At 40.4% G+C, this 72,089-nt stretch overlaps 1 long non-coding RNA gene across 1 annotated transcript; it reads left to right on the top strand.

The window, feature by feature from the left end:
- The first annotated feature begins 16,926 nt into the window (after positions 1–16,926).
- Positions 16,927–59,179, top strand: LOC128642588 (uncharacterized). The gene is made up of 4 exons (XR_008399690.1): positions 16,927–17,046; positions 17,279–17,354; positions 31,709–31,767; positions 56,397–59,179. It is a non-coding gene; the product is annotated as an uncharacterized LOC128642588 (long non-coding RNA).
- Positions 59,180–72,089: the final 12,910 nt, after the last annotated feature.

Genomic DNA, 72,089 nt, shown 5'->3' with positions numbered 1-72,089 from the left:
ATTTTGGAGTGTCACTCATACAAGTGCAAATGACTTTGTGACATGACACGGCTAATCCCAGATTACTTGCCCCTCCCAAAGAATCTGCAGTTATGCCATTACTTTGTCACAACAATCCAGCAGCACGTGGCTAAGAAGAGCTAGCGTCAGTACCACGGACAGGGGTATAGGAGGGCAGGAATACAGCTTATCTCTGTCTGTAGTCTGTTGTGCAAAAACGTTGTATTCAACTCTAGTGGTTTTGTCTTTCTTTTTTTTATGGAAGTCCATTACAAGCAAATCTGTTTAAATTGACAGTAGACACATTGAGATGTTTTATATGCAATGCATATTTATGCATAATCTTCCTGTTATTCAGTGTTCCTACCTCCTGGAGTACAGCTAGCTGGTTTGCTGTCAAATATCCAGCCTGCGCCTTATAGCACATTTGGTGCTCTTCCTAAATGTGAGTACTCTGTTTTTGGTTGAGCTTGTTTGGTATCCTGTACTTACTGATACACACATGTGGCGCCTCTTTTGTTGTTTGTATACCCTGTAGAAATTCAACTCTGATAATGAGAGTGAATAGTGCAGCCTGTATCTGATTGGAGCATTGTTGAAACAACCTCTGTACCAAGAAGATTGTTGTGTGCCAGCTTCTGAGCTCAGACTTCCTACAACTATTTCCACGTTTAGGGTCCCTATAGGACTACCTATAATCCACACACCCCTTTTTATTGTATTTGTTAGTCCTTAATCGTCTTTCTTTTTAAAGACACGATGAGTCCACGGATCATCTTCATTACTTATGGGATATTCACCTCCTAGTCAGCAGGAGGAGGCAAAGAGCACCACAGCAGATCTGTTAAATAGCTCCTCCCTTCCCTCCCACTCCAGTCATTCTCTTTGCCCTACGTTAGTGCTAGGAAGAGGTAAAGTTAGGTGTTAGAAAATATTCTGCAATCAAGCGTTTATTATTTTAACCCCTTAATGACAGAGGACTTACCAGGTACGTCATGGAAAAACATTCCCTTAATGACAATTGACGTACCTGGTACGTCCTCTGTTGTTAGAAGCGCTGGAAGCGATCATGATCGCTTCCAGCTGCTTACAAGGGATTGTAGTACCTTGTAAGCAGTACCTGGTACGTCCTCTGTTGTTAGAAGCGCTGGAAGCGATCATGATCGCTTCCAGCTGCTTACAAGGGATTGTAGTGATGCCTGAATATTGAGGCATCACTGCAATCCCTTATTTTACCCACCGATGCAGAGAGGGCCACTTAGTTGCCCTCTCTGCATTGGACTATGGCGATCCTTAATTCGTTGGTGGGTGGGAGCATCTTGTTTGAGGAGCGGTAAGGATATGCTCCATATTTGTCTGTCTCACTCACGATCAATATTGTCCATATCGGCGGTTGCGGCCAGGGGGGGCGGGGGGCGGGTGCGCGCACGCAAAATATACCGGATCAAAATGAAAAAAAATAAATCGATGCAGATGCATGGGGATCTTCTTGTTTAGTAAGTGATCTGGGAGGGGAGGGATGTAGATGTTTTAAGGGGGGCCAGCTACACTACAGAAAACAAATTTTTTATCTAAAAAAGTTTAAAAAAAAACTATTTTTGGGGGCAAATTGGGTACTGGCAGACAGCTGCCAGTACCCAAGATGGCGGCAAATAGGTAGAGGGGGAGGGTTAGAGAGATGTATGGGGGGGATCAGGGAGGTTGTGGGGTAAGGGGGGATGCAGACTGCAGACAGTATGAAAAAAAATTAAAAAAAATAATAAATGATTTTTATTTCAGTACTGGCAGACTTTCTGCCAGTACTTAAGATGGCGGTGACAATTGTGAGGTGGGGGAGGGAAGAGTGCTGTTTGAGGGAGGTCAGGGGGGGATCAGGGGGTGGGATGTGTCAGGTGGGAGGCTGATCTCTACACTAAAGATAAAAATTAACCCTACAAGCTACCTAATTAACCCCTTAACTGCTGGGCATATTACAAGTGTGGTGCGCAGCAGCATTTAACGGCCTTATTACCAAAAAGCAACGCCAAAGCCATATATGTCTGCTATTTCTGAACAAAGGGGATCCCAGAGAAGCATTTACAACCATTTATGCCATAATTGCACAAGATGTTTGTAAATAAATTCAGCGAGAATCCTAAAGTTTGTGAAAAAAATTGTGAAAAAGTCAACAATTTTTTTTATTTGATCGCATTTGGCGGTGAAATGGTGGCATGAAATATACTAAAATGGGCCTAGATCAATACTTTGGAATGTCTTCTAAATAAAAATATATACATGTCAAGGGATATTCAGGGATTCCTGAAAGATATCAATGTTCCAATGTAACTAGCGCTAATTTTGAAAAAAAGGGGTTTGGAAATAGCAAAGTGCTACTTGTATTTTTTGCCCTATAACTTGCAAAAAAAAAAAGAACATGTAAACATTGGGTATTTCTAAACTCAGGACAAAATTTAGAAACTATTTAGAATGGGTGTTTTTTGGTGGTTGTAGATATGTAACAGATTTTGGGGGTCAAAGTTAGAAAAAGTGTTTTTTTTTCCATTTTTTCCTCATATTTTGTATTTTTTTTATAGTAAATTATAAGATATGATGAAAATCATGGTATCTTTAGAAAGTCCATTTAATGGCGAGAAAAACAGTATATAATATGTGTGGGTACAGTAAATGAGTAAGTGGAAAATTACAGCTAAACACAAACACTGCAGAAATTTAAAAATAGCCATTGTCATTAAGGGTAAGAAAATTGAAAAATGGTCCGGTCATTAAGGGGTTAAAGTAGTGCAAGATTGTGCTGCTTTGTTCTAGGGTGTAGCCGTAGTCCATATCAGTCTCTACAGAAGAGCTTTTGGTGGCTTTAAAGCAATGGGAACTTGTGGGACATAATTCTCACTGCGCCTCCCATACATTTATGCTTCCCTAATCCTGATGGCCTAAGCAAACTTAAAGGGACAGTCTAGTCCAAAACAAACTTTCATTATTCAGATAGAGAATGTAATTTTAAACAATTTTCCAATTTACTTCTTTCACCAATTTTGCTTTGTTCTCTTGGTATTAGTTGAAAGCTAAATCTAGGAGGTTCATATGCTAATTTCTAAGCCCTTGAAGGGCACCTCTTAGCTCAGGGCATTTTGACAGTTTTTGACCACTAGAGGGTGTTAGTTCATGTGTTTCATGAACTAAAATAAGGGGCAGTTTGCAGAGGTTTAGATACAAGGTAATCACAGAGGTAAAACATATATTATTATAAATGTGTTGGTTATGCAAAACTAGGGAATGGGTAATAAAGGGATTATCTATCTTTCTCTTGTTAAGTGTATCCAGTCCACGGATCATCCATTACTTATGGGATATTAACTCCTCCCCAACAGGAAGTGCAAGAGGATTCACCCAGCAGAGCTGCTATATAGCTCCTCCCCTAACTGCCATTACCAGTCATTCTCTTGCACCCAACGACTAGATAGGATGTGTGAGAGGACTATGGTGATTATATTTAGTTTTATACCTTCAATCAAAAGTTTGTTATTTTATAATAGCACCGGAGTGTGTTATTCCTTCTCTGGTAGAATTTGAAGAAGAATCTACCTGAGTTTTTACTATGATTTTAGCCGGCGTAGTTAAGATCATATTGCTGTTTCTCGGCCATCTGAGGAGAGGTAAACTTCAGATCAGGGGACAGCGGGCAGATTAATCTGCAAAGAGGTATGTAGCATCTTATTATTTTCTGACAATGGAATTGATGAGAAAATTCTGCCATACCGATATAATATAAACTCAGCCTTAAATGCAGTAGCAGCAACTGGTATCAGGCTGTCATGTATGTATATTTTACACTTCAGTATTCTGGGGAATGGCACTTCACTGGAATTATACTGTGTGCATAAGACTTTAGCCTAATTTGCAGGGACTGGCAACAGGCTCTCTAATAACACTTAATTTATGTTAAACGTTTTTTGCTGGCATGTAAAATCGTTTCATTTTCTGAGGTACTGGGTGAATAAAATGTTTTGGGCATTATTTTTTCCACTTGGCAGTTGTTTTATTTAATTTATGACAGTTTACTGATCTCTCTCACTGTTGTGTGTGAGGGGGAGGTCAAAAAATTCAGTCAGAAGCTCATTGTATTTCCTGCATGATCCGGTTCATCTCTACAGAACTCAGGGGTCTTCAAAACTTGTTTTGAGGGAGGTAATCATTCACAGCAGAGCTGTGAGATTGTAGTTGACTGTGATAAAAAACGTTTATTTCTGTAACTTTTTTTTCTGCTATCAGGGTTAGTTATCCTTCGCTAATGGGAACAAGCCTTTGCTAAACTTGTGTTTTTTACAAAGATTTGATGCTATAACCTTTCAGTTTATTAACTTTCAACTGTCATAACTCTTTCTGTGCTTCTTATAGGCACAGTACGTTTTCATATTATAGTAAATTACTTGAAAAGTATTTCCAAGTTGCTAGTTTATTTGCTAGTGTGTTAAACATGTCTGATTCAGAGGAAGACATCTGTGCTATATGTGCTAATGCCAAAGTGGAGCCCAATAGAAATTTATGTACTAACTGTATTGATGCTACTTTAAATAAAAGTCAATCTGTACAAATTGAACACATTTCACCAAACAACGAGGGGAGAGTTATGCCGACTAACTCGCCTCACGTGTCAGTACCTGCATCTCCCGCTCGGGGGGTGCGTGATATTGTGGCGCCGAGTACATCTGGGCGGCCATTACAAATCACATTACAGGATATGGCTACTGTTATGACTGAAGTTTTGGCTAAATTACCAGAACTAAGAGGTAAGCGTGATCACTCTGGGGTGAGAACAGAGTGCGCTGATAATGTTAGGGCCATGTCAGATACTGCGTCACAACTTGCAGAACATGAGGACGGAGAGCTTCATTCTGCGGCTGACGGTTCTGATCCAAACAGATTGGATTCAGATATTTCAAATTTTAAATTTAAGCTGGAAAACCTCCGTGTATTACTAGGGGAGGTGTTAGCGGCTCTGAATGATTGTAACACAGTTGCAATACCAGAAAAAATGTGTAGGTTGGATAAATATTTTGCGGTACCGTCGAGTACTGACGTTTTTCCTATACCTAAGAGACTTACTGAAATTGTTACTAAGGAGTGGGATAGACCCGGTGTGCCGTTCTCACCCCCTCCGATATTTAGAAAGATGTTTCCAATAGACACCACCACACGGGACTTATGGCAAACGATCCCTAAGGTGGAGGGAGCAGTTTCTACTTTAGCTAAGCGTACCACTATCCCGGTGGAGGATAGCTGTGCCTTTTCAGATCCAATGGATAAAAAGTTAGAGGGTTACCTTAAGAAAATGTTTGTTCAACAAGGTTTTATATTGCAACCCCTTGCATGCATTGCGCCTGTCACGGCTGCAGCAGCATTTTGGTTTGAGTCTCTGGAAGGGACACTTGAATCAGCTCCATTAGATGAGATTACACACAGGCTTAAAGCTCTTAAGTTAGCTAACTCATTTATTTCAGATGCCGTAGTACATTTAACTAAGCTTACGGCTAAGAATTCCGGATTCGCCATTCAGGCGCGCAGAGCACTGTGGCTAAAATCCTGGTCAGCTGACGTTACTTCTAAGTCTAAATTTCTTAATATACCTTTCAAAGGGCAGACCTTATTCGGGCCCGGATTGAAAGAAATTATCGCTGACATTACAGGAGGTAAAGGCCATGCCCTGCCTCAAGACAGAGCCAAACCTAAGGCTAGACAATCTAATTTTCGTTCCTTTCGGAATTTCAAAGCAGGAGCAGCATCAACTTCCTCTGCTCCAAAACAAGAAGGATCTGTTGCTCGCTACAGACAAGGCTGGAGACCTAACCAGTCCTGGAACAAGGGCAAGCAGGCCAGGAAACCTGCTGGTGCCCCTAAAACAGCATGAATTGAGGGCCCCCGATCCGGGAACGGATCTAGTGGGGGGCAGACTTTCTCTCTTCGCCCAGGCTTGGGCAAGAGATGTCCAGGATCCCTGGGCGCTAGAGATAATATCTCAGGGATACCTTCTGGACTTCAAATACTCTCCCCCAAGAGAGAGATTTCATCTGTCAAGGTTGTCAACAAACCAAATAAAGAAAGAGGCGTTTCTACGCTGCGTACAAGAGCTTTTATTAATGGGAGTAATCCATCCAGTCCCACGGTCGGAACAGGGACAAGGGTTTTACTCAAATCTGTTTGTGGTTCCCAAAAAAGAGGGAACTTTCAGGCCAATCCTGGATTTAAAGATCCTAAACAAATTCCTAAGAGTTCCATCGTTCAAAATGGAGACTATTCGGACAATTTTACCCATGATCCAAAAGGGTCAGTACATGACCACAGTGGATTTAAAGGATGCTTACCTTCACATACCGATTCACAAAGATCATTACCGGTATCTAAGGTTTGCCTTTCTAGACAGGCATTACCAGTTTGTAGCTCTTCCATTCGGATTGGCTACGGCTCCGAGAATCTTCACAAAGGTTCTGGGTGCTCTTCTGGCGGTACTAAGACCGCGAGGAATTGCGGTAGCTCCGTACATAGACGACATTCTGATACAAGCTTCAAGCTTTCAAACTGCCAAGTCTCATACAGAGTTAGTACTGGCATTTCTAAGGTCGCATGGATGGAAGGTGAACGAAAAGAAGAGTTCTCTCTTTCCACTCACAAGAGTTCCCTTCTTGGGGACTCTTATAAATTCTGTAGAAATGAAGATTTACCTGACAAAAGACAGGTTAACAAAGCTTCAAAATGCATGCTGTGTCCTTCATTCCATTCAACACCCGTCAGTAGCTCAATGCATGGAGGTGATCGGCTTAATGGTAGCAGCAATGGACATAGTACCCTTTGCACGCCTACATCTCAGACCGCTGCAATTGTGCATGCTAAGTCAGTGGAATGGGGATTACTCAGACTTGTCCCCTACTCTGAATCTGGATCAAGAGACCAGAAATTCTCTTCTATGGTGGCTTTCTCGGCCACATCTGTCCAGGGGGATGCCATTCAGCAGGCCGGACTGGACAATTGTAACAACAGACGCCAGCCTACTAGGTTGGGGCGCTGTCTGGAATTCTCTGAAGGCTCAGGGACAATGGAATCAGGAGGAGAGTCTCCTACCAATAAACATTCTGGAATTGAGAGCAGTTCTCAATGCCCTTCTGGCTTGGCCCCAGTTAACAACTCGGGGGTTCATCAGGTTTCAGTCGGACAACATCACGACTGTAGCTTACATCAACCATCAAGGAGGGACAAGAAGCTCCCTAGCAATGATGGAAGTATCAAAGATAATTCGCTGGGCAGAGTCTCACTCTTGCCACCTGTCAGCAATCCACATCCCGGGAGTGCAGAACTGGGAGGCGGATTTCTTAAGTCGTCAGACTTTTCATCCGGGGGAGTGGGAACTTCATCCGGAGGTCTTTGCCCAAATACTTCGACGTTGGGGCAAACCAGAGATAGATCTCATGGCGTCTCGACAGAACGCCAAGCTTCCTCGTTACGGGTCCAGATCCAGGGATCCGGGAGCGGTTCTGATAGATGCTTTGACAGCACCTTGGACCTTCGGGATGGCTTATGTGTTTCCACCCTTCCCGATGCTTCCTCGATTGATTGCCAGAATCAAACAGGAGAGAGCATCAGTGATTCTAATAGCGCCTGCATGGCCACGCAGGACTTGGTATGCAGATCTAGTGGACATGTCATCCTGTCCACCTTGGTCGCTACCTCTGAAACAGGACCTTCTGATCCAGGGTCCCTTCAAACATCAAAATCTAATTTCTCTGAAGCTGACTGCTTGGAAATTGAACGCTTGATTTTATCAAAACGTGGTTTTTCTGAGTCAGTTATTGATACCTTAATACAGGCTAGGAAGCCTGTTACCAGAAAGATTTACCATAAGATATGGCGCAAATACTTATATTGGTGCGAATCCAAGAGTTACTCATGGAGTAAGGTTAGGATTCCGAGGATATTGTCTTTTCTACAAGAAGGTTTAGAAAAGGGTTTATCCGCTAGTTCCTTAAAGGGACAGATTTCAGCTCTGTCCATTCTTTTACACAAACGTCTGTCAGAAGTTCCGGACGTTCAAGCTTTTTGTCAGGCTTTAGCTAGGATCAAGCCTGTGTAAAACTGTTGCTCCACCATGGAGTTTGAACTTAGTTCTTAATGTTTTACAGGGGGTTCCGTTTGAACCCCTTCATTCCATTGATATCAAGTTGTTATCTTGGAAAGTTCTGTTTTTAATGGCGATTTCCTCGGCTCGAAGAGTCTCTGAGTTATCTGCCTTACATTGTGATTCTCCTTATCTGATTTTTCATTCAGACAAGGTAGTTCTGCGTACTAAACCTGGGTTCCTACCTAAGGTGGTCACTAACAGGAATATCAATCAAGAGATTGTGGTTCCATCTTTGTGTCCTAATCCTTCTTCGAAAAAGGAACGTCTGCTACACAATCTAGATGTAGTCCGTGCCCTGAAATTTTATCTACAGGCAACTAAGGATTTTCGACAAACGTCTTCCCTGTTTGTCGTTTATTCTGGTCAGAGGAGAGGTCAAAAAGCTTCGGCTACCTCTCTCTCCTTTTGGCTTCGTAGCATAATACGGTTAGCCTATGAGACTGCTGGACAGCAGCCTCCTGAAAGAATTACAGCACATTCTACTAGAGCTGTGGCTTCCACTTGGGCCTTTAAGAATGAGGCTTCTGTTGAACAGATTTGCAAGGCTGCAACTTGGTCTTCTCTTCATATTTTTTCCAAATTTTACAAATTTGACACTTTTGCTTCTTCGGAGGCTGTTTTTGGGAGAAAGGTTCTTCAGGCAGTGGTTCCTTCCGTATAAAGAGCCTACCTGTCCCTCCCGTCATCCGTGTACTTTAGCTTTGGTATTGGTATCCCATAAGTAATGGATGATCCGTGGACTGGATACACATAACAAGAGAAAACATAATTTATGCTTACCTGATAAATTTATTTATCTTGTAGTGTATCCAGTCCACGGCCCGCCCTGTCACTTTAAGGCAGGTATTTTTTCCTTTAAACTACAGTCACCACTGCACCCTATGGTTTTCCTTTCTCTGCATGTTTTCGGTCGAATGACTGGTAATGACAGTTAGGGGAGGAGCTATATAGCAGCTCTGCTGGGTGAATCCTCTTGCACTTCCTGTTGGGGAGGAGTTAATATCCCATAAGTAATGGATGATCCGTGGACTGGATACACTACAAGAGAAATAAATTTATCAGGTAAGCATAAATTATGTTTTTAAAACAATAAATATTCTGGTGAAGACTGTCCCTTTAACTCGGGCTTTATCATCTTCCAAAGGGCTATGGGAGGAAGAGGACCTCTTAAACCTGCTGGTCTGTCCTGCTGTCGGACAGAATGAAGGTAAGTGCTGACTTTTTTATTCTGGGGAAAAAAGCAAGACTCAGAGGAAAGTGGGCACTTTAATTAGATACTTATAACATATAAGGCTCTGAAACATGGGACCCTTTATGTTGGGACAGTATGCTCTTTGTGTATGGAGGGTTTATTGGACAGCATATGTACAGGCACTGGGGCTGGGAGCTAAGCTTATTTTTCATTACGGTGGTTGATTTCCCTAACTGTTTATTTTATCTGTAAAGCCGGTCGGGTTGTGTGTGTTTAGTGACGCCCACGATGGGCGGGGCTATTGTTTTGCGTGCTTCCTTTAAGCTGCGCAGTATTCAGTCTTTTGGTCTGGTGTCTCATGGACGTCTGAAGTGTTGCACTAGAACCGCATGGTTTTTGAACAATTTGAGCAAGCGGTTTTAGCGCTACAGATCCCATATTATCCGGATCGCATAAATTATAGCAGTGAGCCCGGTTGGCAGGTAGGCGCCTCAGCAGAGCTGCTGAGGTGTAAGGGGGTCTGAATTTTACCTTATTTAACTGAGGATCATTCTTTTGCTTAATGCAGTAAAATAGTTAACGTTTTAAATTTAAAGACACAGTAACGGTTTACATAATACATTTTTTTTTGAGTTAAGTAATTTGATTAACTTATAATTTTTATTTTGGGGATACATTTTTCCTCTTGCAAGTAAAAGAGTTTCCTTTTAAAGTTTAAAGGGACAGTAACGTTTTATTGTAATACATTTTTTTTGTGTAAAAGTAAAGTTTTATTACATTGGCATTTTATTGTGCTTCAGTATGGACATAGAAGCCGTGCAAAATGTTACTTGCTCCATGTGTTTGGATGCCAATGTGGAACCACCAATCCCTTTCTGTCCCTCATGTATTTGAGAGAGGCTTAAGTTATAGGGAAAAGATTTTTCATGAACAAAATTTTTCAAAAGCGGATGCTTCTCAGGAGTCTAATGACGAGATTCAGAGTATGCCGCAGCTTTCTCCCCAAGCGTCCCAAACTTTATCGCCCGCACAAGCAGTGCTCTGTACTTCTGCTCTAGCGCCTGCTGGAGTTACTTTAAAAGACATAGCTGCGCTTATGTCTTCCACAATTTCTGATGCGTTGTCTGCTTTGCCAATGCTACAAGGCAAACGTAAGAGGAAAGACAAACATGCTGTCAGTGAGGTTTCTAATGCAATGGTGGCAATCTCAGAGGTACCCTTCCAGGGAACTGAGATGGAGGGTATTGAGGTTCAATCGGAAGGCGAAATTTCAGATTCAGAAAGTTCATTGCCTTTGACCGATTCAGAGGTGGTATCTTTCAGGTTTAAACTTGAACACCTCCGCCTGTTACTCAGGGAGGTTTTGGTTACTTTAGATGACTGTGATTCCACAGTAGTGGTCGCTCCTGCGAAGTCGAGTAAATTGGACAGATATTTCGAAGTCCCTTCTTACTCAGACATTTTTCCAGTACCAAAGCGAGCTTCGGAGATTGTTTCTAAGGAATGGGAGAGACCAGGTATTCCCTTCTCTCCCTCTCCTATTTTCAAAAAGTTGTTTCCTATAGCTGACTCTGTCAGGGAGGCTTGGCAAACGGTCCCTAAGGTGGAAGGGGCTATTTCCACCTTAGCCAAGCAAACTACTATTCCCATTGAAGATAGTTGTGCTTTTAAAGATCCCATGGACAAGAAGTTGGAGGGTCTACTTAAAAAGATTTATGTTCACCAAGGTCTGCTATTGCAGCCAGCTGCGTGCATTGCTACTGTCACTAGTGCGGCAGTGTATTGGTTTGATGCTCTGTCTGAGTCTCTCAGGACTGAGACTTCCTTAGAGGAGATCCAAGATAGGATTAAAGCTCTGAAGTTAGCTAATGCTTTTATTACGGACGCTTCTCTGCAAATTACTAAATTGGCAGCTAAAAGTTTGGGGTTCTCTATCTTAGCCCGTAGAGCTTTATGGTTAAAACCTATGTATGCAGACATGTCATCCAAGTCTAAGCTTCTAGCGATTCCTTACAAGGGGAAGACCTTGTTTGGACCTGGCCTGATGGAAATTATCTCTGATATCACGGGAGGTAAGGGTCATCTCCTCCCTCAGGATAAGAGAAACAAACAAAAAGGACAAAGTAATTTTCGTTCCTTTTGAAATTTCAAGGGAAATTATTTCTCTTCCTCCTCTAAACCGGAACAATCTAAACCTACTTGGAGACCCAACCAGTCTTGGAACAAGGGTAAACAATCCAAGAAGCCTGCCGTTGATTCCAAAACAGCATGAAGGGCATGCCCCCGATCCGGGACTGGATCTGGTAGGGGGCAGACTTTCCTTTTTTGTTCAGGCTTGGGTTTGGGACGTTCAGGATCCCTGGGCAGTAGAAATAGTGTCTCAGGGATACAAGCTGGAGTTCAAAAATGTTCCTCCCAGAGGAAGGTTTCTTCTTTCAAGATTATCTGCAGACCAGATAAAAAAGAGGAGCTTTTACATTGTGTAAGAGACCTCTCCTCCCTAGGAGTGATTGTTCCCGTTCTTGTACAGGAACAAGGGCAGGATTTTTATTCAAATCTGTTTGTGGTTCCCAAAAAGGGGGGAACCTTCAGACCTATCTTAGACCTCAAGAGTCTAAACAAATTTCTCAGAGTTCCGTCTTTCAAGATGGAAACTATTCATACCATTCTTCCATTGATCCAGGAGGGTCAATTTATGATGACAGTGTATTTAAAGGATGCTTATCTACATGTTCCTATCCACATGTTCCTATCCACATGTTCCTATCCACAGGTTCCTGAGGTTTGCTTTTCTAGACAAACACTTCCAGTTCGTGGCTCTTCCTTTCCGTCTGGCCACGGCCCCAGAATATTCACAAAGGTTCTGGGGTCTCTCCTGGCGGTGCTAAGGCCACGGGGCATTGCGGTGGCGCCTTATCTGGACGATATTCTAATTCATACGCCATCCTTTTAAAAAGCAAGATCTCATAACAATGTGGTGCTTTCCTTTCTGAGAGCTCACGGGTGGAAGGTAAATCTGGAAAAGATTTCCTTAATCCCGAATACAAGGGTGACCTTCTTGGGAACCCTAATTAATTCTATATCTATGTGGATTTTTCTGACAGAAGTCAGGATATCAAAGATTCTCGATACCTGTCTAGTCCTTCAGTCCATTCCTCGGCCGTCAGTGACCCAATGCATGGAAGTAATCGGACTGATGGTAGCGGCAATGGACATCATCCAGTTTGCTCAGTTCCACCTCAGACCTCTGCAGTTAAGCATGCTCAGGCAGTGGAATGGAGATTATGCAGACTTGTCTCCTCGAATAACCCTGGAACAAGAGACGAGGAACTCAGTTCAATGATGGTTGTCTCTGGATCATCTATCCCAGGGAACCTGCTTTCGCAGACCATCCTGGGTGATTGTGACAACAGATGCCAGCCTTCTAGGGTGGGGAGCTGTCTGGGGTTCCCTAAAGGCTCAGGGAGTGTGGAATCAGGCAGAGGCTGTTCTTCCTATAAACATCCTGGAACTAAGAGCGATATTCAATGCTCTTCTGGCCTGGCCTCAGTTAGTCTCAGTCGAGTTTATCAGATTCCAATCGGACAACATAACTTCAGTGGTTTACATCAATCATCAGGGAGGAATGAGAAGTTCCTTATTGATGACCAAGGTTACCAAGATAATTCAGTGGGCGGAGGCCCATTCTTGCTATCTGTTGGTGATCCACATCCCAGGGGTGGACAACTGGGAGGCAGACTTTCTGAGCAGGTAGACTTTTCATCCGGGAGAGTGGGAACTCCATCCGGAAGTGTTTTCCAGCCTGATTCTCAAATGGGGTCGGCCGGAGTTAGATCTCATGGCATCTCGACAGAATGCCAAGCTCCCGAGATACGGGTCGAGGTCCAGGGACCCCCAAGCAGAACTGATAGATGCTCTGGCGGTTCCTTGGTCCTTCAGCCTTGCATACCTATTTCCTCCATTTGCGCTTCTTCCTCGGGTCATTGCTCGAATCAAACAGGAGAGGGCGTCGGTGATTCTTATTGCTCCGGCTTGGCCTCGCAGGATTTAGTATGCAGATCTGGTAGAAATTTCATATCTGCCACCTTGGAGACTTCTATTGAGAATGGACCTTGTAATTCAGAGGCCCTTCCTTCACCCAAATCTAGTTTCTCTGAAGCTAAATGCTTGGAGATTGAACGCTTAATTTTATCCAAACGGGGGTTTTCTGAATCAGTTATAGAGACCATGATTCAGGCTTGTAAGCCTGTGACTAGGAAAATTTACCATAAAATTTGGCGTAAATACCTTAATTGTTGTGAATCCAAGAGCTACTCATGGAGTAGAGTTAGGATTCCTAGAATTTTGTCCTTTCTCCAAGAGGGTTTGGAAAAAGGTTTATCGACGAGTTCCCTAAAGGGTCAAATCTCTGCCTTATCTATTTTGTTACACAAACGTCTGGCGGATGTCCCAGATGTACAATCTTTTTGTCAGGCCTTGGTCAGGATCAGGCCTGTGTTCAAACCAGTTACTCCTCCATGGAGTCTTAATTTAGTTCTCAAAGTTCTTCAAGGGACTCCGTTTGAGCATTTGCATTCCTTAGATATTAAGTTATTATCTTGGAAAGTTTTATTTCTTGTTGCTATTTCTTCAGCTCGTAGAGTGTCTGAGCTCTCAGCATTGCAATACACTTCTCCTTACCTTATTTTCCATGCAGATAAGGTAGTTTTACATACTAAACTAGGTTTTCTTCCTAAGGTTGTTTCAGATAGGAACATTAATCAGGAGATTGTTGTTCCTTCTTTGTGTCCTAATCCTTCTTCTCAGAAAGAACGTCTTCTGCATAATTTGGACGTGGTCCGGGCTTTAAAATTTTACTTACAAGCGACTAAGGACTTTTGTCAGTCCTCTTCTTTGTAATTTTCTCTGGAAAACGTAGGGGTCAGAAAGCTACGGCTACCTCTCTTTCTTTTTGGCTGAAGAGTATCATTCGTTTTGCATATGAGACTGCCGGACAGCAGCCTCCTGAGAGAGTGACGGCTCATTCCACTAGGGCTGTTGCTTCCTCATGGGCATTCAAAAATGAAGCTTCTATGGAACAGATTTGCAAGACTGCAACTTGGTCCTCTCTGCACACTTTTTCAAAATTCTATAAATTTGATACTTTTGCCTCGGCCGAGGCTGCTTTTGGGAGAAAGGTTCTTCAAGCAGTGGTGCCTTCCGTTTAGGTTCCCTGTCTTGTCCCTGCCTTATCATCTGTATACTCTAGCTTGGGTATTGTATCCCATAAGTAATGAAGATGATCAGTGGACTCATTGTGTCTTTAAAAAGAAAAGAAAATTTATGCTTACCTGATAAATTTGTTTCTTTTTAGACACGATGAGTCCACGGCCCGCCCTGTTCTTTTAGACAGGTTGTTAATTTTTATAAACTTCAGACACCTCTGCACCTCGGCTTTTTCTTTCTCTTTCTAACTTCGGTCGAATGACTGGAGTGGGAGGGAAGGCAGGAGCTATTTAACAGCTCTGTTGTGGTGCTCTTTGCCTCCTCCAGGAGGTGAATATCCGAATATCCCATAAGTAATGAACATGATCCGTGGACTCAAAAGAAACAAATTTATCAGGTAAGCATAAATTTTCTTTTTTGTGCTCCCCCTAGTGTTAGTGTGGATGTATGTCCACACTATTTGTTGTAAAGTATGAGTTTAAGGCTCAGCAGAAACATGAACTAGGTGCACCTCACTATAACTCCGCACAGAATGATGGACTGAGGGGATTTATATAGAAGCTCCCATACCTGGAGCCATTTAGGTGAGAGTTCCTGTAATAGTTTGTGGCCCTTTTAAATGAGCACTGCACGTGGCCACACTCGCCTAAGGAGAGCAGCAGCCGCTGCAGAAGATAGACCTTGATGTTCCATGTGAAGGATTGCCAAGGGCTGCTGCTCTCCTTAGGCCAGTGCAACCACGCACTGTGCTGATTTAAAGGGCCGCTGTAGAAGACGGACCTCGGAGCTCCTCCACACGGAACACCAAGGCAGGAGCCTGCCGTGGTATCATTTAGAGGTAAATCCTAACACATCCTTATGTTTGTTTCTACCTAAAAGTTTGGGGGCAGTTGGTAGAGGAGGAATTTAAGATGATGTGTAAAAAGAGTTGATACGTTGGTCAAGAGCAAGCAGAGGTCAAACTTAAAGGGACACTGAACCCAATTTTTTTCTTTTGTGATTCAGATAGAGCATGACATTTTAAGCAACTTTCTAATTTACTCCTATTATCAATATTTCTTCATTCTCTTGCTATCTATATTTGAAAAAGAAGGTATCTAAGCTAAGGAGCTACCAAATTTTTGGTTCAGACCCTGGACAGCACTTGTTTATTGGTGGGTGAATTTATCCACCAATCAGCAAGAACTACCCAGGTTGTTCACCAAAAATTGGCCGGCATCTAAACGTACATTTTTGCTCTTCAAATAAAGATACCAAGAGAATGAAGAAAATTTGATAATAGGTTTAAATTAGAAAGTTGCTAATTTAAAGATCAGGCCTGGAGAAGATGGATTAGTGCCAATGGTGATAAAAGAGATATAAAAAAAAACAGCAGACAGGCCATGTTTAAAAAAGAAACCAAACAAAAACACAAAACAAAAAACAGGAAACCAGAAATCAAATACAAGACAGAACAGATGATTCTGTATGAGCCATTATCTGGAGCTAGGTCATCTGAGGTCACTGCACTACAATATTGGTATTGGTTATAGTGTTAAGAGGGTATTTAGAGGCCAGGTGTACATATTGGTTCTTGCACCATTAAGGACAAGATCACATAGATTAATACAAGTTATTGTGCTGTCTTTGTCAGAAGTAAAGTCATGTGCCATTTCCTGTGCATTTGTTAAAGGGACAGTATACACCAATTTTCATATAACTGCATTTAATAGACACTGCTATAAAGAAGAATATGCACAGATACTGATATAAAAATCCAGTATAAAACTGTTTAAAAACTTACTTAGAAGCTCTCAGTTTAGCTCTGTTGAAAAGGTAGTTGGAATTGGGAAATAAGACACTCCCCCCTCCCCCTTCTTTTGCATATGAAAAGATGCTTTACACAAACAGGAGCAAGCTGGAGTAGGTATCTGACGGTATTCTCCTAAAACTTTGGGGCTTGGTTACTAGTCTGCAAATCAGAGCAATGTTATTTTAAAAAACTACATTTAAAAAAAAAAATGAAGGGCTATATAAATAGATCATCTACAAAACTTTTATGCAAAGAAAAAATGAATGTATAATGTCCCTTTAAGTTTAATGCAACAGAACAGGAAAACTTGGAAAGACAGAAGCAATTACTTTTTTTTTTTTTACTACTATCAAATTATTTAAAAAAAAAAATTACCTAATTATTTCATAGTGTGAATTCTGTTTACTTTCTCTGTCTCAATTCTTTAATCCCTCTTTATTTCATTATCTCTTTATATTTTCTTATTTCTTTCAGACATTGGAAGAGGATTGTATTAAAAGCAGAAGAGGGGTGTCCAGTTGCATGAACAAACGTAAGTCCTCGCTTATCTGTCCAACAAGAAGCTATGAACACCCTTATCCCTGTGTTTTCACCTGAATTGAATTGTATGCTATGGCTATTTAACCAAAAACAAAGGCACACTGAATTGTAATATTTACTAAAAACATTTGGGAATCACAAGAATAAACAGTAAGTACAATTGATATCATAACCTTAATCTATCAAACGCGTTTCATACCACAATGGCACTTGTTCACTGACAAGTTAGCCGTGCCATGATTGTGCATACTATACTGTATATTTGATTATTGTTAGATGCAAATCATTGCACAATTAATCCAAAATTGTACTAATGCTCAGTTCAATAAACATAACATATAACTTACAATCCTTACAACATTATTTTTCCATTTTTGTCAAGCCACAGCTATCCATGCAGATGGAACCCAGGCCACATCACACCCTCCTGTAACAAAGACACTTAATTGCAGAGCCAGGTAAAAATGTATAAGGGGTTTCAGAACATTTGGGGCTTAGCTAATAAACTAAAGTCTTACACAAGATGCAATAATTTCACTAAACTGGTATCTCAGTTCTAGCATGTTTACCTTAAGAGTTATGTATTTGAATCTAATCCTGTTATGTTATATGCTGTTCTTTTCTCAAATATTTGATTCATAATAGTGTGTGATTCACTTGCACACAGCATTGTTTGACTAATTATTAAATATATTAGAATTATGTATGCAATTATATTTAAGGTTTATAAATAGATCCAACATAAACCATAATAGAAAAAATCCTTATATAACTTATATAAATAGTTTATCTTTTTTCATCATTTATTATTTGTAGTAAATCTACTTTCTTGTTTCTGTTCTTGTTGAGTCCATCTGCCCTATGGGAGTTTGTATGTTCTTATAGCACTACACATGGACAGTATGTGATGGTGACATTACACTTATATATATATATTACTTTTATATATATATATATATATATATATATATATATATATATATATATATATATATATATATATATATATATTAAAGCAAGCAGGGATACTTGCCTAAATGTACTAATTTCCTATGCAAATATTTACATTGATTTATATATTACTTATATATTATTCATATATCTTTATAATGACACAGTGAGTCCATGGATCATCATCATTTACTGTTAGGAATATCATTCCTGGCCAGTAGGAGGTGGCAAGTATCACTTCCCTTCCCACAAACCCCAGTCATTCTCTTTACCTGTTGTGAAAGGAGGAGGTGAAGGTTTTGGTGTCTTATAAGAGTTTTCTGCAAACAAGATTTTATTATTTTAAAGCAGCGTAGGTTTGCTCTGATCTTTCCTGGGGTTTAGCCTTAGCCCACGTCAGTCTCTTCAGTAGGGCAGTGGTGACTTTTAAGCAATTGGGAACTTGTGGGGTACAATACGCACTGCATTTTCTCATAGAGTTTTGCTGCCCTATCAGAAAGCCTGAGTAAGCTTACTTGGTTCTTTCTTTTTCCACAGGTCCATTTGAGGGATGGCACCCTCTCAAACCAGGTGAGCTGTCCTTCTGCCGGACAGATGAATATTCAGGTAAGTGCCAAGAATATTTTTCTTTATTATGACGGAATCTTTGGCACTTAAGCAGTTATTACTGCAGGGGGACATAGTATCATTGACCCTAGGAGGGTTAATTACATATGCAGACAGCAGGCACTGTGGACGATGGGGAGTGTTTTATTACTTTGAATTTTGGTTCAGTTAGTGTCCTTAGTTCTGGCTGGGTTCCGGTTAAGGACTATGTGTGGAGTGTGCCGTTATTATTTTAGGTTGAAATATTTTTTATTATTAAGGTTTCACATCAGATATATCATGACAAAACGGTAGACATATAAACATGACTTAGGGAAAGCCAAATACATGAGTCAAAATGATACATTTCAAACCGTCTCTAGTCCCATTTTATTTCCTTTTTTTTATATATATATAGTTTTCCTCCCCCTACGCCCTCCCCTCACCCTCCTCCCCCCTCCCTCTTTAACTCCCAAACTCATAAACTTCTTCTAACTATAAACCTTGAACCGTTCCCGTCGAGCAGTATCCATCAAAATATGCATTTGTTATTTACGTGTTATGGCACTAAAGAGTAACTTATGTCCTATAACGTTTCAAGAATTTGTCCTACTTATTGATATTTATTCAGGGTCCAATGGATCCAAATGTTATTGAAGTTTTCTACAGTACCCTGCATCCAAGCTGCTGACTCCGACAATTTATAAATATCCTCAATCTTTTCAAGCACCTCGCTCCAATTCGGGGCTCCCACCTTCCACTTCCTAGCTATGCATAATCTAGTAGCTGTGCATACTATGTTAATCCATCTATTCGAGGCTGAGTTTAGGGAATCTAAGTGAGTATGTAGTAGAGCTTTTGATACTGTTAGTGTAAAGGAGTCACCCAGTGTTCTCTTAATCAGCTGTTGTAGTTTATCCCAGGTTGGTTGTATTTTTGGGCATTCCCACCACATATGTAGATAAGAACCTACCTCTGCGCATCCCCTGTAACATGATCTATTGCATTCAGGAATGTAATGTGAAGTCTTTAATGGAGTGAGGTACCATCTATAAGCTGTTTTGATTGAATTTTCTATCAGATCTGCTCCTATCAGGCCTCTACTAAGCTCAAAGTAAATTTGTCTCCATTCATCAGTATTATGGGTTATGTCTAAATCATGTTCCCAACTCTCATGGAGCTTTGGTTTTGTTGTGTTTTTCACTGTTTGAATGGCTAAGTATAGGTGTGTAATCATTTTTTTGTGCCTGTCTGGAGCTATTATGAGTTGCTCCAAAACAGTGTTCTTTGTGGTAGAGGAGCCCTGTCTGTATTTGTTTATGGCATGTGAGATTTGGAGGTACAAGAACCAATGTAAGGTGTCCGGGTTAATCTTATCTTTCAATTGATTAAATGTCAACATTTTCCCCCTGTCTATAAAATCTGCGACCCTGTATAGTCCTTTGTTCTCCCATTTGTTTAATTGTTTTTGGAATTCAGTCGGAAGTAATGTCCCTATTGGTTTAACAATAGTCTGTGGTGAAATTAGTTGCAATGTCTTAGTTAGTGAAGACCACAACGCCTTTGAATCTTCAGTGATTCTTAGTTGTGCTAGCTGGCTGGCCTTTGTGTCCTTGGGGCTCCACAGCAGCTCCCCTGGATCCATTAGTCCTCTAATGTCTGTCTCTATCATAGGCCACGTCATTCCCTGACAGTTTTTGCTTAACAGTGCACATTGCGCTAGTCTTGCTGCTTGGTAATAATCCCGAAGATTTGGGACTCCCAATCCTCCTAGTTGTTTGTGTTGTTTTAAGATGTGTGCTGCTATTCTGGCTTTTTTGTGTCCTCTAAGAAATAAAATAAGTTCGGCCTGTAGAGCATCTAGGTCTTTCAGTGGGATTTTGATTGGTAGGGCTCTAAATAGGTATAGCAACCTTGGCAAAATGTTCATCTTTATAGCCGATAGTCTGCCTAGCCATGAAAAGTTGTTTTTTTTTCCATTTGGATAGATCTTTCTTTATGTTCTTAAATATTGGATTATAGTTGACCTTATATAATGACTCAATTGTGTCTGTGATATATATTCCCAGGTATTTGATGTGCTTATTAGCCCACTTAAAGTCCCAGTTAGCTTCAATTAGTTTTTGTGTCTGCTTTGGTATGTGTAGGGGAAGTGCTTCACATTTTTCTGAGTTAATTTTAAAACCTGAAACCTTGGAAAACTCGTTTAGCAGGTGATAAAGGATAGGCAAAGAGCGCATAGGCTTTGTAAGAGAAAGCAGGATATCATCCGCAAACAATGTTAATTTGTATTCTCCTCTATTCAATTTGATCCCATGTATTTCTTTAGAATTTCGAATGCAGGCGGCCAGAGGTTCTACACATAAGGCGAACAACAGTGGCGAAAGTGGACACCCCTGGCGGGTACCATTTAGAATCTGTATAGCTCTTGACTGGTAGCCTGCAGCCCTAATTGTTGCAGTTGGTCGTGAATATATATTTTTAATCGCATCTATGAACCGATTGCCAAATCCCATATGCTCCAGAACCGCCAGCATATATCCCCAATCCACCCTGTCAAACGCCTTCTCCGCATCCAAAGATAGGAGCAGAGAAGGCGTTCTTGTAGCATTCAAATATTCCACTAGGGCTAGTGTGCGTCTTATATTATCAGGCGCTTCTCTATCTTTAATGAAGCCCACCTGATCAGGATGGATTAATGTGGGTAAGTACTGCTTAAGCCTGTTTGCCAAAATTTTTGTGAGAATTTTTATGTCCTGATTTATTAGCGAAATCGGTCTGTAATTTTGTGTCAGATTAGGGTTTTTCCCTGGCTTGGGGATAACAACTATTTTGGCTTGAAGTAGCTCTGGCGGGATTGGGGAACCTTTCAATATATCATTACAAAATTTATGTAGATGAGTGGCCAAATCAGTGTTGTATAGCTTATAATAGTCCCCTGAAAACCCATCAGGGCCTGGAGCCTTGCCTCGTTTAAGGTCTTTAATAGCTGTTGCTATTTCCTGCAAAGTTATGTCTGCCTCCAGGGAGTTTGCCTCATCTAAATTTAATTTAGGCAAGGTTGCCTTTTTTAATATTTGTTCTCTAAGTTTTACAGTCAGTGGGGAATGACAGACCTTCTTACCGTCATATAATGTTTCGTAATATTTGGCAAACTCCTCCACAATATCCTTAGGGTTAGATGTTAGTGTGCCGTCTGATTTCTGTAAGTGAGCTATAGTGAAGGACTTTGTTTTTTCTCGTAGTTTGTTGGCTAAGAACCTATCTGGCTTATTTGCATATAGGAAATAAAATGACCTTAATTTGTTTATAGCTCTCAGTGAGTTTTCAGTCAATATCCTAGCAAGTTCTTTTCTTTTGGTGGTCAGGGTAGTTAAAACTAGGGGGGACAAGGTCGCCTGATGTGATTTCTCTAGCGATTCTATTTCCGTTTGTAGGGAATCTACCGTAGACCTGATCCGTTTCATATACATAGCTTTCTCTTTAATAATCAGCCCCCTCATATATGGTTTATGGGCTGCCCAAACAATAACCGGGCTTATGGAAGGATCAACGTTTAGTCTCCAGTATTCTTTTAGGTTATTCAAGACTTTGGTTTGGATATCTGGGTGTTTTAATAGTGAGGGGTCATAAGTCCAAGATTTCTGTCTATTAAAATCTGTAAATCCGTGCAACTGAACCTGTACTATGGAGTGATCAGACCACACCGACGTATGGATAGATGAGGATATTAAATTAGGTATCAAAGTTTGACTAATGTATATATAATCCAGTTTAGTATATATTTTATGAGCGGGTGAATAGTAAGTGTGGTCATTTGTTTGGCCGTATAGAGTCGTCCAGGAGTCCATTATGTTGTGTGTCTCTAATTCTTCCCTAATTAACTTAGTGATAGAATTTAGTCTTTTTTGTTTGTTAGTGAGACTAGTAGTGTCAGCATCCCTACGTATCTGTAAATTAACATTAAAGTCTCCTGCCACTATCAAAAGCGTTTGAGACCATTGTGTCAGTAAGTGTGATAGCTTTTTAAAGAACTCATGTTGCCCCTCATTCGGCGCGTAAATGTTGCAAAGTGTTAATGGTGTACCTCGTATATTGCCTCTCAATATAATATATCTTCCCTCCTTGTCTTTGATCACCTCTTCCTCTACAAATTGCACAGAATCATGTATAAGTATCGATACCCCTCTTTTTTTTTATCAGATGTGGCGTGGTAGTGTTGTTTAAAATGCTTGTCCCAGTAAGTAGGATATTGGTTATGTGAGAAGTGTGTCTCTTGTAGAAATATTATTTTAGATTTCATGTTTCTATACTGAGTGAGTGCTGTTTTTCTCTTCACATTGGTGTTCAGACCCCTTACGTTATGTGAGATTATCTGTATTCTAGAACCCATATCAACATTTACCTTCCTCCCCCTCATACCTGCTCAGAAGTGCCTTCTGTATTAGACCCCGAGTAACTCCTGTCTTCCTCAGGCCAACTCCAGCATGGAGAAACTTTCTGTGACACTGCTCGACGGTACTTAGCATGGGAACATAAAAACAAAAATTAAACTTAAACATATTAATTTTTGACAGAAAATTGAGATACTACTGTAAAGTACTCTCTGTAGGTTTTACTAATATCTCGTTGTCTAGCTAAACGTGCATATAAGAATCCTATTACAACATTAGGAGCTCAACATTTCTATAAACATCTCAATCAGTTCAAAGTGTCCTTGTCTCTTGCCGTTACTGATATCTTTCTGGGGCATGAATCTAATTGTTCAGATATCGCTTTATTGCTTCTCTGCTGTCATCAAGCCCAACCTCCAGTATTCCCACCAGTTCTCGGCAAGGACCCTTTAGTACTTAAGTCTACCAACAGTAGGAGAACTTTTACCTTTATCTTTCTCCTATTACACCCACAGCTATCAACATTGTGAGTCTTAATGGGGCTGCTGGGCATGTTTGTTTTACCTCTAATAATTATGACCTATTCTCTCCCTTTGGGGAAGGCAAAGCAACCCTGTCAATTTAGAAAGTTATTTTCAGCCATCCAAGTCCTGTTGGGTGTTCAAGGTCTCTGCTTCCTCCTAGAGACTCTCGTCCAGCGACCATTTTGAATAGTCCCTTTTGGTAATAGTGGTCTGGCTTTGATGCTGTCTTGGGGGTTGTCTGGGAGTTCTGGACATTCTAGCTTTAGTAATTGACACAGTCCTGGTATGTCCTGGTGTTCTTTAATAGTGTAAGTGGTGCCGTCATGGAGTACGTGCAGGGCAAAGGGGAATCCCCACCTATATGTGATTTGACTTTTTCTCAAGAGTTGTGTCAACGGACGCAAGGTGTATCTTCGTTGTAGGGTTTTGACACTAAGGTTTTGATAGAATTGTACAATTGAGCCTTTAAACTTGAAAGTAGGATTTTTCCTCGCCGCCGACATAATCTCTTCTTTCTCTTGGAAGCGGAAAAGTTTCGCAATTATATCCCTCGGGGGTTCTGTCTCTTTGGGTTTAGCTCTTAGAGCTCTGTGAGCTCTTTCTAGTTGAAATTTCTCCTCTGAAGACACCCCTGTGATGGCCTGAAATAATTGCCGTAGATAGTCCCCTAAAGCAGATGGCGTAACTGATTCTGGAATGCCCTTCAGTCGTACATTACACCTCCGACTCCTGTTTTCCAGGTCTTCCAATTTATCATTCATGTCCGCCAGCTCTTGCTGATTGTCTTTTAGTTGTTGCTTGATGTTGGTAATCTCTTCCTCCCTTGTTTCTTCTTTCTCCTCCAGCGTCTCAAGTCTATTGCCCATTTCTGAAATGTCCTGTTTAATTTCTGTAAGGCTATTTGTCACTGTATTCTGTAGAGCGTCCATCTTCTCCCACATTTTGTCAAATATAGAAGCAATATCCTGTTTGGATACAAGATTCTTAATATCAGATTTGGTTATAGGTATATTGCTGCTTTCTGTAGGATTGGCTTCTATGTCCTCATCCATCTCCTCCTCACCCATGTCAACTTCTTTTTCCAATATCTTATCTCCTTTATGAGGTTTAAAGAAGAGACTTGCTGCCGCTGACTTAGGTGTGCAGCTTGGTTTGCCTTGTCTCCTAATTGACATGATATGATTTTAGTAGTAGATGGGTTACTCGAGTGTTTTTGTGCTTCTTGTGATAAAAAGTTTGCAGTGTGCCTGATGCAGATCTGTTTTGGCGCCTAAAATGCTTTGCTGTAAGTGCAGTCTTGCTAAATAAAATTGTAAGCCAGTCCAGTAGTCATAATTTAGTATTGTACACACTGTGGGATCTTTTTTTTGTTTCTCCTCTCTCCTCTCTTTTAACTCTTCAGCTCCATAAGTAGTGTGACTGACTTTAATTAGCTACTGTGTGCAAAAGTCTTTTAGGTACAGAATTCAGTTTCTTTTCAAGCCTCTCCTGAGTTTTTTTCTCTGCCTAGCGACGATTCCCCTTTCTGATTGCTTTTTTTTTTTATTTTCCAGACCCAGCACTGATCAGCTTGTACCATTAAAGGTATTTGTGGCTATTTCATGTTTATTGCTGATTTTCTATTGTCTTTTATAGTGTAAACATTTCCCCCAGTCTTAAATAATATGTGCGTGTGCCGGAGCTTGTCCGGTCTCCCACGTGGTTACTCACTCATGGCGGCTCAGCTCCTTTATCCTCCTCCTCCTTCTGCTTTCCTCACTACCTGCCGTGTAGCGTGTGAGTTCTTTTCTGTACACCGGAGTGCTTTCACGCTGACCTCCGGTGTCATTAGCACTATCTCCTCTTGGTTTTTTCGCCCGGTAGCGTTAAACTCCTGTTAGGGCTGCAACTCAGGTCTCCATTGCGCCGGGTCCGTTCTGCCTTATATTGCCGGGACTAGCGCCTGTTTAGAGGGCAGGCAGTAAGTAGTGTGGTGCTAGGTCAATACCGGAGCAGTCTGGTATATTTTTAAGGACACTCTATTGGAGTTATCATGTCAAATCTCCATTATAAAAGATAAATGCACCCAGAGCAAACACACTATGCGTCCTCCATTGTGCTTGCCCAGGCTCCGCCCCCCGTTATTATTTTAAAGGGACAGTCAACACTTACTTTAACATGTTTTGATATTGAAAATAAAAAAACGGAGGTCCGCCTACACTATACCCCTCCTGCCTTGCCGCCTTGCTTCTGTCCTAATCAGCGTCGCTAACTACTCTAATACCCGGTAAATATGGATGCCGAACTCCCCCCACCATTACGTAGCTGCCTTCTTCTTCAACTGATAAGCAAATCAGAATCCAGTCCTCGGACAGAAATTGCACGCGCTTTAACTATAGGTACGGCCATGCACTTTTATGGACTGTTATGGGTTTTTCACTGCGCTCTTAATGACCGCCGGGACCGCCCCTGATTACAAAGAGGCGGTCTCCTTCTGAGGCGGCAGCCAGTTTTGGTGCGTTTCCAGACTCACTTCCTGTGTGTTACGGAGCGGATACGCAGCTTAGATCTGCTCTGCTCTAGTAAAGTCTTTATAGATGTCTAGTTGCGAAGTACCAGAGTGAGAACCGGATGCCGGATCGTATATATTTGAGACCTATTCTCAGTCGGCAGGACAGGTAGGCACCTCAGCAAAGAGCTGCAGTGTAGAGGGTGCCTGGGGCTTGTAATATTATATTGCTCCACTTAGTTTTTAGCAATCAAATATTGTGAACAAATATAATTTAAAGGGACAGTAGCGGTTTCTAGTAAAGTGATATAGAATCTGTTTTTATTTTTTTCTCTATTTTGTTCTACTTTTTGAGCCTAAAGATGGATCAAGAGGCCTTGCAGAGTATTACATGTAGTCTGTGTTTTGACTCCCAGGTGGAACCACCAGTACCTTTTTGTTCTTCATGTATTGAGAGAACTTTGTGTTACAGGAATAGACTTTTTGATTCTGAGCCATCATTAGCTAAGTGGGATGCTGTTCAGGTGTCTCCTGTATCAGATATCCCGCAGCTTTCTCCTCAAGCGTCCCAATCTTTGTCGTCCACACATGCAATGCCCTGCGTTTCCTCTCACGCTCCGGGTTGAAATTTCTTTGCAAGATATTGCTGCTCCGGTATCCTCTGCGGAGTCTGAGGCGCTGTCTGCTTTTCCCATGCTGCAGGGGAAGCACAAAAGCAAAATTAAAGAGTCAGTGAGTAAGGTTTCTGATCCAGTTGTGGATACTCAAGGTGCTTCCTCTCAGAAGTCTGAGGAGGAAGACACTTCGGTAGCATCTGAGGGTGAAATCTCAGACTCAGACAGTATAATTCCTTCTTCTGATGCTGAAGTTGTAGCCTTCAGATTTAAACTGAAACACCTCCATCTGTTACTTAAGGAGGTTTTGGCTACATCGGACGACTCTGACATGACTGTCGTAGTCAACCCTAAGAAGTCTAGTAAACTGAACAAGCACTTTGATGTTCCCTCGCAGTGGAGGTATTCCCTGTACTAGACTGGGCTACAGAGATTATTGCACGGGAGTGGGAGAGGCCTGGAATTCCTTTTTCTCCATCTCCAATTTTCAAGAAAATGTTTCCAATAGCTGACTCCATTAAGGAGTCATGGCAGACGGTTCCTAAGGTGGTAGGGGTGATCTCCACTTTGGCTAAGAGGACCATTATTCCCATAGAGGATAGTTGTTCTTTTAAAGATCCAATGGATAAGAAGTTGGAGGCATTGCTAAAGAAAATGTATGTTCACCAAGGTCTCCAATGGCAGCCTGCAGTGTATATTGGCACTGTCACTGCGGCAGCCTACTGGTTTGATGCCTTGTCTGATTCTATTCAGACAGATACTCCTCTTGAGGAGATCCAGGACAGGATTAAGTTAGCCAATTCCTTTATCACTGATGCTTCCTTACACGTCATTAAGTTGGGAGCAAAAATTTCTGGTTTTGCGGTTCTAGCTCGCAGATTGAAGTCCTGGTCTGCGGATGTTTCGTCTAAGTCCAAGCTCTTGGTGATCCCTTACAAGGGTAAGACCTTGTTTGGGCCTGGCTTGGCTGAAATAATTTCTGATATCACAGGAGGAAAGGGATCTTTTCTCCCTCAGGATAAGAAGAATAAGCAGAAAGGACATCAGAGTATTTTTCGTTCCTTTCATAACATTAGAGGTAAACCCTCCCCTCTTTCCTCCAAGCAAGAACAACCCAAGTCTTCCTGGAAGCCCGGTCATTCTTGGAACAGGGGGAAGCGGTCTAAGAAACCAGCAGCTGATTCTAAGTCAGCATGAAGTGTCGGCCCCCAATCCGGGAGCAAATTCAGTAGGGAGCAGACTTTCTCAATTTACTCAAGCCTGGATACGAGATGTTCTGGATCCCTGGGCGGTGGACATCGTATCCCAGGGGTACAAAATAGAATTCAAGACCTTCCCTCCCAGAGGAAGGTTCCTCCTTTCAATATTATCGGTAGACCAGATAAAGAGAGAGGCGTTCTTAAATTGTGTCAAGGATCTTTCTGCCCTGGGAGTAATAGTTCCAGTTCCTCTGCAGGAGCAGGGTCTGGGATTTCACTCAAATCTGTTCGTGGTTCCCAGAAAAGAGGGAACTTTCAGACCCATTTTAGTCCTGAAATGTCTAAACAAGCTTCTCAGAGTACCGTCCTTCAAGATGGAAACTATTCGTTCCATTCTTTCCCTGGTTCAAGAGGGTCAGTTCATGACAACCATAGACTTAAAGGATGCATACCTTCATGTTCCCATTCACAAGGATCATCACAATATTTTGAGATTCGCCTTCTTGAGCAATCACTTTCAGTTTGTGTCTCTTCCATTTGACCTTGCCACAGCTCCCAGAATTTTCTCAAAGGTTCTGGGGGCTCTATTAGCAGTGATCCAGTCTCAGGGCATTGCAGTGACGCCATATCTAGACAATATTCTGGTGCAGGCCCTGTCTTTTCAACAAGAAAACTCGCATACAGAGAGCTTGTTGTCTTTTCTTCGTTCCCACGGATGGAAGGTGAATCTGGGAAAAAGTTCTCTGGTTCCAGCTACAAGGGCAGTGTTCTTGGATCAGGCGACAAGAGACTCTCTTCCATGGTGGTTGTCTCAGGAACACCTCTCCCAGGGAACTTGCTTCCGCAGACCTTCCTGGGTGATTGTAACCACGGATGCCAGCCTGCTGGGTTGGGGAGCAGTCTGTGGCTCATTGAATGCTCAGGGTCTATGGACTCAGGAGGAGTCAGTTCTCCCCATAAACATCCTAGAGCTGAGGGCGATCTTCAATGCTCTACTGGCCTGGCCTCAGTTAGCCTTAGCCCGGTTTATCAGATTCCAGTCGGACAACATAACATCAGTGGTGTACTTCAACCACCTGGGCGGAACTCAGAGTTCCTTGGCCATGACAGAGGTGGCCCGTATTATTCAGTGGGCAGAGATTCACAATTCTTGTCTATTGGCGATCCACATTCCAGACTTTTCATCCCAGGGAGTGGAGGTGTTTTCCAGCTTGACTCTCAAGTGGGGTCAGCCGGAGTTGGATCTCATGGCTTCTAGGCAGAATGACAAGCTTCCGAGGTATGGTTCAAGTTCAAGGGACCCTCAGGCAGTCCTGATAGATGCTCTGGCGGCCCCTTGGAATTTCAGTCTAGCATACCTGTTTCCCCTGTTCGCTCTTCTTCCACGAGTCATTGCTCGGATCAAGCAGGAGAGGGCGTTAGTGATTCTAATCTCAGGATCTGGTATGCAGACCTAGTGGAAATGTCATCTTGTCCACCTTGGAGACTTCCTCTGAGGAAGGACCTTCTACTTCAGGGTCCCTTCCTTCATCCAAATCTCGTTTCTCTGAAGCTGACTGCTTGGAGATTGAACGCTTAATTTTATCTAAGCGTGGGTTCTCAGAGCCGGTAATTGAGACCTTGCTCCAGGCTCGTAAGCCTGTGACAAGAAGGATTTACCATAAGATATGGTGTAAATATCTGTATTGGTGTGAATCCAGAGGCTACTCTAGGAGTAAAGTCAGGATTCCTATGATTTTGTCTTTTCTCTAGGAGGTTTTGGAGAAGGGTTTGTTGGCAAGTACTCTGAAGGGTCAGATTTCTGCTTTGTCTATTTTGTTGCGTAAATGTCTGGTGGAGGTGCCAGACGTGCAATCCTTTTGTCAGGCCCTGGTCAGAATTAGGCCTGTGTTTAAACCTGTTACTCCTCCCTGGAGTCTTAACCTTGTTCTTAGAGTGTTACAGCGGGCTCCGTTTGAGTCTATGCATTCCTTAGATATTAAGAAGTTATCTTGGAAGGTTTTGTTTCTTGTTGCTATTTCTTCTACTCAGAGAGTCTTGGAACTCTCGGCTTCAATGTGATCCTCCTTATCTTTCATTCTGATAAGGTGGTTCTTCGTACTAAGTTAGATTTCCTTCCTAAAGTTGTTTCGAACAGGAATATCAATCAGGAGATCATTGTTCCTTCTCTGTGTCCTAATCCTTCCTGTCCTAAAGAGCGTTAGGTTTGCTACACAACCTAGATGTTGTGCGGGAGCTGAAATTCTATTTGCAGGCGACTAAGGACTTTCGCCAGTCTTCTGCTTTGTTTGTTTCTATGGGAAACGCAAGGGTCAAAAAGCTACGGCTTCTTCTCCTTCTCTTTGGCTGAAGAGTATTATTCATTTGGCCTATGAGACTGCTGGACTACAGCCTCCTGAGAGAATCCCGGCTCGTTCCACGAGGGCTGTTTCTTCTTCCTGGGTCTTCAAAATTAAGCTTCTGTGGAACATATTTGCAAGGCTGCAACTTGGTCTTCTCTGCATACCTTTTCTAAATTTTATAAATTTGATACTTTTACTTCGGCTGAGGCTTCTTTTGGGAGACAAGTTCTTCAAGCAGTGGTGCCTTCTGTTTAGGTTACCTGTTTTGTCCCTCCCTTATCATCTGTATCCTCTAGCTTGGGTATTGATTCCCAACAGTAATTGATGATGATCCGTGGACTCACCGTGTCATTAGAAAGAAAACAAAATTTATGCTTACCTGATAAATTTCTTTCTTTCTTGACACGGTGAGTCCATTGCCTGCCCTATTTTTCAGTCAGTTTTTTTTTGTATATAAACCTCAGGCACCTCTGCACCTCGTGTTATTTCCTTTCTCTCCTTTCCCTTGGTCAAATAACTGGGGTTTGTGGGAAGGAAAGTGATACTTAACAGCTTTGCTGTGGTGCTCTTTGCCTTCTCCTGCTGGCCAAGAGTGATATTCCCAACAGTAATTGATGATGATCCGTGGACTCACCGTGTCAAGAAAGAATTAAATTTATCAGGTAAGCATAAATTTAGTTTTTTAAGCTCCACATATATAGATGGACAACAGGTTTTCTGACCTTTATAACTATTTGTGAGATGACATTAGCGGGGCATTAAAGCCATATTTACTATGTTGCATCTATAAAAGGCATGAAAATCATTCTTGTGCTGAAAATTAAATGTGTTTTTATGTTTGTGGGACATGTCACTCTCAACAAATAAAACACTGCAAGTTCTCTTTATCAGCCTATAAGCTTTTATCAATCAGCCAATTTCTTGTTGGTTTCCAAATATAAATATTTAGCTTTAAATTTACCTCTTCATGCAAAAATACTACATTTCTGTAAGTTTCTAAACAATATATAGAAGAAATAGCTATCTGATAATACTTGTTGTGGTAAATTCTATAAAAAGGGACAGTCTTCACCAGAATTTTTATTGTTAAAAAAAGATAGATAATCCCTTTATTACCTATTCCCCAGTTTTGCATAACCAACACAGATATATTAATATACTTTTTACCTCTGTGATAACCTTGTATCTAAGCCTCTGCTGACTGCCCCTTTATTTCAATTCTTTTGACAGACTTGCATTTAAGCCAGTCAGTGCTGTCTCCTAGGTAATTCCACAGGTGTGAGCGCAGTGTTAGCTATATGACACACATGAACTAACGCCCTCTAGTTGTGAAAAACTGTCAAGATGCACTGAGATAAGAGGCGGTCTTCAAGGGCTTAGAAATTAGCATATGAGCCTACCTAGGTTTAGCTTTCAACTAAGAATACCAAAAGAACAAAGCAATATTGAGGATAAAAGTAAATTGGAAAATTGTTTAAAATAAAATGTCCTATCTGAATCATGAAAATATATTTTTGACTAGACTGTCTCTTTAACTGCACAAAATAACATTCTTGTATAGACTTGTATAAATATCCTGGTATTAACATATATAGTTCAGTCGTTGGTCACACATTATGCAGTTTTATTGGCTTTTTAAAATGGGCTGTTCATGTGATTCCATAAGTCTAAAAATGAACTACTTGTTTACAAAAATGACCCAATTTGTTTTCCAGGGCACAGACTTATCATCTCAAGTTCTTATGTTGTATCCACCAGTTGCACCTGAGGTTGAGTGAGTATCAGTCTGTGGTTTCACCTCCTATATTCTTCTGTTTTGAAGGATTAAATTATATTTATGTCCCCACCGATTCCAAATCCAGAGCTTATTGGTTCTATACATGTAGATGACAGCATTAACCTTACCATTGACAAGACCTCACCCTGATACATCTCCTATGTTTATTATCTGGTGGGGCGGTGAATAATTAGCCCATGTGGGGAGGATTCTAAATATGGCTTTTCACCACTAACAGTCACTAATCTCCGCTAGATAATCCTTCCTGTTATTCATATTTTTGTTTTGAAAGATTAAGAAATAATTCAGGGTAATACCAAAGAAATTTAAATTTCTGAGAGATCTAAGGGCACAGTGCCATGGAATAAATTCTCTGTGGCATAACATGTATTTCCTCTCTGGCTGGCACAATGTAGGCTGGCATCTCCTGCACAGGGCTCTTCCCCTATTATGAAATGTCTGCTTAATAGTCAATGCATTGAAACAGTAATACAAGCAGTTAGTAAAAATAATAACTAACACATGATACAGAAGAGCCAAAGCAAAAAATCCAAACCTTAATAAAATCAATGTAGACAAATGTTTTAACATCTATTTATCTTAAAACACTAATGCAAGTGCATTGATCTGGGTTGTTTTTGTTTAATAAGAGAGAGATTGGCACAATAATCTCCTTGAGAAAAATGGGGTATGCAAATTCTATGGACTCAAGGGAAAATAGGGCTGGTCTTCAAATTGTTCCAGGGCAGCCTTTTATTCCCAGTGGTACTTGCTGTCAAGGAGAATAAGTATAATAATAAGGTTAAGTTACACATTATTTAAAAGAAAGTCTCTACTGTTTTAATGAAGAGTCGTATGGGTATATGGATTTAATGTTGTACGAAAGACTTTCAGAGCGTCCCTCAACATATATTACTCATGTTGTCTAATATTTTAGGATTACGGTTTCCACCTCAGCGATGTTTCCTGGACACTTATGGGTCACACATGCTGCAGGCTAATCAGGGAGGAACGTATTGTGCCTCTGAACATCACATGAATAGTGCTGATGAAAAGCATAATACATGTTCCTTCCTGCTTACCCTGCACCATGTGTAACTCATAAGTGTTCAGGAAAACCGAGTCGAGGAGGCAACCCTACTTAGGATAATTCAGTTACTAGAAGGCTGTAGGACACCTCATTTGTAAGGGGATATTTGCATATCAATCAGTGGTCTTTTGTTTCTGTAGGTTACAGGGGGTAATTTAAAGGTACATGAAACACAACATTTTTCTTTCATGATTTAGAGAGAGCATACAATTGTAAACAACTTTTACATTTATTGATATTATCAAATTTGCTTCATTCACTTGATATCTTTTGTTGAAGGAGCAGCAGTGCACTACTTGGAGCTAGCTGAGCAAGTTGAGTGAGCCAATGCACTGCTGCGCCTAAGCCTACCTAGGTATGCTTTTCAACAACGGATACTAAGCCAATTAAGAAAATTAAGATGAATCATAAAAGTTTAATTTTGACGTGTGACGTCACTGTCATCAAAATAATTTTTCAGAAAAAACAAAGTGGTGGAGAAATATTTTTTTTTACAGATTTTTCCCCCGCATTGTAGACAACCATACCTGTGTCTAGTTTGTATGGATCACCTTAGATAATCAAGATACCCACTTGAGAATTATGATGAGATTATTGAGCCTTGTGTCAGTTGTTATTTCAGAGCTAATTTCCACAGTGTCTTCTCAAAACCTGATGTCTTCTAGAAGTAGGAAATTCCCCCCAAAAAAATTCCAATATTTTTGGGCTATTAGTGAGTTAATCCGAGAGTGTCCCGATCTGTAAAATGGCCACTGTATGACCCAGTAGATAGGCAGATAGGGGCAAGGTTGGATGGGTGAACTGATTAATGCCATAGGGGACACATTGACAGAGAGAAAAGAGGAGAACTTTGGAATGTTCTGACTATGTTGCCTGCATCAGCGTTAATAGTTCAAGTCCACTCTCTCCCTCTACATCACCTAGACACAGGTATGGGAGCAGCATCAAAAAGATATTTTAGGCCCTAAATAGTTGGGTAGGGGGCAGCAACTGCCACTGGAACTCTGTCTAGATGAGGATTAAGACCAGAACTTGAATGTATTGATGTATACCTCTGTGTCACACTGCTCTACTACAACCCTGGGTGCCCCCTGTCCATTTGTGCTGCAGCTCCAACTTCTGACAGGTTTAGAGAACATGCTGTATCCAGGGTGTGAGAAATATCACTATAGTTTACTAGTCAAGGAGACAAAGTTATTTGTCCAAAGGGAAAAAGTTACTAGTCTTCTCAATATAAAAAGCCAAAACTTATACCGGTGTGGCGTACCACTAGTGGAAATATCTAGCCCTGTATGTATATGTGTGTTTGTGTGTGAGTGTGTTTGTATAAATATATATATTTATATATATATATATTAGTGACATGTTCATTATAGACAATTATTTAGAACAAATTACATTAAAATTTGAAAAAAATTGTAATGAACGATTCCTCCTAAACAATATTTCTTTCATGTAATTAGCAAGAGTCCATGAGCTAGTGACGTATGGGATATACATTCCTACCAGGAGGGGCAAAGTTTCCCAAACCTCAAAATGCCTATAAATACACCCCTCACCACACCCACAAATCAGTTTTACAAACTTTGCCTCCTATGGAGGTGGTGAATTAAGTTTGTGCTAGATTCTACGTTGATATGCGCTCCGCAGCAGGTTGGAGCCCGGTTTTCCTCTCAGCGTGCAGTGAATGTCAGAGGGATGTGAAGAGAGTATTGCCTATTTGAATTCAATGATCTCCTCCTACGGGGTCTATTTCATAGGTTCTCTGTTATCGGTCGTAGAGATTCATCTCTTACCTCCCTTTTCAGATTGACGATATACTCTTATATATGTACCATTACCTCTGCTGATTTTCGTTTCAGTACTGGTTTGGCTTTCTACAAACATGTAGATGAGTGTCCTGGGGTAAGTAAGTCTTATTTTCTGTGACACTCTAAAGCTATGGTTGGGCACTTTTTTATAAAGTTCTAAATATATGTATTCAAACATTTATTTGCCTTGACTCAGGATGTTCAACATTCCTTTTTTTCAGACAGTCAGTTTCATATTTGGGATAATGCATTTGAATCAATCATTTTTTCTTACCTTAAAATTTGACATTTTCCCTGTGGGCTGTTAGGCTCGCGGGGGCTGAAAATGCTTCATTTTATTGCGTCATTCTTGGCGCGGACTTTTTTGGCGCAAAAAATCTTTTCTGTTTCCGGCGTCATATGTGTCGCCGGAAGTTGCGTCATTTTTTGACGTTCTTTTGCGCCAAAAATGTCGGCGTTCCGGATGTGGCGTCATTTTTGGCACCAAAAGCATTTAGGCGCCAAATAATGTGGGCGTCTTATTTGGCGCTTAAAAAAATATGGGCGTCGCTTTTGTCTCCACATTATTTAAGTCTCATTTTTCATTGCTTCTGGTTGCTAGAAGCTTGTTCTTTGGCATTTTTTCCCATTCCTGAAACTGTCATTTAAGGAATTTGATCAATTTTGCTTTATATGTTGTTTTTTCTCTTACATATTGCAAGATGTCTCACGTTGCATCTGAGTCAGAAGATACTTCAGGAAAATCGCTGCCTGGTGCTGGAGCTATCAAAGCTAAGTGTATCTGCTGTAAACTTTTGGTAGCTGTTCCTCCAGCTGTTGTTTGTATTAAATGTCATGACAAACTTGTTAATGCAGAAAATATTTCCTTTAGTAAAGTACCATTACCTGTTGCAGTTCCATCAACATCTAATGTTCAGAGTGTTCCTGATAACATAAGAGATTTTGTTTCTGAATCCATTAAGAAGGCTATGTCTGTTATTCCTCCTTCTAGTAAACATAAAAAATCTTTTAAAACTTCTCTTTATCCAGATGAATTTTTAAATGAACATCATCATTCTGATTCTAATGATTCTTCTGGTTCAGAGGATTCTGTCTCAGAGGTTGATGCTGATAAATCTTCATATTTATTTAAAATGGAATTTATTCGTTCTTTACTTAAAGAAGTCTTAATTGCATTAGAAATTGAGGATTCTGGTCCTCTTGATACTAAATCTAAACGTTTAGACAAGGTCTTTAAATCTCCTGTAGTTATTCCAGAAGTTTTTCCTGTTCCTGGTGCTATTTCTGAAGTAATTTCCAGAGAATGGAATAATTTGGGTAATTCATTTACTCCTTCTAAACGTTTTAAGCAATTATATCCTGTGCCGTCCGACAGATTAGAGTTTTGGGACAAAATCCCTAAAGTTGATGGGGCTATTTCTACCCTTGCTAAACGTACTACTATTCCTACGGCAGATGGTACTTCCTTTAAGGATCCTTTAGATAGGAAAATTGAATCCTTTCTAAGAAAAGCTTATTTGTGTTCAGGTAATCTTCTTAGACCTGCTATATCATTGGCTGATGTTGCTGCAGCTTCAACTTTTTGGTTGGAAACTTTAGCGCAACAACTAACAGATCATGATTTTCATAATATTATTATTCTTCTTCAACATGCTAATAATTTTATCTGTGATGCCATTTTTGATATTATCAGAGTTGATGTCAGGTTTATGTCTCTAGCTATTTTAGCTAGAAGAGCTTTATGGCTTAAAACTTGGAATGCTGATATGTCTTCTAAATCGACTCTACTTTCCCTTTCCTTCCAGGGTAATAAATTATTTGGTTCTCAGTTGGATTCTATTATCTCAACTGTTACTGGTGGGAAAGGAACTTTTTTACCACAGGATAAAAAATCTAAGGGTAAAAACAGGGCTAATAATCGTTTTCGTTCCTTTCGTTTCAACAAAGAACAAAAGCCTGATCCTTCATCCTCAGGAGCAGTTTCAGTTTGGAAACCATCTCCAGTCTGGAATAAATCCAAGCCTTCTAGAAAAGAAAAGCCAGCTTCTAAGTCCACATGAAGGTGCGGCCCTCATTCCAGCTCAGCTGGTAGGGGGCAGATTACGTTTTTTCAAAGAAATTTGGATTAATTCTGTTCACAATCTTTGGATTCAGAACATTGTTTCAGAAGGGTACAGAATTGGTTTCAAGATAAGACCTCCTGCAAAGAGATTTTTTCTTTCCCGTGTCCCAGTAAACCCAGTGAAAGCTCAAGCATTTCTGAAATGTGTTTCAGATCTAGAGTTGGCTGGAGTAATTATGCCAGTTCCACTTCTGGAACAGGGGCTGGGGTTTTATTCGAATCTCTTCATTGTACCAAAGAAGGAGAATTCCTTCAGACCAGTTCTGGATCTAAAAATATTGAATCGTTATGTAAGGATACCAACATTCAAAATGGTAACTGTAAGGACTATCCTGCCTTTTGTTCAGCAAGGGCATTATATGTCTACAATAGATTTACAGGATGCATATCTGCATATTCCGATTCATCCAGCTCACTATCAGTTTCTGAGATTCTCTTTCCTGGACAAGCATTACCAGTTTGTGGCTCTGCCGTTTGGCCTAGCTACAGCTCCAAGAATTTTTACAAAGGTTCTCGGTGCCCTTCTGTCTGTAATCAGAGAACAGGGTATTGTGGTATTTCCTTATTTGGACGATATCTTGGTACTTGCTCAGTCTTCACATTTAGCAGAATCTCATACGAATCGACTTGTGTTGTTTCTTCAAGATCATGGTTGGAGGATCAATTCACTAAAAAGTTCATTGATTCCTCAGACAAGGGTAACCTTTTTGGGTTTCCAGATAGATTCAGTGTCCATGACTCTGTCTTTGACAGACAAGAGACGTCTAAAATTGATTTCAGCTTGTCGAAACCTTCAGTCACAATCATTCCCTTCGGTAGCCTTATGCATGGAAATTCTAGGTCTTATGACTGCTGCATCGGACGCGATCCCCTTTGCTCGTTTTCACATGCGGCCTCTTCAGCTCTGTATGCTGAACCAATGGTGCAGGGATTACACAAAGATATCTCAATTAATATCTTTAAAACTGATTGTACGACACTCTCTGACGTGGTGGACAGATCACCATCGTTTAGTTCAGGGGGCTTCTTTTGTTCTTCCGACCTGGACTGTAATTTCAACAGATGCAAGTCTTACAGGTTGGGGAGCTGTGTGGGGATCTCTGACGGCACAAGGGGTTTGGGAATCTCAGGAGGTGAGATTACCGAACAATATTTTGGAACTCCGTGCAATTTTCAGAGCTCTTCATTCTTGGCCTCTTCTGAAGAGAGAGTCGTTCATTTGTTTTCAGACAGACAATGTCACAACTGTGGCATACATCAATCATCAAGGAGGGACTCACAGTCCTCTGGCTATGAAAGAAGTATCTCGAATTCTGGTTTGGGCGGAATCCAGCTCCTGTCTAATCTCTGCGGTTCATATCCCAGGTATAGACAATTGGGAAGCGGATTATCTCAATCGCCAAACGTTGCATCCGGGCGAATGGTCTCTTCACCCAGAGGTATTTCTTCAGATTGTTCAAATGTGGGAACTCCCAGAAATAGATCTGATGGCTTCTCATCTAAACAAGAAACTTCCCAGGTATCTGTCCAGATCCCGGGATCCTCAGGCGGAGGCAGTGGATGCATTATCACTTCCTTGGAAGTATCATCCTGCCTATATCTTTCCTCCTCTAGTTCTTCTTCCAAGAGTAATATCCAAGATTCTGAAGGAATGCTTGTTTGTTCTGCTGGTAGCTCCAGCATGGCCTCACAGGTTTTGGTATGCGGATCTTGTCCGGATGGCCTCTTGCCAGCCGTGGACTCTTCCGTTAAGACCAGACCTTCTGTCGCAAGGTCCTTTTTTCCATCAGGATCTCAAATCCTTAAATTTAAAGGTTTGGAGATTGAACGCTTGATTCTTGGTCAAAGAGGTTTCTCTGACTCTGTGATTAATACTATGTTAAAGGCTCGTAAATCTGTATCTAGGGAGATATATTATAGAGTCTGGAAGACTTATATTTCTTGGTGTCTTTCTCATAATTTTTCCTGGCATTCTTTTAGAATTCCGAGAATTTTACAGTTTCTTCAGGATGGTTTAGATAAAGGTTTGTCCGCAAGTTCCTTGAAAGGTCAAATCTCTGCTCTTTCTGTTCTTTTTCACAGAAAGATTGCTAATCTTCCTGATATTCATTGTTTTGTACAAGCCTTGGTTCGTATAAAAACTGTCATTAAGTCAATTTCTCCTCCTTGGAGTTTGAATTTGGTTCTGGGGGCTCTTCAAGCTCCTCCGTTTGAACCTATGCATTCATTGGACATTAAATTACTTTCTTGGAAAGTTTTGTTCCTTTTGGCCATCTCTTCTGCCAGAAGAGTCTCTGAATTATCTGCTCTTTCTTGTGAGTCTCCTTTTCTGATTTTTCATCAGGATAAGGCGGTGTTGCGAACTTCTTTTGAATTTTTACCTAAGGTTGTGAATTCCAACAACATTAGTAGAGAAATTGTGGTTCCTTCATTATGTCCTAATCCTAAGAATTCTAAGGAGAAATCATTGCATTCTTTGGATGTTGTTAGAGCTTTGAAATATTATGTTGAAGCTACTAAGTCTTTCCGAAAGACTTCTAGTCTATTTGTCATCTTTTCCGGTTCTAGAAAAGGCCAGAAAGCTTCTGCCATTTCTTTGGCATCTTGGTTGAAATCTTCAATTCATCATGCCTATGTTGAGTCGGGTAAAACTCCGCCTCAGAGGATTACAGCTCATTCTACTAGGTCAGTTTCTACTTCCTGGGCGTTTAGGAATGACGCTTCTGTTGATCAGATTTGCAAAGCAGCAACTTGGTCTTCTTTGCATACTTTTACTAAATTCTACCATTTTGATGTGTTTTCTTCTTCTGAAGCTATTTTTGGTAGAAAAGTACTTCAGGCAGCTGTTTCAGTTTGAATCTTCTGCTTATATTTTTCATATTAAACTTTATTTTGGGTGTGGATTATTTTTCAGCGGAATTGGCTGTCTTTATTTTATCCCTCCCTCTCTAGTGGCTCTTGCGTGGAAAGATCCACATCTTGGGTAGTCATTATCCCATACGTCACTAGCTCATGGACTCTTGCTAATTACATGAAAGAAAACATAATTTATGTAAGGACTTACCTGATAAATTCATTTCTTTCATATTAGCAAGAGTCCATGAGGCCCACCCTTTTTGTGGTGGTATGATTTTTTTGTATAAAGCACAATTATTCCAATTCCTTATTTTTTATGCTTTCGCACTTTTTCTTATCACCCCACTTCTTGGCTATTCGTTAAACTGATTTGTGGGTGTGGTGAGGGGTGTATTTATAGGCATTTTGAGGTTTGGGAAACTTTGCCCCTCCTGGTAGGAATGTATATCCCATACGTCACTAGCTCATGGACTCTTGCTAATATGAAAGAAATGAATTTATCAGGTAAGTTCTTACATAAATCATGTTTTTTTGTTTGTGCACGTTTATTATATAGATTTAGCCTAGTAGACTGATGCCTCCTGCTCCAAATTATCAGACAGACCTTGATGGCTGGATTGCTGAATTTTAAACTGTCATTTTTTCACCTTAAAAGTATATCTTAGCTCTTCTTGTATTTTATCATTTGACCATAAAGTTTGGTGTTGTACACCATGCACTGATACAAGGTTACAATAAAGTACTACCACCACCATGAGGCCTGCAGAGATGCCTACTTTTGTGTACCTCAAACAAACTAGGTACCTAAGGCACTTAATTTGCAGGGTCATTAAATAAGCCAGTAGTCACTAGACAGTGTTTAACAACTTCTTATGTAGAATTATGATAATAAGCAGAAAGGGGAGACATAATGTTGAGTGTGATAACCCATGGAATTGTACATATAACCATCAGTGATGTGTACCCAGCCTGTCCATTCTCCTGAGTATATAATACTGATCCCTGGTAGAGTGTTCTTGTCTACAGACAGAGTTGGCACAGACTCTTGGTTATGATTGAGCTTGGCCATGCAGTTCACTTGACTCAAACTGTCTGACCTCAAATCCCCATTAAACTTGAAAACACATAAATTATTTCATAATGTATCAAAACAAATATGGATTATATAAGAGATTACTATAACACCTTTGGTGAGACAAGCGGCTAATAAAAGTAAACACATATTCATTGTAATTTTCATGTAAAACAAGGAGATCACTGTGAATCATTCACTTAGGACAACACTTGCAACACTTATTGATGTTGCAAAACAGAACTTTATATGTAGATATCACTGCCGTAACCATGACGTTTCAGTAGCCCACATAGCTGGTAAAGGAACATGTGATCAGTAATTTATATAATTTGGTAAAGTGTATCATTGTTTTTAGAGGTTTGTGTTTATAATAATGACAATCTCATTAAACGAGAATTATGGGTTGTTGTGAGATGCAAATGAGGCTCACGTGACATCACTATATTTATTGTCATTAGGATCTAAACACTCAAGTGCTAGTAAATAGTAAACTTAAAGGGACATAAAACCCCAAATTTTTCTTTCATGATTCAGATAGAGAATACAAATTTGAACAACTTTCCAATTTACTTTTATTTTTTAATTTGCTTCATCAGCTTAGTATCCTTTAATGAAGAAGCAGCAATGCACTACTAGGAGCTAGCTGAACACATTGGGTGAGCCAATAACAGGAGGCATATATGTGCACCCACCAATCAGCAGGTCCTTAGCCTTTTTTTCTTTCATGTAATTAGCAAGAGTCCATGAGCTAGTGACGTATGGGATATACATTCCTACCAGGAGGGGCAAAGTTTCCCAAACCTTAAAAATGCCTATAAATACACCCCTCACCACACCCACAATTCAGTTTTACAAACTTTGCCTCCCATGGAGGTGGTGAAGTAAGTTTGTGCTAGATTCTACGTTGATATACGCTTCGCAGCAGGCTGAAGCCCGGTTTTCCTCTCAGAGTGCAGTGAATGTCAGAGGGATGTGAAGAGAGTATTGCCTTTTTGAATACAATGGTCTTCCTCTAGGGGATCTATTTCATAGGTTCTTTGTTATCGGTCGTAGAGATTTCTTCTCCTACCTCCCTTTTCAGATCGACGATATACTCTTATATACCATTACCTCTACTGATTCTCGTTTCAGTACTGGTTTGGCTATCTACTTTATGTAGATGAGTGTCTTGGGGTAAGTAAATCTTATTTCTATTTATGACACTCAAAGCTATGGTTGGGCACTTTATATGTAAAGTTCTAAATATATGTTTTAAACTTATATTTGCCATGATTCAGGATAATCAGTATTCCTTCTTTCAGACTGTCAGTTTCATTATTTTGGGAAATGCATATGAATAAATATTTTTTCTTACCTTCAAAAATTTTCAAATTGACTTTTTTCCTTGCGGGCTGTTAGGCTCGCGGGGGCAGAAAATGCTTCAATTTATTGCGTTATTCTTGGCGCAAACTTTTTTGGCGCAAAATTTCGTCATTTCCGGCGCCATAGTTGACGCCGGAAGTTTACACATGGTTGAGTCATTTTTTGACGCATGTGTGTTACAGACGTTTTTTGCGTCAGAAAATGTGGGCGTCATTTTTGGCGCCAAAAAATATGGGCGTTATACTTGGCGCCAAATAATGTGGGCGTCTTCCTTGGCGCCAAAAAATGTGGGCGTCATACTTGGCACCATTTCTTTCATAATATTTCAGTCTCACTTTTTTGTTGCTTCTGGTTGCTAGAGGCTTGTTTGTTTTGCATTTTTTCCCATTCCTGAAACTGTCATTTAAGGAATTTGATCATTTTGCTTTATATGTTGTTTTTTTCTATTACATATTGCAAGATACTTTAAAAGCTGTTCCATCCTGAATCAGAAGATACTGAGGGATTCCTGATGACTGATATCAGTCCTACCAAAGCTAAGTTAATTTATTTTAATGTTATGAATGTTTATATTTAGCTATGGTTTGTAATAAGTTTTTATGTTAAACTTTTACATGCAGAGTCCATTAGTATTTATGCATTATCTATTGCTATTCTTTTACATCTTATGTACAAGATATATTTAGGAATTTATGAGAATATTTTTCTGATTCTAGTATAAGGCTTTGTCTGACATCCTGCCTTCTAATAAAATTTTTAGGTCTTTTTTAAACTTCTCATTTAGTTGATGAAGTTTCAAATGACCAACAACATACTGAATTATCCTTCTCTGATGGTGTATTTTTCTCATTCAGAATATTCTTCATCAGATATTGACACTAACAGATCTACTATTTTATTTTTTAAATAGAGTACATTTGTTTTTTGTTGAAAAGGTGTTGATTATATTGGATATTGAAGTAACTAGTTCTTTTTGATTAAGACTAGCTAACATTTAAATTCTGCTTATTTACCTTCTGTGGTTTCTTCAGAAGTTTTTTTCCAGTTCCTGATACTAGGGAATGGAATAGGCCGGGAATTTCTTTTATTCCTTCTTTAAGGTTTTTAATTGTATCCTTTGCCGGCAGTTAGTTTTCAGTTTTGAGGAAGATCCTCCAAGTTAATGGGACTATCTCTACTCTTGCTAACATACTACTATTCCTATAGCAGATAGTATTTATTTTTTTCCTTGGGAAACTTGTTTCTTATTTAAGGAAAATAATTTATTTTCAGGTACTTTTCTTAGACCTGTAATTTATTTGGCTGATGTTGCAACTGCTTCAGTTTTCTGGTTGGATACTTTAGTGCAACAAGTATCGGATTATGATTTGTTTAGCATTGTTAAGTTGATCAACATGCTAATAATTTCATTTGTGTCGTCATTTTTTTTTATATTTTCGCAAATGAGGTTTAATCTATGTCTTTAGCTATTTTTAGCTAGAAGAACTTTATGATTTCAATCTTGGAATGCTAATTTGATTTCTAAATTCCATATTTCTTTTTTTCCAAGGTAATCAATTATTTGGTTCACAATTGGATTCAATTCTTCAACTGTTACTCTGGGCTGCAGATTGAGTTCTAAGGCTAAATATTAAGCTTTTTTTCTTACTAAGGAACGGAATTCTAAATTTCTCTGGTTAAGTGTATCCAGTCCACGGATCATCCATTACTTATGGGATATTCTCCTTCCCAACAGGAAGTTGCAAGAGGATCACCCACAGCAGAGCTGCTATATAGCTCCTCCCCTAACTGTCATATCCAGTCATTCTCTTGCAAGCCTCAACCAAGATGGAGGTCGTAAGAGGAGTGTGGTGTTTTATACTTAGTTTATTCTTCAATCAAAAGTTTGTTATTTTTAAATGGTGCCGGAGTGTACTGTTTATCTCAGGCAGTATTTAGAAGAAGAATCTGCCTGCGTTTTCTATGATCTTAGCAGAAGTAAATAAGATCCATGGTTGTTCTCACATATTCTGAGGAGTGAGGTAACTTCAGAGAGGGAATGGCGTGCAGGTTTTCCTGCAATAAGGTATGTGCAGTTAATATTTTTCTAGGGATGGAATTTGCTAGAAAATGCTGCTGATACCGAACTAATGTAAGTAAAGCCTTAAATGCAGTGATAGCTACTGGTATCAGGCTTATTAATAGAGATGCATACTCTTATAAAAATGTAATATAAAACGTTTGCTGGCATGTTTAATTGTTTTTATATGTATTTGGTGATAAAACTTATTGGGGCCTAGTTTTTTTCCACATGGCTGGCTTGAATTTGGCCTAGAAACAGTTTCCTTAGGCTTTCCACTGTTGTAATATGAGTGGGAGGGGCCTATTTTGCCGTTTTTTTGCACAGCAAAAATTACTGACACAGACATCCAGCTTCTTCCTGCATGATCCAGGACATCTCTGGAGGGCTCAAAAGGCTTCAAAGTCGTTTTTGAGGGAGGTAAAAAGCCACAGCTGAGCTGTGGCAGTTGTTGTGACTGTTTGGAAAAAAAAAAAAAAAGTTTTTGTATTTTATTATTTTTTGGGTATTAAGGGGTTAATCATCCATTTGCAAGTGGGTGCAATGCTCTGCTAACTTGTTACATACACTGTAAAAATTTTGTTAGTGTAACTGCCTTTTTTAAAACCACTAGAAACCTAAATAGCTGCACTATCAGGGTCTATATAGGAGGTGCGCCAATAGAAAACGAAAATATGAGCGTATATAAAATCAATTCTCAAGCCTGTTAGTATTGGGGCATAGATAAAGACCATACGAGATAAACTGTTAAATAATAAATGATTAATAATAGTATAAAAACCTAGATCACAATTTTTTTTTTATATATTTAATAAACCAAAGTCCCAAATCAGAAGAGTGAATATAAATATATATATAAGTCCATAAGAACCATAGACCAGATCCCACGACGTACAGCAGCTCTCTCCAAAGATGGCAGGAAGAAAATACAGTCCTATAAGACAAAAAACGAGAGGCGCTCTTGGTGCAGCAAATTCCAAAAAGGTGCAAATATGATTACACAATATGTATCATGTACTCACAAGTGAAATTGCACAAGCAGTGCAATATCGTGCAGGCCGAAACTTCTGAGCCGTTTGACTGACTCACAGTGGCTGAAGCAGATGGTATCCAGAATGAGGCTCCAATCCTGATACTCGTCACCTCTCCGGAACGCCAACAAAAACCGATCAGTGCTATAGAAATCCAGCACTCGGCTGAGAGTCCAACCAGGTGTTTCACTCAAACAACACCGGAGATAATAAAGGGTCCAGAGCAAGACTTAAAATAACATACACACTTTATTAAAACATATAAAAGTGTTGCTTAGCAACGCGTTTCTCGGCTGAATGCCGTTTCATCAGGCTATCAGCATTCAGCCGAGAAACGCGTTGCTAAGCAACACTTTTATATGTTTTAATAAAGTGTGTATGTTATTTTAAGTCTTGCTCTGGACCCTTTATTATCTCCGGTGTTGTTGGAGTGAAACACCTGGTTGGACTCTCAGCCGAGTGCTGGATTTCTATAGCACTGATCGGTTTTTGTTGGCGTTCCGGAGAGGTGACGAGTATCAGGATTGGAGCCTCATTCTGGATACCATCTGCTTCAGCCACTGTGAGTCAGCCGAACGGCTCAGAAGTTTCGGCCTGCACGATATTGCACTGCTTGTGCAATTTCACTTGTGAGTACATGATACATATTGTGTAATCATATTTGCACCTTTTTGGAATTTGCTGCACCAAGAGCGCCTCTCGTTTTTTGTCTTCTAGGACTGTATTTTCTAACTGCCTTTTTTCACTGTTATTTCAAATTTTGACAAAATTTGTGTTTCTTAAAGGTGCAGTAACGTTTTTTATATTGCTTGTAAACTTGCTTAAAGTGTTTTCCAAGATTGCTAGTCTCATTGCTAGTCTGTTTAAACATGTCTGACACAGAGGAAACTACTTGTTCATTATGTTTGAAAGCCATGGTGGAGCCCCATAGGAGAATGTGTACTAAATGTATTGATTTCACCTTAAACAGTAAAGATCAGTCTTTAAATATAAAAGAAATATCACCAGAAGATTCTGACGAGGGGGAAGTTATGCCGACTAACTCTCCCCACGTGTCAGACCCTTCGCCTCCTGCTCAGGGGATGCACGCTAATATGGCGCCAATTACATTAGGGACGCCCATAGCGATTACCTTGCAGGACATGGCTGCAATCATGAATAATACCCTGTCAGAGGTATTATCCAGGTTGCCTGAATTAAGAGGCAAGCGCGATAGCTCTGGGGTTAGAAGAAATACAGAGCGCGCAGATGCTGTAAGGGCCATGTCTGATACTGCGTCACAATATGCAGATCATGAGGACGGAGAGCTTCAGTCTGTGGGTGACATCTCTGATTCGGGGAATCCTGATTCAGAGATTTCTAATTTTAAATTTAAGCTTGAGAACCTCTGTGTGTTGCTTGGGGAGGTATTAGCTGCTCTGAATGACTGTAACACAGTTGCAGTACCAGAGAAATTGTGTAGGCTGGATAAATACTATGCGGTACCGGTGTGTACTGATGTTTTTCCTATACCTAAAAGGCTTACAGAAATTATTAGCAAGGAGTGGGATAGACCGGGTGTGCCTTTTTCCCCACCTCCTATATTTAGAAAAATGTTTCCAATAGACGCCACTACACGGGACTTATGGCAGACGGTCCCTAAGGTGGAGGGAGCAGTTTCTACTTTAGCAAAGCGTACTACTATCCCGGTTGAGGACAGTTGTGCTTTTTCAGATCCAATGGATAAAAAATTGGAGGGTTACCTTAAAAAAATGTTTATTTAACAAGGTTTTATTTTACAGCCCCTTGCATGCATTGCGCCTGTCACGGCCGCGGCGGCATTCTGGTTTGAGGCCCTGGAAGAGGCCATCCATACAGCTCCATTGACTGAAATTATTGACAAGCTTAGAACACTTAAGCTAGCTAACTCATTTGGTTCTGATGCCATTGTTCATTTGACTAAACTAACGGCTAAGAATTCTGGATTCGCCATCCAAGCGCGTAGGGCGCTATGGCTTAAATCCTGGTCAGCTGACGTGACTTCGAAGTCTAAATTACTCAATATTCCTTTCAAGGGGCAGACCTTATTCGGGCCTGGTTTGAAGGAAATTATTGCTGACATTACTGGAGGTAAGGGAAGGGTCACACCCTTCCTCAGGACAGGGCCAAAGCAAAGGCCAAACAGTCTAATTTTCGTGCCTTTCGAAATTTCAAGGCAGGTGCAGCATCAACTTCCTCCGCTTCAAAACAAGAGGGAACTTTTGCTCAACCTAACCAGTCCTGGAACAAAGGCAAGCAGGCCAGAAAGCCTGCTGCTGCCTATAAGACAGCATGAAGGAACGGCCCCCTATCCGGCGACGGATCTAGTAGGGGGCAGACTCTCTCTCTTTGCCCAGGCGTGGGCAAGAGATGTTCAGGATCCCTGGGCATTGGAGATCATATCTCAGGGATATCTTCTGGACTTCAAAGCTTCCCCTCCACAAGGGAGATTTCATCTTTCAAGGCTATCTGCAAATCAGATAAAGAAAGAGGCATTCCTACGCTGTGTGCAAGACCTCCTAGTTATGGGAGTGATCCATCCAGTTCCGCGGACGGAACAAGGACAGGGTTTTTATTCAAATCTGTTTGTGGTTCCCAAAAAAGAGGGAACCTTCAGACCAATTTTGGATCTAAAGATCTTAAACAAATTCCTCAGAGTTCCATCTTTCAAAATGGAAACTATTCGGACCATCCTACAAATGATCCAAGAAGGTCAGTACATGACCACAGTGGATTTAAAGGATGCCTACCTTCACATACCGATTCACAAAGATCATCATCGGTTTCTAAGGTTTGCCTTTCTAGACAGGCATTACCAATTTGTTGCTCTTCCCTTCGGGTCGGCTACAGCCCCGAGAATCTTTACAAAGGTTCTGGGCTCACTTCTGGCGGTTCTAAGACCGCGAGGCATAGCGGTGGCTCCGTGTCTAGACGACATCCTGATACAGGCGTCAAGCTTTCAAGTTGCCAAGTCTCATACAGAGATAGTTCTGGCATTTCTGAGGTCGCACGGGTGGAAAGTGAACGAGGAAAAGAGTTCTCTATCCCCACTCACAAGAGTCTCCTTCTTAGGGACTCTTATAGATTCTGTAGAAATGAAAATTTACCTGACGGAGTCCAGGTTATCAAAACTTCTAAATGCTTGCCGTGTTCTTCACTCCATTCCGCGCCCTTCGGTAGCTCAGTGTATGGAGGTAATCGGCTTAATGGTAGCGGCAATGGACATAGTGCCATTTGCGCGCCTTCATCTCAGACCGCTGCAATTATGCATGCTGAGTCAGTGGAATGGGGATTTCACAGATTTGTCCCCTCTGCTAAATCTGGATCAAGAGACCAGAGATTCTCTTCTCTGGTGGTTGTCTCAGGTACACCTGTCCAAGGGTATGACCTTTCGCAGGCCAGATTGGACAATTGTAACAACAGATGCCAGCCTTCTAGGTTGGGGTGCAGTCTGGAATTCCCTGAAGGCACAGGGATCGTGGACTCAGGAGGAGAAACTCCTTCCAATAAATATTCTGGAGTTAAGAGCGATATTCAATGCTCTTCTGGCTTGGCCTCAGTTAGCAACACTGAGGTTCATCAGATTTCAGTCGGTCAACGTCACGACTGTGGCTTACATCAACCATCAAGGGGGAACCAGGAGTTCCCTAGCGATGTTAGAAGTCTCAAATATAATTCGCTGGGCAGAGTACCACTCTTGCCACCTGTCAGCAATCCATATCCCAGGCGTGGAGAACTGGGAGGCGGATTTTTTAAGTCGTCAGACTTTCCATCCGGGGGAGTGGGAACTCCATCCGGAGGTGTTTGCTCAGTTGATTCATCGTTGGGGCAAACCAGAGTTGGATCTCATGACGTCTCGCCAGAACGCCAAGCTTCCTTGTTACGGATCCAGGTCCAGGGACCCAGAAGCGACGCTGATAGATGCTCTAGCAGCGCCTTGGTTCTTCAACCTGGCTTATGTGTTTCCACCATTTCCTCTGCTCCCTCGACTGATTGCCAAAATCAAACAGGAGAGAGCATTGGTGATTCTGATAGCACCTGCGTGGCCACACAGGACTTGGTATGCAGACCTAGTGGACATGTCATCCTTTCCACCATGGACTCTGCCTCTAAGACAGGACCTTCTGATACAAGGTCCTTTCAATCATCCAAATCTAATTTCTCTGAGACTGACTGCATGGAGATTGAACGCTTGATTCTATCAAAGCGTGGCTTCTCCGAGTCAGTCATTGATACTTTAATACAGGCACGAAAGCCTGTTACCAGGAAAATCTACCACAAGATATGGAGTAAATATCTTTATTGGTGTGAATCCAAGAATTACTCATGGAGTAAGGTTAGGATTCCTAGAATATTGTCTTTTCTCCAAGAGGGCTTGGACAAAGGATTCTCAGCTAGTTCCTTAAAGGGACAGATTTCTGCTCTGTCTATTCTTTTGCACAAGCGTCTGGCAGAGGTTCCAGACGTCCAGGCATTTTGCCAGGCTTTGGTTAGAATTAAGCCTGTGTTTAAACCTGTTGCTCCCCCGTGGAGCTTAAACTTGGTTCTTAAAGTTCTTCAAGGAGGTCCGTTGGAACCCCTTCATTCCATTGATATTAAACTTTTATCTTGGAAAGTTCTGTTTTTGATGGCTATTTCCTCGGCTCGGAGAGTCTCTGAGCTATCTGCCTTACAATGTGATTCTCCTTATCTGATTTTTCATGCAGATAAGGTAGTCCTGCGTACCAAACCTGGGTTTTTACCTAAGGTGGTTTCTAACAAGAATATCAATCAAGAGATTGTTGTTCCATCATTGTGTCCTAATCCTTCTTCAAAGAAGGAACGTCTTTTACATAATCTGGACGTAGTCCGTGCCTTGAAGTTTTACTTACAAGCTACTAAAGATTTTCGTCAAACATCTACCCTGTTTGTCGTTTACTCTGGACAGAGGAGAGGTCAAAAAGCTTCGGCAACCTCTCTTTCCTTTTGGCTTCGGAGCATAATACGCCTAGTCTATGAGACTGCTGGACAGCAGCCCCCTGAAAGAATTACAGCTCATTCTACTAGAGCTGTGGCTTCCACCTGGGCCTTTAAAAATGAGGCCTCTGTTGAACAGATTTGCAAGGCCGCGACTTGGTCTTCGCTTCACACTTTTTCCAAATTTTACAAATGTGATACTTTTGCTTCTTCGGAGGCTGTTTTTGGGAGAAAGGTTCTTCAGGCAGTGGTTCCTTTCCGCTTAATCCTGCCTTGTCCCTCCCATCATCCGTGTACTTTAGCTTTGGTATTGGTATCCCATAAGTAATGGATGATCCGTGGACTGGATACACTTAATAAGAGAAAACATAATTTATGCTTACATGATAAATTTATTTCTCTTGTGGTGTATCCAGTCCACGGCCCGCCCTGTCCTTTTTAGGCAGGTCTAAATTTTAATTAAACTACAGTCACCACTGCACCCTATGGTTTCTCCTTTCTCTGTTTGTTTTCAGTCGAATGACTGGATATGACAGTTAGGGGAGGAGCTATATAGCAGCTCTGCTGTGGGTGATCCTCTTGCAACTTCCTGTTGGGAAGGAGAATATCCCATAAGTAATGGATGATCCGTGGACTGGATACACCACAAGAGAAATAAATTTATCAGGTAAGCATAAATTATGTTTCTTCCCCAAGTAACATGTTTATAATTGGAAATTTTCTTCATTCAATTTAAGCCATTTTAAAAAAAGCAAAGTCAGCTCCCCAAATTATTCCAGCTTAGCTGGTAAGGGGCAGGTTAAGACTTTTTTTAATAAATTTGTTTGGTTCAATTCGGTCCAAAACTTCTTAGATTTGGATACAGAATAGGATTCAGATTAAAACCGTCTGTGAGAAGTATTTTTTCTCTCTCTAACATATTCCAGCTATTCCAGTAAGGCTCACACTTTCCTGAAGTGTGTTTCAGTCCTATATGTATTGGGTACTTGTGAAGCGTGGCTGGTCACCCGTTGGGGCTCAAGGCGCTGCTCAGACCTGGAGTTTTCTGGGGTATTTATACCAGTTCCTTTTTAGGAACAGGATTTGGGGGTTTTATTCAAAACTATTCGTTATTTCAAAGATAGAAAATCTTTTTGTATTGTCATATAAGTATACCATCTTTTAGAATTGAGTTTATATGGTCTATTCTGCCTTTTTTGGTCAGTAATGGCATTGTTTGTTCACAATAGATACAATAGATGCATATCTTCTGTTTTCATTCAGATTATTTTCATTTTCTGAGATTCTTTTTTTTTAACAAGCATTATCAATTTGTTGCTTTTCCTTGGTCTAGCGACAGCTCTAAGAATCTTTTCAAGGTTTTCAGTGTTTCCTTTTTGGACGGTCTTGTGGTACTGGCTCAGTCTTTTCGTTCTGCAGAATCTCATACGATTCAACTTTTGTTGTTTCTTCAAGACTTGGTTAGAGGATTTTTTTATCAAAAGCTCTTTGATTCCTCAGACAAGGGTCACCTTTTTTTTAGGTTTCCAGATAGATTGTGTCAATGTCTTTGTTTCTAGCGGACAAGTGGCAATTTTATTGGGTTCCGTTTGTCGGAACCTTCAGTCTCTATTATTTCCTTCAGTTGCTATATGCACGGAAGTTTTTGGTATTATGGCTGCAGCATTGGATTCGATTCCCTTTGCTCATTTTCATAAGAAACCTTTCCAGTTTTTTATACTGAATTAATGGTGCAGGGATTCGAGGATATCACTTTTTATGTCCTTGAATCTCAATGTTTAACTATCTTTGATTTGTTGGTTAGATCACCATCATATAATTCTACGGGTCTCTTCGGTTCATTCAACCTGGACCATGTTCACTACAGATGCGAGTCTTTTAGGTTGGAAGGCTGTCTGGTGATCTCTGTCAGCATAAGGGGTTTGGAAATCTCAGGAGGCGAGATTACCAATCAATATTTTGGAACTCCATGCATATTTCAGAGTTCTTCAGTTTTGGCTTCTTTTTGAAGAAAGAGACGTTTGTTTTTCAGACAGACAATGTCACAACTGTGGCATATGTCACTCATCAGGGTGGGACTCTCAGTTCTTAGGCTGTGAAAGAAGTATCTCGGATACTTGCTTGGACTAAATCCAGCTTCTGTCTAATTTCTGCGGTCCATTTCCCAGGTATAGACAATTGGGAAACGGATTATCTCTGTTAATCAAGCTTTACATCCGGGAGAATGGTCTTTACCTAGATGTGTTTTTTCAAATTGTTCAGATGTGTGGGCTTCCAGAAACAGATCTGATGGCATCCCATCTAAACAAGGAACTTCCCAGGGGCCTATTCAGGTCCGGGGATCCTCTGGCGGAAGCAGTGTATGCATTGACACTTCCTTGGAGTTATCAATCTGCCTATATTTTTTTAACCTCTGGTTCTTCTTTTTAGAGTGATTTTCAAAATCATCAGGGAGCAATCTTTTGTGTTGCTGGTGGCTCCAGTATGGCCACACAGGTTTTGGTATATGGTTTTTGTTCGGATGTCCAGTTGCCAATCTTGGTCACTTCCATTAAGGCCAGACCTTATATCTTAACATTCATTTTTTCCATCAGGAACTCAAATTATTAATTTGATGGTATGGAGTTTTAACGCTTAGTACTTAGTCATAGAAGTTCTTTGACTCAGTGATTAATACTATGTTGCAGGCTCGTAAATCTGTGTCTAGTAAGATTTATTATCGAGTTTGAAAGATTTACATCTCTTGATGCTCTTTTCATAAATTCTCTTGGCATTCTTTTAGAATTCCTAGGTTTTTATAGTTTTCTTCAGGATGGTTTAGATAAGGGGTTTTATCTGCAAGTTCCTTGCAAGGACAAATCTCTGCTTTTTCTGTGCTGTTTTCATAGAAAAATTTGCTAATCTTTCTGTTATTCATTGTTTTGTTCAGGCTTTGGTTTGTATCAAGTCTGTCATTTAAGCCAATTTCTCCTCTTTGGAGTCTTAATTTGGTTCTGAGGGCTTTACAGGCTCTTCCGATTGAGCATATGCTTTCTTTGGACATTTTAATTACTTTCTTGGAAAGTATTGTTTCTTTAGACATCTCTTCAGCTAGTTCAGTTTTTGAGTTATCTGCTCTTTCTTGTGAGTCTCCTTTTTCTGATTTTTCATCAGGATAAGGTGGTTTTACTGTCTTCTTTTAAATTTTTTCCTAAAGTTGTGAATTTTAACAACATTAGTAGAGTAATTATTGTCTCTTCCTTGTGTCCTAATACTAAGAAATCTTTGGAGAGATTCTTACATTCTTTGGATGTGGTAAGAGTTTTGAAATTATGTTGAAGCTATTCAGATTTCAGAAAGACTTCTAGTCTATTTGTTATCTTTTCTGGTTTTAGGAAAGGTCAGAAGGCTTCTGCCATTTCTTTGGCTTCTTGGTTAAGCTTTTTGCTTCATCTTGCTTATTTGCAGTTGGGTTAATCCCCGCCTCAGAGGATTACGACTCATTCTACTAGGTCAGTTTATACTTCCTGGATTTTTAAGAATGAAGCTTCTGTTGATCAGATTTGCAAAGCAATGACTTGGTCTTCTTTGCATACTTTTACTAAATTCTACCATTTTGATGTTTTCTCTTCTTCAGAAGCAGTTTTTGGTAGAATAGTACTTCAGGCAGCTGTTTCAGTTTGATTCTTCTGCTTATAACTTCAGTTTTTTTCATTATAAAAATTGAAACTTTTTGATTTGGGTAGTGGATTAATTTTTCAGCGGAATTGGTCGTCTTATTATTTTATCCCTCCCTCTCTAGTGACTCTTGCGTGGAAGTTCCACATCTTGGGTATCTGCTATCCCATACGTCACTAGCTCATGGACTCTTGCTAATTACATGAAAGAAAACATAATTTATGTACGAACTTACCTGATAAATTCATTTCTTTCATATTAGCAAGAGTCCATGAGGCCCACCCTTTTTTGTCTTGGTTATAATTTTTTTGTATAAAGCACAATTATTCCAATTCCTTATTTTTGATGCTTTCGCTCCTTTCTTATCACCCCACTTCTTGGCTATTCGTTAAACTGAATTGTGGGTGTGGTGAGGGGTGTATTTATAGGCATTTTGAGGTTTGGGAAACTTTGCCCCTCCTGGTAGGAATGTATATCCCATACGTCACTAGCTCATGGACTCTTGCTAATATAAAAGAAATGAATTTATCAGGTAAGTTCTTACATAAATTATGTTTTTACACCATAAAATGTAGCACCCCCTGCTGGATCTGCAGCACCTCTGTCAGTCACATACCCACATCAGACCTTAGATAAGAACCCTGGCCCTGCAGCCCCTCTGTCAGTCACATACCCACATCAGACATTAGATCACACTTCTGGCTCTGCAGCCCCTCTGTCAGTCACCTCAGATACAATACCTTGCCCTGCAGGCCCTCTGTCAATCACATACCCACATCAGATATCAGATATGACCCTGGTCTTACAGCCCCTATCGGCCACATACCCACATCAGATATCAGATATGACCCTGGTCTTATAGCCCATATATCAGCCACAGGTAAACATCTAAGATCCCTGGTCCTACAACCCTTCTGTCACACCCATGTAAATATCAAACATCACATAAGACCCCTGGGTCTACCGCCCCATGATATCACCAGTATGACCTCATTAGACATTAGTTAAGGCCTCTAGCCCTGCAGCCCATATGTGAGCCACATCTTCTCATTAGAAATCAGAGAAGATTCCTGATCCTATACACCTTTTGTCAACCACATAACCACATAATGACTCTTTTCACAGCCTGGCCCTGCAAACCTGTTGTCAACCTAATTTCTACAGAATTCACATTGGACTCATGGCCCTGCAGGCACCTACTTAAATGAGACATCTGTGTCTCAAGCTGTCCTTTTCACATCATTCCTGGGACAATCAGATGATGTGTCTTCTCGCTTGAGAAAAAGTATATCTGCTCTTCCAAATGAGTGATGATATTTGTGATTTTTTTACAGTGTGAGTACACTTTATTACTCTATACCTTCTCACCAACCACGTAATATCTGAGAGAGAATATTTTTCTATATTAAACAAGTGGTTTTACAGGTATTTAAGTTTAGTTGTGGCTTAGGAAAGGCACAGTTCCAGAATCTCCACTTGTATTACTCTAATATCAATGTCTTATGAATTTGAACCATATTGCCCACAGAATCATCATAGGATCACATGACACCTAAATGGAAGAGATGATTCCATTGAGCAATTATATCTCTTTTTTCTTTTTACTATTATCCAGATAGTCCAGTTCCAGACCTGTAAAAGTCTACAGCACCTGTGCACTCAGCCACCAAAGAACAATGATTTTGTAATAGATATATATATTTTTTTTTTTGTGATGCTGGATACTAATGTGATATATTGTTTGTTTCATTTGCTTCATTCTCTTGTTATCCATTGCTGAAGGAACAGCATTGCACTACTGACAGGAAGCTGAACACATCTAGTTAGCCAATCACAAGAGACAAATGCGTGCAGGCACCAATCAGCAGCAGCTCCCACTGGTGCATGATATGTGCATATTATTTTTCAACAAGGTATACTAAGAGAACGAAGCACATTTAAAAATAGAAGTGAATTTAAAAGGGTCTTAAAATTACATGTTCTATCTGAATCATGCAAGTTTAATTTTGACTTTACTATCCCTTTTAAGCAACATATTACTATATTAAGATGGAGCAAAAAAAGTCTATATACCTAACAGGTGCTTTGGTTTAGAGTCTATATACCTAACAGGTGCTTTGGTTTAGAGAATAGTAAAAGGTATAGCTAGGTTTGCCACCTTTTCTGGGGGGAAAAATACTGGCCTTGCTCATTAGCATAAATTGGCATAAATAATTATACAGCATAAATTAGGAACTAAAGCTTCTCGGAATATTTAAAATAATCATTGGTTTAGAATTATATTCTAACACACAGAAGAATTTTCACCATGATGCCATCTTCTATTTCTATATTTAATTTTTATTTTCAACTTTAACCTGAACCTTAAAAATACCATGTCAGTGAAATACCAGCTGGGGATCTAACCTTACGTATAGCTAATGATCTTTATAACCAGCTGTATTTATTTCAGATAACAAATATGTTAAATAGCTTTTTTAGTCAGTAATAAGATAACATATAGTATTACTTTATAGAACAAGAGATAATTAATCAATTGTATTTGTTGTCTGGGATTTGTCCTAATAACCTTACCATCTTTTCCCCCAGAGTTCAAATCCTAGTGAAGCAACTGCTGAAGAAATAGTAGAGGGAGTTAGTGAATGAAGCTCTTCCATGGTGTGGTTATCACTGACATCATCTCTTTGTCCTGAGCCTTTTCCAGCCAACGACTGCTCCAGTTAACTAGAGAGGAACCAAATCCAAGACAAGTAGGGGGTGTGGCTAAGCAGTGGCCATGATCGGTCGCACTTCATGAAGCTCTCCTTGTTAATTCACTATCTACTCAAGAGGATAAACCCTACCTTACCCCATTTTTGTGTTAAGTCATATTATACTGGGGTTAACCTGGCATGCTGTGATTATTTTATTTGGACTCCCTGAGATCTGATTTAGCCCGTTGGAAACACAGGCTGAGGCCCTCACACAACACCTAATCCCCCCTTCCCTGGCCGCCCGGGTAAGAGCGGTGATAGTCCTGCTGAAAATCTGAGACCATTCTATTTACTTCAATCTGAATATGGAAGGCACTGCTTATAAAGCTAGATCAGCAGATGCAGGGCAGCTTTCACAATCTCAAGCACTCCATCAGAGACCCATGTAGAGAGGAGGATACTACCATACTTAAGATGACGGAGAGGGCAGATGTCACCATGCAGCACATGGAACCTCAAGTCACTGCCAATAACCTCTATCCCTCGACAGTTAATAATCATTACTGCTTACTACAGTCTTGCGAGACAGAAGAGGAGCAAACTCTGCTCAAGAGTGAACCTAGGGATCCTTATCCCATAGCTGGATCAACCATCGTCACAAAACAGAGGAGTACTTAAGCAGAATTTACACTAGCTGGAACTCAGGATGGTGCGGCGAGCCTCCTGATAAGTAATATCAACATAACTGAAGTCTTGAGCGCACACAGTCAGGCTCAAGCTGAGCTGGGAGAGCGAGAAGAAACCCAACATAAATGTGGTAACTTTAAGAACAAAATAGTACAGGACGTGGGATGCATGTTAGTTTCGGCCCACTGCCCTATTGCAATCTCAGCATACTGAAACTATTTGTACAGTGGCAGTACATATCCCAACCGTTCAAGACTATACCGCAGCTCCCCTACATACAACTTGTGAACCAGGTTGAGGTCTCTGGAGTGGGTTAAGCATAGACAGTTACTTCATAAAACTCATTTCAGTTGTATGGTCTCATTTAGACTTCAAGCTGTTCTGTTCTATGGAGTCGTGAGACCTTTACAATATCCGATGTCTCGGGGCACATAGTTTGATTTGACTTGTTATTTGTTATACACCATGTTTGAATTTCTGAGCTATGCTACCTCAGTTCTTGTTTAAATCTACTTGCAAATGTTTTTACAGCCATGGATATTAGTACATCATTTTTTCCTTGCTTAGACCTCTTGGCATTTGAAGTAGCAGCACTGTCTAATACAACTTACATAACTGTTAGTAATTATACTGTTTAGCCCTTTCTGTTATATTAATAGATAGTTAAATATCCTCCTCTTTTATAAAACCTATTTTAACTATGCGGTCTCATATAGACTTACCGCTATATTATTATTCTGCGCATTTGAGAGACAGTCGTAATACCCACTATCTCAGGCCATATAGTTTAACTATTTTCTCATGTGTGGAATACTGAGCTATACTGCCCCAGTTTTTGTTCATATATTTATGCAAACATTTCTACTGCTATGAAGGTAGGCACATAATTATTCTTTACTTAGACCACTTTGTATTTGACCGAGCTGCGCTCTCTAATACATCTGATATAATTGTCAGTAGCTAATTGTGTTAGCCCTCCCTGCTATAGATCTGGAATATTGTTTAATATTCAAATATCCCCCTTACGCACCCAATCTGTGTAGTTTCGTCTTTTGCTACAAGCAGATACTAAATCCCTCTGCAGACAAGTAGAACTGATATACGTATACTTAGTGAATAACTACTTAGGTATCAGTATAATACATTTGTTACAACTAGGCCCAGTGTTTATATCAGGTTCTCACTGTTTGATAGTTTTACTATAAACATGTAATTAAGACATACTAAGTATTTTGTAATGATCCTCCTTATTTATAGCCTCCTAGACGGGGCCTTGATATCCTACTAGAGATCTGCATGTGACTCGTGCCTTGGCAAAAGGGTAGTTATAACCAGAACCAAAAACAAGGGGATTGATACAAAAAAATACACTTTTGATTAAGTGACCTCTCTTTAACATGTCCCAACTTAAAGGGACAGTCTACACCAGAATTTTTATTGTTTTAAAAGATAGATAATCCCTTTATTACCCATTCCCCAGTTTTGCATAACCAATACTGTTATATTAATATACTTTTAACCTCTGTGATTATCTTGTATCTAAGCCTCTGCAAACTGCCCCTTTATTTCAGTTCTTTTGACAGACTTGCAGTTTAGCCAATCAGTGCCTGCTCCCAGATAACTTCAAGTGCACAAGCACAGTGTTATCTATATGAAATACATGAACTAACACCCTCTAGTGGTGAAAAACTGTTAAAATGCATTCTGAAAATAGGTGGCCTTCAAGTTCTAAGAAATTAGCATATGAACCTCCTAGGTTAAGCTTTCAACTAAGAATACCAAGAGAACAAAGCAAAATTGGTGATAAAAGTAAATTGGAAAATTATTTAAAATTACATGCTCTATCTGAATCATGAAAGTTTATTTTGGCCTAGACTGACCCTTTAATCATAGCTTGTATATAGTATAGTATTATATACATGTTCAAAACTCCCTAGACTCCTCATGAGTGGTACTCTTTTATTATTATTTCTTCTGTTATGTGTGATCAGTCCACGGGTCATCATTACTTCTGGGATATAACTCCTCCCCAACAGGAAATGCAAGAGGATTCACCCAGCAGAGCTGCATATAGCTCCTCCCCTCTACGTCAGTCCCAGTCATTCTCTTGCACCCAACGACTAGATAGGATGTGTGAGAGGACTATGGTGATTATACTTAGTTTTTATGACTTCAATCAAAAGTTTGTTATTTTAAAATAGCACCGGAGCGTGTTATTACTTCTCTGGCAGAGTTTGAGGAAGAATCTGTCAGAGTTTTTTACTATGATTTTAACCGGAGTAGTTAAGATCATATTGCTGTTCTCGGCCATCTGAGGGAGGTAAAGGCTTCAGATCAGGGGACAGCGGGCAGATGAATCTGCATTGAGGTATGTAGCAGTTTTTATTTTCTGAATGGAATTGATGAGAAAATCCTGCCATACCGTTAAAATGACATGTATGTATACACTTCAGTATTCTGGGGATGGTATTTCACCGGAACTACTCTGTTAAAGGTCACTAATCCTTTTTTAATAACTATTTATCATGTTAAACGTTTTTGCTGGAATGTAGAATCGTTTACATTGCTGAGGTACTGTGTGAATATATATTTGGGCATTATTTTCCACTTGGCAGTTTTTTTGCTTTAATTGTGACAGTTTCGTTTCTCTTCACTGCTGTGTGGGAGAGGGAGGGGCCGTTTTTGGCGCTCTTTGCTACGCATCAAAAAATACCAGTCAGTTACTTTTATATTTCCTGCATGATCCGGTTCATCTCTGATAGATCTCAGGGGTCTTCAAACTTCTTTGAAGGGAGGTAAATTCTCTCAGCAGAGCTGTGAGAATTCTTATAGTGACTGTGAATAAAAACGTTGCTTTGTATTTTTTATGTCAAATTTAATTATTGTTATTTTACTAATGGGAACAAACCTTTGCTAAAAGTTTTGTTATTTTAAAGTTTGATGCTATAACTGTTTTTTTTCAGTTCATTATTTCAACTGTCATTAATCGTTAGTACCTCTTTGAGGCACAGTACGTTTTTTGCTAAAAAAGATTATAACCAAGTTGTAAGTTTTTTGCTAGTGTGTTAAACATGTCTGACTCAGAGGAAGATATCTGTGTCATTTGTTCCAATGCCAAGGTGGAGCCCAATAGAAATTTATGTACTAACTGTATTGATGCTACTTTAAATAAAAGTCAATCTGTACAATGTGAACAAATTTCACCAAACAGCGAGGGGAGAGTTATGCCGACTAACTCGCCTCACGCGGCAGTACCTGCATCTCCCGCCCGGGAGGTGCGTGATATTTTGGCGCCTAGTACATCTGGGCGGCCATTACAGATAACATTACAAGATATGGCTACTGTTATGACTGAAGTTTTGTCTAAATTACCAGAACTAAGAGGCAAGCGTGATCACTCTGGGGTGAGAACAGAGTGCGCTGACAATGCTAGGGCCATGTCTGATACTGCGTCACAGCTCGCAGAGCATGAGGACGGAGAGCTTCATTCTGTGGGTGACGGTTCTGATCCAAACAGATTGGACTCAGATATTTCAAATTTTAAATTTAAATTGGAGAACCTCCGTGTATTACTAGGGGAGGTCTTAGCAGCTCTCAACGATTGTAACACCGTTGCAATACCAGAGAAACTGTGTAGGTTGGATAAATACTTTGCGGTACCGGCGAGTACTGACGTTTTTCCTATACCTAAGAGACTAACTGAAATTGTTACTAAGGAGTGGGATAGACCCGGTGTGCCGTTCTCACCCCCTCCAATATTTAGAAAGATGTTTCCAATAGACGCCACCACTCGGGACTTATGGCAAACGGTCCCCAAGGTGGAGGGAGCAGTTTCTACTTTAGCTAAGCGTACCACTATCCCGGTGGAGGATAGCTGTGCTTTCTCAGATCCAATGGATAAAAAATTAGAGGGTTACCTTAAGAAGATGTTTGTTCAACAAGGTTTTATATTACAACCCCTTGCATGTATCGCGCCGATTACGGCTGCGGCAGCATTTTGGATTGAGTCGCTTGAAGAGAACCTTAGTTCATCTACGCTAGACGACATTACGGACAGGCTTAGAGTCCTTAAACTAGCTAATTCCTTCATTTCGGAGGCCGTAGTACATTTAACCAAACTTACGGCTAAGAACTCAGGATTCGCCATACAGGCACGTAGGGCGCTGTGGCTAAAATCCTGGTCAGCTGATGTTACTTCTAAGTCCAAATTACTTAATATACCTTTCAAGGGGCAGTCTTTATTTGGGCCCGGTTTGAAAGAGATTATCGCTGACATTACAGGAGGTAAGGGCCACGCCCTACCTCAAGACAAAGCCAAAGCTAAGGCTAGACAGTCTAATTTTCGTCCCTTTCGGAACTTCAAAACAGGAGCAGCATCAACCTCCACTGCACCAAAACAGGAAGGAGCTGTTGCTCGTTACAGGCAAGGCTGGAAGCCTAACCAGTCCTGGAACAAGAGCAAGCAGGCCAGGAAACCTGCTGCTGCCCCAAAGACAGCATGAACCGAGAGCCCCCGATCCGGGACCGGATCTAGTGGGGGGCAGACTCTCTCTCTTCGCCCAGGCCTGGGCAAGAGATGTTCAGGATCCCTGGGCACTAGAGATCATATCTCAGGGATACCTTCTAGACTTCAAATTATCTCCCCCAAGAGGGAGATTTCATCTGTCAAGGTTGTCAACAAACCAGATAAAGAAAGAAGCGTTTCTACGCTGCGTACAAGATCTGTTAATAATGGGAGTGATCCATCCGGTTCCGCGGTCGGAACAAGGACAAGGGTTCTACTCAAACCTGTTTGTGGTTCCCAAAAAAGAGGGAACTTTCAGGCCAATCTTAGATTTAAAGATTCTAAACAAATTCCTAAGAGTTCCATCGTTCAAAATGGAAACTATTCGGACAATTTTACCCATGATCCAAGAGGGTCAGTACATGACCACAGTGGATTTAAAGGATGCTTACCTTCACATACCGATCCACAAAGATCATCACAGGTATCTAAGGTTTGCCTTCTTAGACAGGCACTACCAGTTTGTAGCTCTTCCATTCGGATTGGCTACGGCTCCAAGAATCTTCACAAAGGTTCTGGGTGCCCTTCTGGCGGTACTAAGACCGCGAGGGATTTCGGTAGCTCCATACCTAGACGACATTCTAATACAAGCTTCAAGCTTTCAAACTGCCAAGTCTCATACAGAGTTAGTTCTGGCATTTCTAAGGTCGCATGGATGGAAAGTGAACGAAAAGAAGAGTTCTCTTTTTCCTCTCACAAGAGTTCCATTCTTGGGGACTCTTATAGATTCTGTAGAAATGAAGATTTACCTGACAGAGGACAGGTTAACAAAGCTTCAAAATGCATGCCGTGTCCTTCATTCCATTCAACACCCGTCAGTAGCTCAATGCATGGAGGTGATCGGCTTAATGGTAGCGGCAATGGACATAGTACCTTTTGCACGCCTACACCTCAGACCTCTGCAATTATGCATGCTAAGTCAGTGGAATGGGGATTACTCAGATTTGTCCCCTACTCTGAATCTGAATCAAGAGACCAGAAATTCTCTTCTATGGTGGCTTCATCGGCCACACCTGTCCAGGGGGATGCCATTCAGCAGGCCAGACTGGACAATTGTAACAACAGACGCCAGCCTACTAGGTTGGGGCGCTGTCTGGAATTCTCTGAAGGCTCAGGGACTATGGAATCAGGAGGAGAGTCTCCTTCCAATAAACATTCTGGAATTGAGAGCAGTTCTCAATGCCCTTCTAGCTTGGCCCCAATTAACAACTCGGGGGTTCATCAGGTTTCAGTCGGACAACATCACGACTGTAGCTTACATCAACCATCAGGGAGGGACAAGAAGCTCCCTAGCAATGGTGGAAGTATCAAAGATAATTCGCTGGGCAGAGTCTCACTCTTGCCACCTGTCAGCAATCCACATCCCGGGAGTGGAGAACTGGGAGGCGGATTTCTTGAGTCGCCAGACTTTTCATCCGGGGGAGTGGGAACTTCATCCGGAGGTCTTTGCCCAAATACTTCGACGTTGGGGCAAACCAGAGATAGATCTCATGGCGTCTCGCCAGAACGCCAAACTTCCTCGCTACGGGTCCAGATCCAGGGATCCGGGAGCGGTTCTGATAGATGCTTTGACAGCACCTTGGAACTTCGGGATGGCTTATGTGTTTCCACCCTTTCCGCTGCTTCCTCGATTGATTGCCAAAATCAAGCAGGAGAGAGCATCAGTGATTCTAATAGCGCCTGCATGGCCACGCAGGACTTGGTATGCAGATCTAGTGGACATGTCATCCTGTCCGCCTTGGTCTCTACCTCTAAGACAGGACCTTCTGATACAGGGTCCATTCAAACATCAAAATCTAACTTCTCTGAAGCTGACTGCTTGGAAATTGAACGTTTGATTTTATCAAAACGTGGTTTTTCTGAGTCGGTTATTGATACCCTGATACAGGCTAGGAAGCCTGTTACCAGAAAGATTTACCATAAAATATGGCGTAAATACCTATACTGGTGCGAATCCAAACATTACTCATGGAGTAAGGTTAGGATCTCTAGGATATTGTCCTTTCTACAAGAAGGGTTAGAAAAGGGTTTATCAGCTAGTTCATTAAAGGGACAGATTTCAGCTCTGTCCATCTTGTTACACAGGCGTCTGTCAGAAAATCCAGACGTCCAGGCTTTTTGTCAGGCTTTAGCTAGGATCAAGCCTGTGTTTAAAGCTGTTGCTCCGCCATGGAGTTTAAACTTAGTTCTTAACGTTTTACAGGGTGTTCCATTTGAACCCCTTCATTCCATTGATATAAAATTGTTATCTTGGAAAGTTCTGTTTTTAATGGCTATTTCCTCGGCTCGAAGAGTCTCTGAGTTATCAGCCTTACATTGTGATTCTCCTTATCTGATTTTTCACTCAGACAAGGTAGTTCTGCGTACTAAACCTGGGTTCTTACCTAAGGTGGTCACTAACAGGAATATCAATCAAGAGATTGTTGTTCCATCCTTGTGTCCAAATCCTTCTTCAAAGAAGGAACGTCTTCTACACAATCTGGATGTAGTTCGTGCCCTCAAGTTCTACTTGCAGGCAACTAAAGATTTTCGCCAAACTTCTTCCCTGTTTGTCGTTTATTCTGGACAGAGGAGAGGTCAAAAAGCTTCTGCTACCTCTCTCTCTTTTTGGCTTCGTAGCATAATACGTTTAGCCTATGAGACTGCTGGTCAGCAGCCTCCTGAAAGAATTACAGCTCACTCCACTAGAGCTGTGGCTTCCACTTGGGCCTTTAAGAATGAGGCCTCTGTTGAACAAATTTGCAAGGCTGCAACTTGGTCTTCGCTTCATACTTTTTCCAAATTTTACAAATTTGACACTTTTGCTTCTTCGGAGGCTATTTTTGGGAGAAAGGTTCTTCAGGCAGTGGTTCCTTCTATATAATGAGCCTGCCTATCCCTCCCGTCATCCGTGTACTTTTGCTTTGGTATTGGTATCCCAGAAGTAATGATGACCCGTGGACTGATCACACATAACAGAAGAAAACATAATTTATGCTTACCTGATAAATTCCTTTCTTCTGTTGTGTGATCAGTCCACGGCCCGCCCTGTTTTAAGGCAGGTAAATATCTTTTAAATTATACTCCAGTCACCACTTCACCCTTGGTTACTCCTTTCTCGTTGATTCTTGGTCGAATGACTGGGACTGACGTAGAGGGGAGGAGCTATATGCAGCTCTGCTGGGTGAATCCTCTTGCATTTCCTGTTGGGGAGGAGTTATATCCCAGAAGTAATGATGACCCGTGGACTGATCACACAACAGAAGAAAGGAATTTATCAGGTAAGCATAAATTATGTTATTTCACTTGTATTCTTATATATTATATATTTCTATATTATATTATCTCACACTTATTTTACATTATCTCAAGCGATGCTTATCCGCTGAAAAATATTCCTGAAACTAATATGTGTCATTAGACCCAAAAGGGTCTTCTATAGGACTAAAATACCTCACTAGTATTACCTACATCAAAGGGTCCATAAGTGGCCAACTCATTAGTCACTTATGAAAACTACTAAACATTATAAAATGGAGTTTCAGATGTCTATATACTAGTAACCATCTTCTTTTTTATATATTTGTACTGTGTTTCATGAAAATGCTGTTGTGTTACAACATCTATTGTATGTCTATCTTTTTTCTTAGGCAAAACCTCAATAAAAGATTATTTAAAAAAAAAAAATCCAAGACAAGTAAAGGCTCAGATACTGATAAATAAAGCACAGCCTGACCTTGCCCTAGCTCACTCAGAGGTTACTAGATCCCATCCACTAATTCTTCCCCCAAACACTGAACCTCAGTTTAACCTCCTGACAACTGGACTCAGCCTCTGGCCTCTTGTTACCAACGTCTTCATCTTTCTATATCATTTCATTTAGATTAAGAACTCACAAGCAGCTCTTGTATTTACTTTGTATATGCTGGGATCTTTCTAATGTTGTTAATAAAATCTCATTTCAGTGTAAACAAATAAAATGCATTACAAAGTGATTGATTGTTTACTCAGTCATTGATGTGTGTGAAGGTGCAGTATCAGCTTAGTGTTTGGTACTTATGTGGAGATGCTGAAGTCATCTACCATTTCCTCCTCTCTTACTGTACTCACCATCCATATTTCTCATTTTAGTCTCCAACTCACTTTATTTTAGCCCATCTTGCACCTGTTCTTTTTAATAACCTCTCACTTTCTTATTTGTTTCAACTCACAGTGGCGTCACTAGGGTTGGTGTCACCCGTTGCGGTAAGTTATGGTGTCACCCCCCCTCCCCCCAGAAAGCAGACACACACAAACACAAAAACACAGGCACACACACAAACACTCAGACACACTTAAAAACACACTCAGATGCACACACAAACACTCGGAAACACACTCAGACACACACACAAATACACTCAGACACACACAAAAAAAAAACTCGGACACACACACACACAAAAAACACTCGGACACACACACAAAAAAACTCAGGCACACAAACACTTAGACACACACATACAAAATATGTAAACTGCACTTTATTAATTATAAAGCTTATGCCTAGAGATGCTCCCTGGTTCAGCAGAGCATCAAATGAAAGATAAACAGAGCACTCTAAAAATAAATAAAAGATTTAGGCACGCAAACTATGAAAATTCCGCTCTCTTACTCTGTTCCAAGTCTGGCAGTGCACAGCCCCGGGCAGCGTGCCTACCGCTTCTTATGGCCAAGCACCTCTGCTCTCTGCCCACCCCCAGACCCCCATCCGCCCTCCCCTTCTACCTCTTCAGTGTGCACTTAGTGTATCGTAACCATACCGGTCTGGTGGGCATCATACATGGCTCCTTCACTTTAGAGACAGTGTCAGACGGTCAGGTGCCAGGCATCCCCCTCATGATTTCCCAGTTCCCGTTTAGAGAGACAGCACAGCAGTGAGTGACTCCACTGCTCCACACGTCAGTGAGCAGGCAGGTTTAGGCTAGCAGCGCAACTTTGCAAGCCCACAACATTCATAGTGAAATTGGGCAGGGGAGGAGCAAAGTACAAACAAGCAAAAGCAGCCGGGAAAACTATTTGTGGAAATTGCAGCGCTGGCTCAAGGGGCAAAAAAATGAAGTGTCTACAACTTCCCCAGTCCTACTAATGTTCACAAATGCTGGCCCCTCTAATAAAAAAATATATGCATCTCTTCATTGTATTTCTTTGAATTTCAATAAAAGGGTATCACCCGGGTGCGGACCGCACCCCCCTAGTGACGCCACTGTCAACTCATATGTAGAGTGCAGTTATAAATGATTAATCACACAAGCAGCTAATTAGTTAGTGCTACTGCTCACATATATACACATTAGGTGTTTATATAGAGGTTTAGTGCAAATCTAGCATACATGGTGTGGGTATATATCACTAGTGAGCCAACAAAAAGATACCTAACAGGTGATTATATAGCAGGTAGGGTAATCATCAGTAACCTACCTCACTGAGATAGTACTATAGAGCATGTGCAAAATTCACAGGATATACATAGTAAATTTCTTATTGGCTGATGGAAAATGTAACTAACTGACATTTGTAAGAAAAAAATCTACTACTCATTTGAAATTCAAATGATTGTTTTTGCATTGTCTTTTTATTATGCATTTATTGATTATCCAATTATACTTTGTTCAGTGGTCCTTTAAGTTCTGTTTCCCTAATTCAAAGGCTCTATTCCTCTCTTCCTTTTCTTCCATCTGTTGCCTCTTGAATTCTCTCTCAAGCGTTTTCTTTCATATAGAGGGTGAGAGTGCATGATCCATTACTCCTAGGAATTACTCTTCCTTACTACTAATAGGAGGCACAAATCCCCAAACCCCAAGACCTCTATAAAACCCCTCCCACCTCAAACATACCTCAGTCTTTACTTTGCTTCTGCTGGAGGTGGTCAAACAAATGATGATGTGTATTTGATTCTTCATATATAGGGACGTTTCAGTTTATTTTAAGGCCCAGGTTCCCCTCAGAGTCCAGTGCTTGTCAGAGGGATGTATATGGGGTATGGTTTATTTCTCCTTTTTCACCTCATCGGAAATCTGTTACAGACCCTCCATAATTGGTCACAGGGTCCTTTTAAGGATCTATTATATACTCTTATTCCATTACCTCTGCTAATATATTTCAGTACTGGTTTGGCTATCTACTGATTGTTTGCTAGTGGATGAGTGTCTATTGGTAAGGTAATCAGTGAAGTCCTCCAGGGATCAGTACTGGGCCCTGTTCTTTTTAATATTTTTATTAATGACTTTGAGCAAGGAATGAATGGAAACATCTCTATTTTCGCATATGATACAAAGTTCAACTCGATGGACTTTTTTTTTCGCATGTATTTTTCTCTTTCTGGTGAGCGTTATCTGCTCTTCGGATGTAATGTTAATGTCTCCTTCTTTGTTTTGCAGTTAGGCATAGCACATTGTTCTTAGGAGGGGGTGAGTGATTTCCATTCCTCAAGAGCTTTTTAAAGGGGTTATAGTGTTTATTGCATTGCCTTGTCATAGCAGTCTTATTCTGTCCCTAAAACTACCTGAAAAACTGAGTCCCCTGAACACCTTTCTACCATTATTAGGTGTGTTTTATTGTAAAAAAACTGAGGTGCCTTCTCCAACTCATTTATGCGACTCATGTTTAGATTTGTTAATGTAATCAGACCAACCTAATGCTGTTTCTTTGAGTATTAATTCACCTTCTGTTTGTTCATTACAGGAGAATATTGATAATGTTTCATCTACTGTGATATTTATTTTATCAAGGCTGCAGCCGTTTCTGAGGCACCAGCTGCTCTCCCACCTTCAAACAAGCTTAAAAGGTAATTTCAGATTTTACCTTCTACAAGTTCTATGTGCCCAGAAACTAGGGATACTTTTCTGTCTTCAGATTGTAAAGTTTCTTATGGTGATGAGGAATTTTCAACTGATGTTAAACCTGATATTTCCTCTTTTTTTGTTTAAAGTTGAATTTATTCGTTCTCTTTTAAAAGAGTTCTTATGATAATGCTTGTAATAGTTTAAATTCAGGTTTTAAGACTGTTGTTAATCTACCTGAGGTTTTCACTATTCTTGATACTGTCTCTGACATGATTTCTTGAGAATGGTTTAAGCCAGGTAATTCAATTACTCCTTCTGAAAGGTTTAAAACATTATATTCTTTACCTGCTGCTAATGATGATGTGTGGCCATCTGTTCCCAAGGTGGATGGGGCCATTTCCACTCTGCCAAAAGGTACTACTATTCATTTGGAAGACAGTAATTCTTTTAAAGACCCTTTAAATAGATAATTTTCTTAGAAGGGCCTTTTCACAAACAAGGTATTTGCTTAGGCCAACTATTTCTATTGCTGATGTGGCTGCTGCTTCAACTTACTGGTTGTCTAGTCGTTCAGAACAGTGTTCTGATGACTCTGCTAGTGCTAATCTTTTGGGTTTACTCAAAAGTGCCAATTCTTTTATTTGTGATGCTGTATTTGATATTAAGAAAATTAATGTCAAAAGCATGTATTTGGCAGTCCTTGCCAGGACAGCCTTATGACTTAAATTCTGGTCTTCTGATATGGTGTCAAAATCCAGATAATTATCTCTTTCCTTTCAGGGATAGAAGTTGTTTTGTTTTTATTTAGATTCTGCAATATAATTCTACTAGAGGAAAAGGGGCTTTTCTTCCTCAGGAAGAAAAGTCCAGAGGGAAATCTAAATCTTCTAATCTTTTTTGCTCCTTTCATCAGAATAAGGAACAAAAGGTTGACTCCTCTGCTAAGAAACAAGGCACCGCTGGTTCAGTCCGGAGACCTAGTGCTAACTGGAATAAGTCAAATCATGGTAAGATATGTATCCCTACTACCAAAATTGCATGAAGGTGCAGCTCCCGGGCCACAAGTTCTGGTAGGGAGCAGGTTAAGTCTCTTTCAGGAGGCTTAGTTTCAGAATGTTCCAGATCCCTGGGTTATGAATATAGTTTCTCATGAATATCGAATAGGATTCAGAACAAGGGCTCCTAGAGGATTTTTTTCTCTCTCCAATGTTTCAAGGAATCCTGTAAAAGCTCAAGTTTATTTCCAGTCTGTCTCAGATCTGGAAGATATAGGAAGGATTGTTCCTGTTTCTTTGCAGGAACAGGGGATTTAATTCAGGTCTCTTCATTGTTCCAAAAAAGTAAGTTACTTTCCGACCAGTTCTGGATCTGAAAGCTCTGAACACTTCATTGTTCCAAAAAACGAAGTTACTTTCTGACCAGTTCTGGATCTGAAAGCTCTGAACAAGTTTGTAAGGATTCCATCTTTCAATATGGAAACTATTCTGCCTGTTGTTCAGCAAGGTCAGTTTATGTCCACAATAGATTTAAAGGATGCTTACCTTTATGTTCCAATTCACAGAGAACATTTCCAGTTTCTGAGGTTTGCCTTTCTGGACAGGCATTTTTAGTTTGTTGCTCTATCATTTGGTGTCTGGCTACAGCTTCACGAATATTCACAAAGGTTCTAAGTGCCCTTTTCTCTGTAATCATAAGTCACGTTATTACAGTGTTTCCATACCTGGATGATAGCTTAATCTTTAACTTTAGATGAATCTCACACCAACCAGCTCTTGTTGTTTCTTCAAAAACATGCTTGAAGGATAACATTTTCCAAAAAGTTATTTGATTCATCTAACAAAGGTAACTCTTTTGGGTTTTCAAATAGATTCCGTCTCCATGCATTTTTCTCTAACAGAAAAGGTTAAGATTGTGTCTGGATTATTTCCCCTCAGTTGCTCTTTGTATGGAAGTTCAAATATATTTTTGGGTCAAAAGATATTTTTGGATCACAATACAAGTCAGTCTCTGACTTGGTGGCTGGATCATCAGTTTATTATTCAGCGGGCTTCTTTTCCTTGACCTACCTAGGCTGTGATCAAAACAGATGCAAGTCTCTCAAGTTGGGGGTCTGTTTGGGGGTCGTTGAGAGCACAGGGAGTTTGGGATCTTTGGGAGGCAAGGTTACTTATACATGTTCTAGAACTCAGTGCAATGTTCAGTGCTCTTCAATCTTGGCCTCTTTTGAAAAGAGAATCTCATTTTCGTTTTCAGACGATCACAGCAGTGGCTTATGTCAATCATCAGGGGGGAACTCAAAGTTCCCTAGCCATGAGGGGAGGTGTCTTGAATTCTCTCATGGGCAAACATAAATTCTTGTGTAGTTTCTGCAAGTTATTTTCCAGGGGTAAGCTGAATTTCTCAGTCGTCAATCTCTACATCCAGGGGAGTGGTCTCTTCATCAGGATGTCATCAATCAGATTGTGGATCTTTGGGTGTCTTCTTTGCATACTTTTACTAAATTCTATCATTTGGATGTTTTGCTTCTTGTGAAGCAGCCTTTGTTAGGAAGGTTCTTCAGGCAGTTGTCTCAGTTTGATTTTTTTTGCCTGTTTGATTTACTTTAAGTAAATTAAAAAAAATATTGGGGTTGTGGATTTAATTTCTCAGTGATATTTTAAAATTCATTTCTTTATGTTATTACTCGTGGACTCCACAGCTTGGGTATTTGTTCCCAGGAGTAATGGATCATTGACCCTCGCCATCTGTATAAAATAAACATAATTTATGCTTACCTGATAAATTCATTTATTTCATGGTGGTGAAAGTTCTCAAGACCTCACCCTTATGTTTAAGGGTTAATTGTTTTCTTTAGCACACCTTTTTACCCTGCTCCTTTATTGGCTCTTATTGCTTTTTCTTACTTCACTTTGCTTGGCTATACGCTAGGCTAAGGTATTTGTGATGTGGGAGGGCTTTTATAGGGCTCTTGTGAATCTTTGCCTCCTCCTAGTGGTAGAGAAGAGTAATTCCTAGGAGTAATGGTTAATGGACTCTCACCACCATAAAGGAAATGCATTTATTTTGTCAAACAAGTACATTGTTTTATGTTTATTCTTTTCACTGATTTCCCTGTCCCCCAGAAAAAAAGAACCCCTGCTAACCAATCACAAACTAATATTTAGATATAGCACAAACTCTGTTTGCACATGTGCCTGCCCTCTTGTGTTCCCTAAAGGAGGTTTAGCACTGATTCAACTTGGTTAATATTGCAAAGAATGATTTTCCTATGATTGTTGATGCAAAACTGATAATCCACATTTTAAAAGCATGTGACACCATAGAAGCTTAGGCAGGGAGGGAAAAGTAAACAAAAGCTCACATAAATTACCCAAAAGTATTAACCCAAGCCTCCTTGGGAGAAAGTCAAACAAGCATAATTTTAAGATGTATTTTACATCAAATCCTGCAAAATAAATAATGAATGTATATTGCAATAATGTTTCACTTGCAATAATGAAGCATTTTATGCATTATTGAAACATCAAGTTTAATG

The sequence above is a fragment of the Bombina bombina genome, chromosome 12, assembly GCF_027579735.1.
Source record: "Bombina bombina isolate aBomBom1 chromosome 12, aBomBom1.pri, whole genome shotgun sequence".
NCBI classification, from domain to species: Eukaryota; Metazoa; Chordata; class Amphibia; order Anura; family Bombinatoridae; genus Bombina; species Bombina bombina.
This window is presented reverse-complemented; position numbering and strand designations above follow the sequence as displayed.